Below are 66,392 nucleotides of genomic sequence, written 5' to 3' on the forward strand. Positions count from 1 at the left end.
ACAATTGGGTAGAAGGAACAGAATCCTTCCTATTCACACCACCAAGAACAGCTACAAATAACACCTTCATGAACCGATCTGCACTACACACTTCAGCAACACACCACCTTGCATGGGTTTGTTTTTCCTGTGATTCTATCCTGCATTAATGTCTTGTTTTACTGCAATCTTTCGGATTTTTTGTGTAATTTATGCATAATTTATATCCGTGTTTGAGTTTACGTGCCTGCGATGCTGCTGCAAGCAAGATTTTCATTGTACTTGTACCTCACCGTACTTGCGCGTGTGACAATTTGAGGAGCAAAACCTTCAGGGGAAATCAGTCTCCCCGGCCTGATTTTACCGAGTTGAGACACACACCGCAGCTCCCATCTTGCAGGAGGCTGGGGGAGAGGGGACGTCACGTGATTGTGACGCACTTCCCGGTCTGGCGGCGGCTGCTCTTTTGAATTTAAAGCGTCCGGTAACGGAGCGTGTTACACGCAGCGCGAGCGGCGGCCGGTACGAGCTGCCAATCACTGGCGGGGGGGTGTAGCAGCTGCCCGGGAATGGCCTTGACTGTGGCGGCGCTTCGGACCTTGCTGCGAGCCGTTGCCAGTGCACCGACTGCCCGCTCCTCATCCTCCCTGCTGCAGCCGCACACGTTATCCGGGCCCGGCTTTCTGTGTCACTGCAAACTGATGAGGTGAGAGAGGGAGGGCAGGGGCGTTGTAAACTCCCACCGTGGCTTTAACACTTTGCACGAGTCGGACTCTAATAACTGCCTCTGGTGGATTTGTGCCGGTTTGAAATTGAAGAGGTTTACTTTGCCGAATGCCACTATTTATTTTAAAAAGCTGAGGTTGGTGTCAGTGAACCTCATTCAGCCCTCGGACAACACGCGCACTTTTGATCAAAATCACTAGAAATGGAAACAACAAAGGTTGTCAAGTGACTACATTTAAGTACACTATATTGTCTGAACTAGAAACTAATTATATTTTTATTTATTGGCTCTGACGGACGGAGTGCCCAGAACCGTGTGTAATCCAATTCACAATTTCCATTTGAGACAATTTATGCAATAGTGTAAAGTCGGTGGGGTATTTTTGTTTAAAAAGTTGCATCGGTTTGAAATCTCAGTTGTCAGAACTCTTGTTTCTGAGTTAGAAGGTTGTGGGTTCAGGTTCCTGAAAATGTAAACATAAAAAGATATGCACTAAGGAAGTATTTGTCGAGGTGGTGTCTTCCAAAGGTGAAATTGAATGGGTCTCAAGGTGAATGTAAAGCCCCTGTCCCACTTGGGCGACCTCCACCGCGACCTCTGGTGAGTTTGCCCGTGACCCATAGTAGCGGGAAGGTCGCCGCGAGATCGTAGGAGGTCTTTGTCACTCTTCTTCATGGTTGAGAGTGGTCTCCGCGTAGTCGAGGGTTCAGCTAGGTCGTGGCGTATTTTTCAAAATGTTAAAAATTGACCGTGACTAAAAATAGGTCGCCGTGGGAAAAATCGATATTTTTTTTAGTTGTAGGTCTAGTCGAAGCCGGTCGTAGTAGGTCGTGATGCTAGTCGTAGGTAGTCGAAGGTAATAGCTCTGGGGTGGGAAAAAAAGGTCAGTAGAAAGAAAAGCTGATTTAAACAGCAGAACGTCACCTCTTTCACTCCAAGACATGTTCATTCATAGCTGGAGAGTTTTTTGGAGAGGAGACTTGTGTTTTAGAGATGGCACCAAAAAGGCAGTGGCGCAGGGGAAGGGCACAACCCTAAAAAGAAAAACCTGCCATGCTGGTGTTGCCCACCCAGGAGGAGGAGTGGCGGGAGGTGATGCCACAGGTGGTGATAGTGCAGGAGGGGGTAGCCCTGCATGAGAGACCCTGGAGGAGGAGACCAGGGTGGTAGTATATGTCCCCACCACCACCCCATTCTTCACGAAGGCAGCAAAGCAGCCCTTTCTCCTGTGTCTGACACAGCATCGGAGGCAGATGCCCCATTGGTGGTGAGGGAGGGCTGGAGGAAGGTTATGCCCTACACCTTCACCAGGCAGCAGGAGGGGGACCTTGAGGAATGGTTCCAGCAGAATGCCATCCTGTACGAAAAGGAAAATGAGGGGGACAGGGACAAGAATGGCATGCTTGCCATCCACTGCCCCACATGTGTGCTTAAAGTTCCATCTTTTGTCAAAGCCCAGCGTCACTCTCTTCCAGTCATCTGGTGTACTGGGACAGTCCATCACATCATCTCCATTCACCCATTGAGACCTCTTCTTGTGCTTCCTCTTCACCCTTGCTCTTCCCCTTCTGCCTTTCTTAAAAGGCTGCTGAAGCAAAAGGGCTACTGCAAACAACAGTAGTTGTATTTTTACTAACATCCTCCAAACTAGTTCCTTCCTTGCCTGCATGGTTCAGAATTATTTTTTTTAAACCTGGGAGGCATTTTTAGTGAGAAAAAAATGCAGACATGACATTATTTTATCAGGTGATCATTTGAGCTGTAGACACTCGTCACTGGTCGTTGTTGGTTTTCGGTGTGGTCGTCTGAGGTGGAAGGGTGTCGTGCTCATTCACGGACCAATTTGCCAGAGACCATCCTCGAGTAAAACGTACATGGTCGAAGCCAGTCTTCAACATAGTCGAAGGAGGTCTTCAACATAGTCGTAGGAGATCGTACACATAGTCGTGGAAGGTCGTAGGTCATCGCGACCCTGATTTTTTTTTTTAAAGTCGCTTAAGGTCGCCAGAGGTCGCAGTGGCGGTCTCCGAAATGGGACAGGCCCTTAACTCCTGAAGCTAGATCGCTAGCCCATTGAGGATGGGAACCCAAGTAGAATGTCAAGAGGGAGAACAACAAAGGTGGAAGTTGGAAATGTAATATGCAAACTAAATGGGCAACTGAAACAAAAGGAAACAACAAATGTGATCAAAATATGGAAGTGTGAAGTGCCAATATTTAAATACATTATCTAAATAGGAATTGCATCAAGATGGATGAATAACCGATATTGTGTCATGCAGCATGGAAACAAGCCCTTTGGTTCAATGATTCCATGCTGACCAAGATGTCCCGTTTGCCTATATTGGGCCAGTATCCATCTAAATCTTTCCCATCCATATGTACCTATTATAAATGTATTTTAAATGTTGTCATTGTACCTGCCTCAATTACTTCCTCTGACAGCCTGTTCCATATACCGACCAATCTTCACACAAATGTTGCGCCTCTGGTTTGTATTGACTTGTTTCTATCTTGCCTTGTATCTGTGCTCTCTGCTTCTTGATTCCTAGATTGAGGCCTAGATAGAGTGGATGTGGAGAGGATGTTTCCAATAGTGGGAGAGTCTAGGACCAGAGGGCACAGTCTCAGAATGAAAGGATGTGCCTTTAGAATATGGATGAGGAGGAATTTCTTTAGCTAGAGAGGTGAATCGATGGAATTCATTGTCACAGACGGCTGTAAAGATCAAGATAAAATAATGTCATGTCTGCATTTTTTTCTCACTAAAAATGCCTCCCAGGTTTAAAAAAAATAATTCTGAACCATGCAGGCAAGGAAGGAACTAGTTTGGAGGATGTTAGTAAAAATACAACTACTGTTGTTTGCAGTAGCCCTTTTGCTTCAGCAGCCTTTTAAGAAAGGCAGAAGGGGAAGAGCAAGGATGAAGAGGTAGCACAAGAAGAGGTCTCAATGGGTGAATGGAGATGATGTGATGGACTGTCCCAGTACACCAGATGACTGGAAGAGAGTGATGCTGGGCTTTGACAAAAGATGGAACTTTAAGCACACATGTGGGGCAGTGGATGGCAAGCATGCCATTCTTGTCCCTGTCCCCCTCATTTTCCTTTTCGTACAGGATGGCATTCTGCTGGAACCATTCCTCAAGGTCCCCCTCCTGCTGCCTGGTGAAGGTGTAGGGCATAACCTTCCTCCAGCCCTCCCTCACCACCAATGGGGCATCTGCCTCCGATGCTGTGTCAGACACAGGAGAAAGGGCTGCTTTGCTGCCTTCGTGAAGAATGGGGTGGTGGTGGGGACATATACTACCACCCTGGTCTCCTCCAGGAGGTGGGACAGGCCCTTAACTCCTGAAGCTAGATCGCTAGCCCATTGAGGATGGGAACCCAAGTGGAATGTCAAGAGGGAGAACAACAAAGGTGGAAGTTGGAAATGTAATAAGCAAACTAAATGGGCAACTGAAACAAAAGGAAACAACAAATGTGATCAAAATATGGAAGTGTGAAGTGCCAATATTTAAATACATTATCTAAATAGGAATTGCATCAAGATGGATGAATAACCGATATTGTGTCATGCAGCATGGAAACAAGCCCTTTGGTTCAATGATTCCATGCTGACCAAGATGTCCCGTTTGCCTATGTTGGGCCAGTATCCATCTAAATCTTTCCCATCCATATGTACCTATTATAAATGTGTTTTAAATGTTGTCATTGTACCTGCCTCAATTACTTCCTCTGACAGCCTGTTCCATATACCGACCAATCTTCACACAAATGTTGCGCCTCTGGTTTGTATTGACTTGTTTCTATCTTGCCTTGTATCTGTGCTCTCTGCTTCTTGATTCCTAGATTGAGGCCTAGATAGAGTGGATGTGGAGAGGATGTTTCCAATAGTGGGAGAGTCTAGGACCAGAGGGCACAGTCTCAGAATGAAAGGATGTGCCTTTAGAATATGGATGAGGAGGAATTTCTTTAGCTAGAGAGGTGAATCGATGGAATTCATTGTCACAGACGGCTGTAAAGATCAAGTAATTGGGTATTTTTAAGGTGGAGATTGGTAGGTTTTTGATTACTATGGGTGTTAAAGGTTTCAGGGAGGTAGAAGAATGGGTTTGAGAGGAAAAAATAGATCAGCCATGATCGAATTGGCAGAACAGATTCAATGGGCCGAATGTTCTATTTCTGCTCCAATGTCTTATGGCCTTATTCCCCCACCCTGGGATAAATGACTATCTATGCCCCTCATGATTTAGTACACCTAGTAAGTGGGTATACGCAATGCTATGACAACAGGATGAACTAATTTATTCCAACATATGGATCATGTGTCGCAGGAGGGATCAGTTTAATTTGGCATCATGTTTGCTGAAAACATTGTGAGCCAAAACGCCTGTTTCTCTTTTATGCCAATGTATTCAACATTTGGAAAGGGCAGATAAAAGGGGAAAAGAAGTGAGGTAATGCGATCATGGAACATTGAACAATGTAGCATGAGAGCTTGCCCTTCGGCCCACTTTATCTGCAATGAACATGATGCCAACTTAAACTAATCCTCTCTGCTGCACATGATCCTTGCGCCTCTGCACCAAGCATATTCATGTGGCTATGTGAAAGTCCATTAAATGCCACTCGTGCATCTGTTTTCACCACCATCCTTGGCAGCGTTCAAGGCACACCCCCTCCCTCCACCCATCCCCCCCCCCGATATTTCCGCCCTGTGAAAACAGTTCTACCTATCTACACTATCTATGCCTCAATTTAAAAAAATATTTTAACAGGGCTCCCCCCGGCCTCAGACACTCCTACAAAAGCAATTGCAAATTTGTCTAAGAAGGAACTGCAGATGCTGGAAAATCGAAGGTAGACAAAAAGTTTCGAACACGAAGGTTTCGGCCCGAAACATTGCCTATTTCCTTCGCTCCATAGATACTGCCTCACCCGCTGAGTTTCTCCAGCATTTTTATCTACCTGCAAATTTGTCTAACCTCATTTTATAGCTAATCCCCTATAATCTATGCAACATCCTGATAAATTATGTCTATTTCCTGTCTAAAGCTTTCACAACCTTCCAGTAGTGCGGGGACCAGATCTGCACACAGTACTCTAAATGTGGCCTAACATGGTTTCATAAAGCCGCAATATGAATTCTGACACGTAATGCCTAATCCACCAGCTGCTGAAGGGAAGCAAACCATACACCTTCTTTACCATTCTATTGAATTGAATTTATTTGTCATTCAAAAAACAGAAAATCTGAACGAAATGTTGTTGCCATACAGTCATAACAATAAAAATCAAACAAAATGCACAATTACATAAATTTAATATAAACATCCATCACAGCGAATCTCCTCCAGGCACCACCCCACTGGTGGAAGGTAAAAAAAGTCTTATCTCTTCCTTGCTTCTTCTCCCACGGTCAAGCAGTCAAACTGCTTCGTCGAGGCGATCGAAGCTCCCGATATTGGAGCACCGGCGGGCGATGGAAGATCCCGCGGCTGGGCCACGCCAGGCGATGAAAGGTCCTGCGAACGGGCCGATTCAAGCCTTGCGATTCGGGACGGACGGAGCTGCTGTGGCTGGAGCTCCCGAAAAGTCGGTCGCCAACCAGGGACCTGTGAGCTTCCGATGTTACAGACCACAGGGCCTGCGGCCGAAGCCTCCGGAAGTCGAGTCCCAGTCACAATCACAGCGCCACCACAGCCTCCGAAAGTCAGCCAGCTCCGCTAGGCCACAGGCTCCACGACCAGAGCACAGCTGGAGTTTGCCCAGCTCCTCTGTTAGGCCGCAGCGAAACGGAGATACAACACGGAAAAAAAGTTGCATCTCTGTTGAAGAAAGAGATTTTAAAGAGTTCCCCCCCCCCCCCCCCCACATAATACACAACTAAAAATAGACTATTACATAATCTAACATTAACGATAAGACAAAGAAGGGAGAGGGACAGACAGACTGCAGGTGTCGCAGACGCAGCGTGACCATGTACATATGTTTGTGCTTTCAGGGAACTATGGAGTTCAACCCCAAGATCCCACTTTACATCAATGCTGTTAAAGGGTCTTGTGTTCATTGTGTACATTTTCCTCTTAATTTGATGTCCCAAAGTGCACCACCTCACACTAGCTTGGATTAAACTGCAACTGCCATTTCTCTACCCGGATCTGTAGGTAATCTACTTTCTGCTATATCCTTTAACAGCCTTCTTCACTGCCAATTTACCAATCAACCTATTCACATTATTGTCCAAGTTATTTAAGTGTATCACAAACAACAGAGGTCCCAGCATCGATTTCAGCAGAACACCACAGACTTGCAGCCAGAACAACACCATTCTACCTTTGTTCAAAAAGGAACTGCAGATGCTGGAATATCGAAGGTACACAAAATTGCTGGGGAAACTCAGCGGGTGCAGCAGCATCCTAAGTTTGATCCACCTGTGACAATGACTACCGGCCTGTGGCATTAACATCTTTGGTCATGAAAGGCTTTGAAAGGCTTATTCTTTTCCAGCTTCAGGAGGAGGTCAGTATGCATGCTGACTCTTTTCAGTTTGCATACAAATGGCACAGGGGTGTGGATGACGCTGTACTAACGCTGCTGCATGGCTCGTATACCCATCTTGAGAAGCCCTAATCATTCATTAGACTGGTCTTTGTGGACTTCTCTAGCGCCTTTAGCTCCATGCAACCTCACCTGATGGGACGAAAACTGCTCCAGATGGATATCAACCCGCACCTGATCCTCTCATTTTTAACAGATAGACACCAGAGGGTCCGAGTCAACGGTCACCTCAGTTCATCCAAGACAGTCTCCACAGGAGCCCCACAAGGTTCTGTAATCGCACCGGTTCTGTACACACTATACACAAACGACTGCAGGAGCACTAACCCTGGTATAACATACATTAAATACTCTGATGACACTGTGATCATGGACACCACCAACTCACAGGGACAGCTACAGTCTGAGATGGACATTTTTGCAAAGTTGTGTAGGCGGAACTGCCTTGACCTCAATACCTCCAAAACAAAGGAGTTGGTTGTTGACTTCCGTAAAGGTCCTTCCATCACCCCCACGCTGTTAGTCAACAACCAGCCAATAGAAAGGATCGTCATACAGACATCTTGGGACAATAATTGATCACAAACTCACCTTCCAACTAAACAGTGAAACTATCTTTTCTAAGTGTCAGCAGCGCCTCTTTTTCCTGAGGAAACTTCGCAGACTTCAGGTTCATCAGTCAGTCCTGACAGCTTTTTACAAATAATAATAATAATAATATCTTTTATTGTCATTGCACATAAGCGCAACGAGATTTGGTATGCAGCTTCCAACCGATGTCATAACATAAATAACTAATAAAATTTGTATTTAGATATCCCGAGAACATGGTTTGTAAAAAGAACAGTAAAACAGTCAAAACAGTTCAACAGACTAAAGTGCAGATGTGTCTGCCATCCGAGGGAGACAGTCCAGAGGGGATGGGGGACACTCAGCAGGGCCAGTTCAGAGCCGCTCTGGGAATGAAGCTGTTCCTGAGTCTGGAGGTTCGGGCGTAGAAGGCCTTGTAACGTCTGCCGGAGGGAAGTAGTTCGAACAGTCCATTACAAGGGTGTGAGGAGTCTTTATGGATGCTGACGGCCTTCCTGAGGTACCGTGTGTGGTAGATGCCCTCCAAGGCTGGAAGCTGTGTCCCAATAATCCTCTGCGCTCTGGACGACGCGCTGAAGAGCTCTCCTCTCCGCCTCCATGCAGCTGAGATACCACACAGAGATGCCATACGTTAGTATGCTCTCTGTGGTGCAGCGGTAGAAGGTTGTCAGCAGCTGTTGGGGCAGACCAGTCTTTCCAGAATGTTTCATTGAATCGGTAATAACCTTCAATATGTCAGCCTGGTTTGGGTCACTATCCAACATCCATCGCAACCCACTAAACAAAATCATATCAATGAGCAGTAAAATAATCGGACTGGAGCAGGAACCACTGATCAGTATTTACAATAGAAGGACTAAACAAAAAGGAACAAAAATAGCCTCAGATACCACTCACAGCCAATACAGTCTTCTACCCTCAGGCCAGAGATATAGGTCACTCACATTCTGGACTAAGAGAGCCGTCGAGTTTCGTGCCTACATCCATTAGTCTCATGAATAGTTGATCTATTTATTTATTCATTTATTTATATATACATTTTTAACATTCTTTTAATGTTTTTATTGCCTATTCTTCATGTATTGTGCTTTGCAAGTTTTACCTACTGACCACTGTTGGACTGCTGGTATGTGATGTGCGTGGTATATTGTGTTGTGTTGCTGGGTATGTAAACTGTACACACACTGATGTTCTGCACAAATGAAGTTCCTAACGGATAAATAAAGTTCATTAAAATTGAAAAAAATTGACATTTTGGCCGGCATGGATAAGTTGTGCCAAAGGGCCTGTTTTCATGTTGTGTTATTCTGAGTATGCAACTAAATGGTGGAGGTATGTCAGGATTGAATTTGCCGCTAGAATAACAAGATGCTGGAGTAACTCAGCAGGACAGGCAGCATCTCTGGAGAGAAGGAATGGGTGAGGTTTTGGGTCGAGATCCTTCAGAATGAGAGTCAGGGGAGAGGGAGACATAGAGATATGGAAAGGTAAGGTGTGAAAACACAGATCAAAGGGGACAATGATCAAGGAAAATTTGCCTCTTCCTGTGATATTCCAATTTAAGCCACTATTTTATTTTCAAAAAATATTTGGTAGCATCGTAAAATAAAAATCTAGAAATATAAAATTGCTGAATGTCATTCGTTTTCGATGTTGCTTAAGTACAAAACTAAATTTCAGTCTGGCTACTTGGAAACTACATTTGTAGGTTTTAAGGAAAAAAGATTTTATCACGAACTCAAATCTTTTTATAACATTTTTGCATTTTATGTGTCAATGACCTGTGTAAAATAGTTTTTTACATAATTGCTTTTAGAGAAAAATATGTTTTGCATTTCGTACTTGTTTGTGGCTCTCTTTTGCTAATTATGAATGACATACAATACTAAAAACACATTTTTAGCACTTTGTCACTGCTCCCAATATTATTTTCTATCAGTGGTAACTCCAATCAGAGTTTGTGACCAGGTTACACAGTAATGAAAATGAATAAATGACAATATTATATTTTAGTTCTGCTGATTGAAATTGGTTTACTTTACTCCTTAAATGGTATCATTGTTTTTTTTGCATCCAATTAATTGACTAACTGGTGCTAGAGGGTAATATCTCATCAAAAGCCTTGATCTCTTTTTTTTTTAATGGAGCATTCCGGTGGTACCACACCAGTTTCAGACATCATTAAATATACACGTAATGGATTAATTACAAGGAGTTGATGATCAGACACAAAGTGAATATTAAAAAAAACGTGTTAATCCATTTACTGAATATTAGCCTATTGCATTTGCCTTCAGCAGGAATGTATCATCAAAAAGGAAAGCAGATCATCTGGAAAGAACAATCAACAACTTCCGCCAAGAGGTCAGTGTAGCTTGAATGTTGTAGAAAAAGGAGTAGATCTTGTTTATAAAAAGTACTTGTTAATGTTTCAAGCTTTTGTGTTCATTTAGTACTTATTTTGAAAAAAATGTGTAAACCCCAGTGAAAGATTGATTGTAGTATGAAGAATATTACACATATATGCAGCTGAATATCAGTTATTTTTAATTAAATGAACGGCTACTAAGGAAACATATTCATATGCCACAACAAAACTTTGTTGAATAGTTAGTTTCAATTGGGGTTTTTTTTTCTCAAAACTAATTTTATTAATCAAAAGCTTTCTGGGCCAAAAGCAGTTATGGGCCAGAATTTCTTCACTGATTTCTTCACATTTCTTTTCCGAGCTTGCCTGTGGGAATTTAATGTCACAAATTCATGAGAACAACAATGCCAAAATATAAAATTACTATGTAAATGCTTTTTTGATGTTCTTGGAGTCTTTTTTTTGGTTATTAAATTTGTAGCCACAAGATCATAATTTATGAATTTTAAGCTGATTAGAAGAGAATGAATATCTGTACAAATAACAAAATAAACAACATACTGAAAACACTTTATAGATGCATGTGAAAATATTTTACAATTAATAATTGATTGCGGCTTAAATATTGGGCAGACACTGGGAAATAACTTCTATGCTGTTCTTTGAATTATAAACATGGAATTTATGCATCCACATGAGAGTACATAGTTTTAATTCCATGCTATATTCAAAAGGCTGCACTCTGTCATCACTGTAGTGGAGTGTCAGTTTAGGTAGCTGTGCTTGGGCTTTTTGGTGGTTGAACCTGCAGTCATCTGATTCTGTTAATAATGAATAAAAATCAATCTCCGGAAAGTATGAACAAAACAGAAAAACCATTGCGTTTATGTACATAAACAGATGGGCCTGCTAAGTGAAACGGAGAGGATTTAATGCCAATCCTTCCTGAATTTAGATGATTGCTCAAGCAAAAGTATGCGGGATAATTCATGAATCTGAGACCGTTAAGAGACTACGCCTTGCTGTGATGAACAAAGATTTCACCTTCAAAGCAGGACAATGGTAAATATTATTTGGCATTTGTTTTAATTTGCAATTCTTATATGGTACAAGTTCAACATACATGTTCTGAGTGTTGTAATCCCCAAGCCTACAGTGTATTGGACTAATCCCTGTCTATTTGCATGAGAGATCCAGGTACTGACTTGAGTAGCCTCAACGTCAAATTCCCCGATTTAAGGGAACTTGCTTTTTCTGCCTGCATCAGAACTGGCCATGGCTTTTGAAGTGTTGCATTACCTGTGTCTCCAGCTTCACAGGTCCAAAATAAAATGAGAGGAGAGAAGTAAAGCATAAGAACATTTGCAAACGTAGCAGTGATGTTTGTGGAAAAAGCCAAATTTGTAAAAATGCAATAAGCAAAACTGAATAAAATTGAAGCCACTTTCAGCTTCCACAAATCTCTCTGCATACTTATCCGTGAACAACACTCTGGGTACGTTTGGTTACTACAACTAAACCCAAAGTTGCACGATCTTTCCATCACCTGCCACTTTATTGCACCCTACAACTCTTAGAAAGGCCAACTTCACTGGAGTTGCAGGTTGAAAGAATGTTGAAATTCTAGACATAGAGTGATACAGTGTGGAAACAAACCCTTTGACCCAACTTGCCCACACCAGCCAACATGTTCCAGCTACACTAGTCCCACCTTCCATATCCCTTTAAACCTGTCCCATCCATGTAAACCATCTTAAGTGCCCTCCATAATGTTTGAGACAAAGACCCGTCATTTATTTATTTGCCTCTGTACTCCGCAATTTGAGATTTGTAATAGAAAAAATCACATGTGGTTAAAGTGCACATTGTCGGATTTTAATAAGGGCTATTTTTATACATTTTGGTTTCACCATGTAGAAATTACAGCAGTGTTTATACATAACCCCCCCCCCCCCCCCAAATTTCAGGGCACCATAAAGTTTGGGACAGCAATGTCATGTAAATGAAATTAGTCATGTTTAGTATTTTGTTGCATATCCTTTGCATGCAATGACTGCTTGAAGTCTGCGATTCATGGACATCACCAGTTGCTGGGTGTCTTCTCTGGTGATGCTATGCCCAGGCCTGTATTGCAGCCATCTTTAGCTTATGCTTGTTTTGGGGGCTAGTCCCCTTCAGTTTTCTCTTCAGCATATAAAAGGCATGCTCAATTGGGTTCAGATCGGGTATTTGACTTGGCCACTCAAGAATTAACCACTTTTTAGCTTTGAAAAACGTTGTTGCTTTAGCAGTATGTTTGGGATCAGTGTCTTGCTGTAGAATGAGTTGCCGGCCAATGAGTTTTGTGGCATTTGTTTGAACTTGAGCAGATAGGATGTGTCTATACCCTTCAGAATTCATTATGCTACGACCATCAGCAGTTGTATCCTCAATGAAGATAAGTGAGCCAATAACTTCAGCAACCATTTATGCCCAGGCCATAACACCCCCGCCACTGTGTTTCACAGATGAGGTGGTATGCTTTGGATCTTGGGCAGTTCCTTCTCTCCTCCATACTTTGCTCTTGCCATCACTCTGATATAACTTAATCTTTGTCTCATCTGTCCACAAGACCTTTTCCCAGAGCTGGTTGCTCTTTTAAGTACTTCTTGGCAAACTGTAACCTGGCCATCCTATTTTTGCGGCTAACCAGTGGTTTGCATCTTGCAGTGTAGCCACTATTTCTGTTCATGAAGTCTTCTGCGGACAGTGGTCATTGACAAATCCACACCTGATTCCTGAAGAGTGTTTCTGATCTGTCGGACAGGTGTTTGGGGATTTTTCTTTATTATAGAGAAAATTATTTTGTCATCAGCTGTGGAAATCTTCCTTGGCTTGCCAGTCCCTTTGCGATTAGTAAGCTCACCAGTGCTCTCTTTCTTCTTAATGATGTTCCAAACAGTTGATTTTGGTAAGCCTAAGGTTTGGCCGATAGCTTCCTTGACTTTCATTGGCACTACTTTGGTCTTCATGTTGATAAACAACAATAAAAGTTTCCAAAGGTGAGGAAAGACTGGAGGAAAGACTAGATGCTGAGAGCTCTCATACCTGCATTAAGGAGGCAATTAAACACACCTGAGCAATTACAAACACCTGTGAAGCCATGTGTCCCAAACATTATAGTGCCCTGAAATAGGGGTGCGAGGGGGGGGGGGGGGGGGGGGGCTATGTATAAACACAGCTGTAATTTCTACATGGTGAAACCAAAATGTATAAAAATGGCCTTTAATAAAATCTGACAATGTGTACTTTAACCAAATGTGATTTTTTTCTACTACAAATCTCAACTTGTGCAGTACAGAGGCAAATAAGTAAATGATGGGTCTTTGTCCCAAACATTATGGAGGGCACTGTATGTATTTTACCAGCTTATCAATTTTAACGAACAATGATTCATCCAGAATATAGTGGTAATGTGTTTTGCTTGTAGTGAGGTCCATAATGCTAGCTCTACAATTTTTATCATTGTACTGCTTCATGTGTTCCTGATTTTTTATTTTTTTCCCTCATTCTTCCATTGTCTTGTTCTTCAATCTGCTCCCGAGCACCAATACAAATATCCCTTTCACCAACCTTCTCTGATTATTTTCACTGTTGTATAACTTCTATCATCAAAGCTGTTGATGCCGTGACCCATCTTGCAGAAATTGTTCGTTTCAGAATCTATTTTGACATTTCTTACTCTTTCAAAGACTCTTCCATTTGGCTGTAGATTGCTCAGGCTTAATATTTTCCTTTCTTTTCTTCTTGCTGAAGATTACTTTATTTTGTGTCCCTTTTGTTGAACTGTGTCTCAGATTCAAAGCATTGAAAATCTTGATTTATCTGTTTTAGTCATGCAGCGTGGAAAAAGGCCCTTCAGTCCAACTTGCCCATGCCGCCCAACAAACCCCATCTGCACCAGTCCCACCGGCCTGCATTTGACCCATATCCCTCAAAACCTATCCTATCCATGTGCCTGTCTAAATGTTTTTTAAACGTTTTGATAATACCTGCCTCAACTACCTCCTCTGGCAACTTGTTCCATTTACCTACCACCCTTCGTGGGGGGAAAAAAGTTGCCCCTTGCATTCCTATTGAATCTTTCCCACCTCACCATAAACCTATGTCCTCTGGTTCTTGATTTCCTTTTTCTTGGTAAAATACATTTATTATTTACTAGACTCAGTGGGACCCGTTGTGTCCCATGTTCACACGTGAGGGTTGGTCCCCCAACGCAATATCCCACCTCTCCACCAATTCCAATGTTGGTGGCCAGTGGGAGGGGGGGATCTCTGGAGTGCTAGTATGGATGTTGTGGGATGAAGGGACTGGTTTCCAGAGGGCTAGTATGGTCATTGTGGGCCAAATGGATTCTTGGGGTGGCAGCTCAGTCACTCAAGCCTGATGTGCTGGCAGCTCACTCACGGCTGGTGGGCTGGCAGTTGACACGGCTATTCCTTGAAATTCCATTTCAAGCCGGGTGCAAGGCCACCAAACTCAAATGCAGTTTCATGCCACTTCAAGCAGGGTGCAAGGCCACCACATTCAAATGCAGTTTCATACCATTTCACGCCGGGTGAAATCACCATAAAACCACACAAAACACCACATAAACACCACACTCACAGTTCAGTAGACATTCAGTGTGTTCAGTTGATTCACAGCTCAGACAGAGTCGTGACCTCTCCCTCCCCCATCTTGCAGAGACTGAGCCACACCCACACTTCCGGGTTTTATAATTCCTCCCCCCTCCCACCGGAAGGGGCGTGCCTTCATGGCATGATTAACAGGAGAGAGATTCATCACAGCTGGTGGGCTGGCAGTTAACTCACGGCTATTCCTTGAAATTCCATTTCAAGCAGAGTGCAAGGCCACCAAATTCAAGTGCAGTTTCTTACCTCTTCGAGCAGGGTGCAAGACAACCAAATTCAAGTGCAGTTTCATACCATTCAAGGAGGGTGCAAGGCCACCAAATTCAAATGTAGTTTCATACCATTTCATGCAGGGTGCAATGACACCACATTCAAATGCAGTTTCATATCGTTTCATGCACGGTGCAAGGCCACCACATTCAAATACAGTTTCATACCATTTCAAGCAAGGTGAAACTACCATAAAACCACACAAAACACCACACTCACAGTTCAGTAGGCATTCAGTGTGTTCAGTTGATTCATAGCTCAGACAGAGTTGTGACCTCTCCCTCCCCCATCATACAGAAACTGAGCCACACCCACACTTCCGGGTTTTATAATCCCTCCCCCTTCCACCGGAAAAGGTGTGGCCTTCGTGGCATGATTGACAGGAGAGAGATTCTCAACATTTTTTAAACACTTAATAGCACTTTTATTTATCATTGATGGGAAGAATCCTCTGCACCTGATGAGCCGAGGGGGACTGAGTAAGATGGCCAAAAATCACAGCCGTAAGTGGTAGCGTTTTATCTAAAATCAATATACAGTGCAAACAGGAAGTTGTCAAGTTTAGACTTTTAATCATTTGACATTTTAAACCAACCACCACCAACCATTTGCTATGCTTCATTTCAAACCAACCACCACCAACCATTTGCTGTGCTTCATTTCAAACCAATCACCACCAACCATTTGCTGTGCTTTATTTCAAACCAACCATTTGCTGTGCTTCATTTCCAACCAACCACCTTTTCATTTTCAAACCACATTAAGGGCACTCAAGGTCAGTAAAACCACACTCACAGTTGAGTAGACATGTGTTCAGTGTTATTCACAGCTCAGACTGAGAGACGTGACCCTTTCGCTCCCCCATCTTGTAGAGACTGACTGAGGCACTCAACACTTCCGGGTTTTATAGTCCCTCATGAAGGGGCGTGGCCTTCAGGTGAGAGAATCTGAACATTTTTTAAACACTAATAACTCTTTTATTTTTCATCGATGGGAAAAATCCTCTTGTCCTGCGCAGCGGAGGGGGACTCTGAGTAAGTTGGCCAAAATTCACTGCCGTAAGTGGCAGCGTTTTTTCTAAAATCAATATACAGAACAACAGGAAGTGGTTAAGATCAGACTTTTAGTAATATAGATTTAGACAATAGGTGCAGAAGTAGGCCATTCGGCCCTTCAATGTGATCATGGCTGATCATCCCCAATCAGTACTCCGTTCCTGCCTTCTCCCCATATCCCCTGACTCCACTATTTTTAAGAGCCCTATCTAGCTCTCTCTTGAAAATCATCCAGAGAATTCCACAGACTCGCCACTCTCTGTGAGGAAAAAGTGTTTCCTTGTCTCCGTTCTAAATGGCTTACTCCTTATTCTTAAACTGTGGCCCCTGGTTCTGGACTCCCCCAACATCAGGAACATGTTTCCTGCCTCTAGTGTGTCCAAACCCTTAACAATCTTATATGTTTCAATGAAATATCCTCTCATCCTTATAAACTCCAGAGTGTACAAGCCCAGCTGCTCCATTCTCTCAGCATATGACAGTCCCGCCATCCCGGGAATTAACCTTGTAAACCTACGCTGCACTCCCTCAATAACAAGAATGTCCTTCCTCAAATTAGGGGACCAAAACTGCACACAATACTCCAGGTGTGGTCTCACTAGGGCTCTGTACAACTGCAGAAGGACCTCTTTGCTCCTATATTCGATTCCTCTTGTTATGAAGGCCAACATGCCATTCGCTTTCTTCACTGCCTGTTGTACCTGCCTGTTTACTTTCATTGACTGATGAACAAGGACCCCAGATCCTGTTGTACTTCACCTTTTCCCAACTTGACACCATTTAGATAGTAATCTGCTTTCCTGTTTTTTGCTACCAAAGTGGATAACCTCACATTTATCTGCATTAAACTTCATCTGCTATGCATCGTCCGGTTCCGGTTGCCTTAACTCCAATACCCATGAAGTACTTTGAAAGGCTGGTCCTCTCACACATCAAATCCAGCACCCCTACCTCACTGGACACGCGTCAATTTGCATACAGGGCAAATAAATCCACAGAGGATGCCATTTCTCTGGCTCGTCACACTGTCCTGACTCACCTGGAAAGACAGGGCACGTATGTGAGGATGCTCTTCATAGACTATAGCTCTGCCTTCAACACAGTCATTCCTACCAAGCTCAGCACCAAACTCCACCAGCTAGGCCCCAGCTCGTCGATATGCGACTGGATCCTGAATTTACTGACGGAGCGACTGCAGGCAATGAGACAGGGCCCGCACCCGTCCTCCACTATCACCCTGAGCACCGGCACACCACAGAGCTATGTACTGAGGCCCATGCTCTACTCCCTCTTCACACACAACTATGTTCCTGCATTCGACACCAACACCATTGTCAAGTATGCAGACGACACAACGGTGATCGGGCTGATCACCAACGGTGATGAAACAAACTACAGAGCGGAGGTGCAGAACCTGGCAGACTGGTGCTCAGGTAACAACTTGTCCCTAAACACCTCTAAGACCAAGGAGCTGATTATCAACTTCAGGAGGACACATAATGGGGAATACGCTCCAATCTCTATCAACGGGGACAGTGTGGAGAGAGTGTCCAGCTTTAGGTTTCTGGGCACACACATTTCAGAGGACCTCACATGGTCCACCAACACCGCTGCGCTGGTCAAGAAGGCACAGCAACGACTGTTCTTCCAGAAAACACTGAAAAAGACTGGTCTGCCCCAACAGCTGCTGACAACCTTCTACCGCTGCACCACAGAGAGCATACTAACATATGGCATCTCTGTGTGGTATCTCAGCTGCAGGGAGGCGGAGAGGAGAGCTCTTCAGCGTGTCGTCCGCAGAGCACAGATGATAATTGGGACACAGCTACCAGCCTTGGAGGGCATCTACTATACACGGTGCCTCAGGAAGGCCGTCAGCATTCACAAAGACTCCTCACACCCTTGTAATAGTCTGTTCGAACTTCTACCTTCCGGCAGACGTTACAAGGCCTTCTACGCCCGCACCTCCAGACTCAGGAACAGTTTCATCCCCAGAGCTATAGCTGCACTGAACCGACTCTGCTGAGTGCCCCCACCCCCATGAACTGTCTCCATCGGATGGTCACATCGCACATCGACCCGGCACAGACCTATTTGCACTTTATACTGTTTTACTGTTCTTTTTTATAAATCATGTTTCTCTGGGTATCTAAATTTTAGTTGTTTAAGTTATGACATCGGATGGAAGCTGCATACCAAATCTCGTTGCACCTATGTGCAATGACAATAAAAGATATTATTATCATATTATCTGCCCATTCCCCCAACCTGTCCCATTCTCATAGCCACCCACTTTGTGTCATCCGCAAATTTGCTAATGTTACTTTGAATCCCTTCATCCAAATCATTGATGTATATTGTAAATAGCTGCGGTCCCAGCACCGAGCCTTGCGGTACCCCACTAGTCACTGCCTGCCATTCTGAAAGGGACCCGTTAATCCCTACTCTTTGTTTCCTGTCTGCCAACCACTTCTCTATCCATGTCAGCACTCTACCCCCCCAATACCATGTGCCCTAATTTTGCCCACAAATCTCCTATGTGGGACCTTATCAAATGATTTCTGAAAGTCCAGGTACACTACATCCACTGGCTCTGCCTTGTCCATTTTCCTAGTTAAATCTTCAAAAAATTCCAGAAGAGTAGTCAAGCATGATTTCCCCTTCGTAAATCCATGCTGACTCGGACCGATCCTGTTACTGCTATCCAAATGTTTGGCTATGTCATCTTTTATAATTGACTCCAGCATCTTCCCCACCACCGATGTCAGGCTAACTGGTCTATCATTCCCTGTTTTCCCTCTCCCGCCTTTCTTAAAAAGTGGGATAACATTAGCTACCCTCCAATCCACAGGAACTGATCCTGAGTCTATAGAACATTGGAAAATTATCACAAATGCATCCACGATTTCTAGAGCCACTTCCTTAAGTACCCTGGGATGCAGACCATCAGGCCCTGGGGATTTATCAGCCTTCAGTCCCATCAGTCTATCCAACACCATTTCCTGCCTAATGTGGATTTCCTTCAGTTCCTCCGTCACCCCAGATCCTCTGGCCACTATTATATCAGGAAGATTGTTTGTGTCCTCCTTAATGAAGACAGATCCAAAGTACCTGTTCAATTCATCTGCCATTTCCTTGTTCCCCATAATAAATTCACCTTTTTCGGTCTTCAAGGGTCCAACTTTGGTCTTAACTAATTTTTTCCTCTTCACATACCTAAAGAAGCTTTTACTATCCTGCTTTATATTCTTGGCTAGCTTACCTTCGTACCTCATCTTTTCTCCCTGTATTGTCTTTTTGGTTATCTTCTGTTGTTCTTTAAACATTACCCAATCCTCTAGTTTCCCACTCATCTTTGCCACGTTGTACTTCTTCGCTTTAATTTTTATACTGTCCCTGACGTCCCTTGTCAGCCATGGTCGTCTCTTTCTCCCCTTGGAATCTTTCTTCCTCCCCTTGGAATTTTTCTTCCTCCTAGGAATGAACTGATCCTGCACCTTCTGTAGTATTCCTAGAAACACCTGCCATTTTTGTTCCACTGTCATGCCTGCTAGTGTATCCTTCCAGTCAACTTTGGCCAGCTCCTCCCTCATGGCCCCATAGTCCCCTTTATTCAACTGCAACACTGACACCTCCGATCTACTCTTCTCCCTCTCCAATTGTAGGTTAAACCTGACCATATTATGGTAATTGCCTCCTAATGGCTCATTAACCTTGAGGTCCTTTATCAAATACGGTGCATTACATAACACTTAATCCAGAATTGCCTTCTCCCTGGTAGGCTCCAATACAAGCTGTTCTAAGAATCCATCACGAAAGCACTCTACAAAGTCCCTTTCTTGGGGTCCAGTGCCAACCTGATTTTCCCAGTCTACCTGCATGTTGAAATCTCCCATAACAACCACAGCATTACATTTGCTACATGCCAATTTTAACTCCCGATTCAACTTGCGCCTTATGTCCAGGCTACTGTTTGGGGGCCTGTAGGGTCTTTTTATCCTTGCAATTCCTTAGTTCTATCCATACTGACCACATCTCCTGTTTCAATGTCACCCCTTGCAAAGGACTGAATTTCATTCCTCACCAACTGGGCAACCCCACTCCCTCTGCCCACCTGTCTGTCATATTGATTGGAGGTATACCTTGAATATTCAGTTCCCAGCCCTGAATATTCCCTCTTGCAGCCATGTCTCAGTAATTCCCACAACATCATACTTGCCAGTTTCTAACTGAGCCTCAAGCTCGTCCACTTTATTCCTTATACTTCGCGCATTCATATACAGCACTTTGACCTCCGTATTCACTTCCCCCCTCGCACCGCTCGCAATTGACCCTGACCTTACTCTGTTGTCCCTTCTCGTGCTTTCCTTCCCATTAATTCGAGAATCTTTTGTAATTTTTCCTGTAGTCACTTCCCTTCAACTCCATCTTTATATTCCCAATTTGTCAATCCCTCCCCCCCACTATTTAGTTTAAACCCACACGTGTAGCCCTAGCAAACCTGCCTGCCAGAATGTTGGTCCCCCCCCCAGTTAAGGTGTAACCCGTCCCTTTTGCCATGATCACAAACGATCAGCCATGATCACATACGATCAGCCATGATCACAATGAATGGCGGTGCTGGCTCGAAGGGCCGAATGGCCTCCTGCACCTATTTTCTATGTTTTGGACAGGTCACCCCTACCCCAGAAGAGATCCCAGTGGTCTATAAATCTAAATCCTCTCTCATGATATTACACACCTCTATAAGATCACCCCTCAACCTCCTGCACTCCAAGGAATAAAATCCTAGCCTGCATAACCTTTCCCTATAGCTCAAGCCCTCGAGTCCTGCCAACATCCTCATAAATCTTCTCTGCACTCTTTCCAGCTTGACAACATTGGTCCTACACGGGGTGACCAAATACTCTGAATGTGGCCATCCCAATGTCTTGTACAACATCCTATCCACCTGTGGCACCACTTTCAAGGAACTATGTATCTGCACTCCTAGATTCCTCTGCTTCAAAGCACTCCCCAGAGCCCTACAATTCACTGTGTTGGTTCTCCCTGATTAGACTTCCCAAAATGCATCACCTCTCACTTCTCCCTATTAAATTCCATCAACCATTCCTCAGCGCACCTGCAGATCCTACTGCACTTTTTGACAACCATCCTTACTATCTACAATACCACCCACTTTAGTGTCATCTGCAAACTTGCTAATCATGCCTTGTATGTTCTCATCCAAATCATTGATATAGATGACAAACAGCAATACCGAACCCAGAGGCACCTAGTACCTAGTACCGAACCCAGAGGCACACCACTAGTCACAGGCCTCCAGTCTGATAACCAAAACTGTGCTGACTATTTTCATCACCCCACATCCATCTAAATGCACGTGTATATTATCCCTCCGAATACTCTTTAGTAACTTTATGACAACCGATGGTAGACTCGCTGCCCTATAGTTCCTAGGCTATTGCATACATACCTTCTTAAATAGACTCACAACATTTGCTGCCTGTATTTAATGACAACTCATAAATCTCAGCCAGAGCACCTGCAATTTCCTCTCTAGCTTCCCAGAGTGTCCTCGGATATATCTGATCAGGCATGGGAGATTTGTCTACCTGAAGTATCTGTAACCTGGATCATTAAGCTGCCAGTCCTGTCCTTTTCTTAACCATTTTTCTGCAATGGCTACAACGATCTCGTCACATATACTCAAGTTCCTCTGCCTTGCACGTCAGGTCTCTTACATTAAAATAAGTTAAATTCAACCCAACTGTCCTTCCTCGCTCTTTACAAACACCACTAAACTTGCTCATTTTCTATATTGGTTATGTTTGCAAACAGTTCAGATCTAAAATCAACTAACACTGGAGGGGAACCAATATCCTGGCGGGCAGGTTCGCTAATGCTATACGGGTGGGTTTAAATTAGATTTTCAGAGGGGTGGAATCCTATGCAGGACCAAGGCAGGTGAGAGGCTGGAAGTCATTATGGATGGTGATGAATGAAAGTTTAGTGGTGTTTGTAAAGAGCGAGGAAGGTTTGTCAATGGTTTAAAAAAAATAAAAACTGCCCACCCATAACATGTGATAATAATGGTAGAATAACGGATATGCATATCGTGAAACTGTGCATTTCCACAAGGTCTACTGCGCTATGATGCCCAGTTTCAACAAGCCAGATCTGTTCTGTTTATTCCATTAAGCACAATTTTAGTGCCATCCAACATCTTTGAGGATGTCCAACATATGAAGTCAGAACTTTTTGAGTCTTTATAAAAACTTTTGTGGTTACTTCCACAAATTGCATGTACAGACATATTAAAACCTAAGCTAGTAGTCTTTTCATAAGCAATTGTTAAACACCAGCTCTCTTCCTGCATTTGTATATTTGGTAGAATAAGGGATGGGTTTCATTGGTATCTCTTATCAGATGCATCTAATTGTATCTATCAAAATTTCAAAGGTCAAAATTATTAATTTCTGAAACATTCTACCATATGTAAAAACATATTAATCAAATATTTTAATATCCCATGGTTCCTTGTTTAGTGTTGTATTCCTTTGATTTAATAGAGAGTACCCTTTTTTTAATTTAAGGGTAGACTTCTTTATTCCTGGCATATCTAAAGTTGGTGGATTTTCCATCTGTTCAAGTCCGGGGCAATTGGAGAGAGAAGGTGTGATGGAGCTGGCAGTAAAATACAGCAAGCATCCTCCTGCCCACTGGATTCATTCACAGGTAACTAAATACATTTGTTTATTTGTTTTATAGTTTGGGGGGAAATAATTTATTGATGAGTTAAAACCTATTCTTTGAGTAACTGATCAGAGCTGTAATTGTATTTCATTTAAGTTTAAAAAAACTAAATAGTGTACTAAATGGCGGGGATTATTTGAAATTAGTGTTCAGATTTTTTTGGAGGTGCAAAATTGCAGATGCTGGAATCTTGAGCAAAAAACAAACCTCGAGAAAAACTCAGCAAGTCGGGCAGCATCTGTAGGGGGGAAATGGGCAGACATCATTTTGGATCAGGGATTTCTCTGGCAGTTTTTATTGTTTTCTTTTAAATTTGCATTTACAATTGCCACTGATTAATGCTGCTTATCAATTTGTAGTTTGTTGTTACTGACTGATTAACAAGATGTAGGTTTTCCCAATATTCCTGATTATTCTTAAAAATGTAGTTGTGTGCCGTTCATTAGCTTCTGCATCCCATATGATGCCAATTATGCAGGATGTTTTGTCTTCAGCTGTGTTGTTGGAGCTCCACTCATCCAGACAAAAGAGAGTAATCCATCACATCCTTAAATTTGTGCTTATTAATGGTAGAAAAAAATGCGGGAGGGTGCTTGGCAAAGGTGCTAAGACACGCTCTGCGTTACCTGCTCTTGTAGTATTGCTCCTTGCATTTAGTTTAGTTTATTATTGTCACGTGTACTGAGGTACAGTGAAAAGCTTTTGTGTGCCATCCAGTCAAAATAAAGACTTTACATGAATATAATCAGGCTGTCAACAGTGCAAAGATAAAGGATAAAGAGTACAACATTTAGTGCAAAGATACAACATTGAAGTCCGATTAAAGATAGTTTAAAGGTCTCCAATGATGTAGATAGGAGGTCAGGACTGCACGCTAGCTGATGAGATATCATTATCCAGTTAAGTTTCTGGTAAATGGTGACCATATGATGTTGATGTTCATGGATTCAATGATGGTACAAATATTAAACCTGTAGGTGAAGTTATTAGATTTTCCAATCTGACAATGAATATTGCTTGCTTGCTGTGTGGATTGCTTCATTATCTGCATAATAAGAACAGGAATTGCAATCATTTAATGATGTTGGGCCTCTGACAATATCTTGAGGAACTCATGCAGTGGACTGAATTGATTGGTTTTATACAACCACTACTCTTTTTCTTTTGTGCCAGTAGTGAAACTAATCCATGGACTGTTTTCTCCTGATCTACATTGACTTCAGCGAAGGCTTCTTAATGCACACTTCAACAAATCTTGTCTTGATGACAAGGGCAGTAACTGTCTCTCCTACCCAGGAATTGAACTGCATTCTCCATATTTCGACTAGGATGCACTGATGGTTTGATGTTCCTGGCATATATTAAATAATACATCAGTAGGCAGGTTAGTGAGTGCTGTTTTCCATTGCTTTGACTATGATTTTGAGTAGTCTGATGGGGTAATTGGTCATAATGCATTTGTCCTTCTGGACAAATCATCCAACATTGTTGACTTGAGGTTCAAACAGGTAAACGACAAGTACGGCTATTTTGGAGCACCTCATCTCATGTTCTTGTGACTCACCCAATCATTTTATATAATCTGGAACGAATCAATTTAGCTGGCCTGCGATGGTGGGATTATAGTCTTATGAAAGATCATCAACCTGAGATCATCGGAACCAAAATCAAGCTGCTGGAGGAACTCTGAGGGTTCGGCAACATCTGTGGAAGAAGAATGGTTGAAACATCAACCATCCCTGTGCCATTACAATTGATGCCTGGTCTACTGAGTTCCTCCAACACTTGTTTTTGTGCCATATCATGCTGCCTTGACATATATTCCTTAACTGCTGAATTACCAGTTTTTTATTTTTATTTGAGAAGTTTACCTCTCAAGTTTATTAATTCAGGTTGATCAATTACTTGTGCATTAAGAGTTTTTCTAGCATGTAATAGAAGAAGAAGAATCGTATTATGTGTAATGATTGAAGGAGTGCCAGCTTTTGTATGGCAGCTGTTCATAAAGGTAGTTGGTTCTCTATTTTGCAGTAAATTTGAATGGTATTTTTATTATTTGCTGTGCTAGATATTTATACATTGTTTCACGTATTCAAAGTGCGATGTTAAAAGTGATGAAGGTTATTTGAACCAAATATCTATTCAGTAGATTTTCTCTTGTTTGCATATTGATGCTGGACAAATGTTAAGATTGTGTCACTAATAACAGTACTACAGAGTCTAGTCCTCATTTTAAAATATTTATAAAATACAAATAACCCGACAAAGAAGCCTATTCGATATTTCATGTCTTCTTTCTATGAATTCAAAAATTTAAATTATGTCAGCAGGAGCTCCAGGTTCCAATGCATATACATTATATTACCACTAGCTGGTGCTATACCACCATTTCACTACCAGAATGCAGAGGTTAGTCAGATTTGGATTAGTATATTGTATACACCAGGGTACAATGAAATTCCTTGTGAAATTAATAGTATACACAGACTAATGATGAGCAAAAAAAGCAGAATGGCCAAGATTATAGTGCAATCCAAAGTACTGCAAAAAGACATTACGGTACAATAATAGAATACCTGAATGAGTTTTCTGTGGGAAGTTTAGTTTATTTTCATTGCACCTCAGTACACATGACAAGCTTCTGTTGCATGCTATCCAATTAAAGAAAGGAACTATGAAAGAGGTGACTGGTTCAGGAATTTGAAAGCAGAAGGAAAAAAGCTGTTCTTTGGATGTCTGAGCTTTCAAGCTCCTGGATCTTCTCTCTGAAGATAGAACTACCTAGGTAGCAGGTATCCTTGACGATACTTCCAGCCTTTCAGTTGTAATGTGCCATAAAGATATAATGAACTTGCTATGTTCTGCAGTTCAGGCAATCAAGAGCAGAGCAGTTGCTATCCAGACAAAGATGCCTCAGATCACCAGCTTAGTCTGAAATCCACCGTGGCGTCCTGAATGATTCTCCGATGGCTGTAGTTTTTTTTAATACCGTTCAGGATCGCTTGACGTAAATTATGCAGACTTGGACTTCACCTGGTAGTGGGCAAAGAGTTGATTCTCTATTTTGGAGTAAATTTGAGTGAAGCAGTTGCAAAGTATCTCATCTGTTTCCTCAGACCCACACTGCACAACATTCTGTACAGGATTCTCCCACTTCAGCTTCTGCTTGTAAGCAGGGAATAGAAGCACAGTCAGATTTACCAAAATGCAGTCTGGGAATGAAGCGGTATGTGTTTTTGATGGCTGTGTGGCAGTGGACGAGGGTGTTTGGGCCTCTGGTTGGACAGGAGCAGTGCTGATGATATTTTGGCAGCATGCTCTTGAGCTTGGCCTGATTGAACTTCCAGCCTATTATGAACAAGTCCCAGGGGTACTTTGTTTCCAGGCTATTGGTGACAGTGTATAGTTCCTCAAGTTCAAGCTTAGCATCGGCCTAGGTTGGGGTGTAGACCACTGTCAGGATAGCCAAAGTGAATTCCCGCACAGATGTAAGGACAATACTTCACCATAAGATATTACAGTTCTGGGGAATGGGAGCACGCCAGGACCATCATATCCGATCACCATTAGTTAATTATAAAGCAGACCCTTCCGTCCATAACCTTGCCCAAGGATGCCGTGCAGTCCATTTGGTGTAACGAGAAGCCTCTGGGCTGAATGACACAGTCACTGTTTTAAAGAAACATGTCTGTTTCTGAAAAACTGAGAAGTCCCTCGGTTCCCTAAGACAGGTAAGTCGAGCTTTAAGTTCATCTAGATTATGCAGAAGACTGGTGCAGATATGGGCCATTACCCATCTTGCAAAGCACTTCATTATGGTCGGTGTTAGAACTACAGAGTGGTAGTCATTGGGGGTGTTGGGGGTTACGGGGTTAAGAGGAGAAGCTAGATCAGCCATGATTGAATGGCGGATTTGACTTGATGCGCCGACTGGCCTAATTTTGCTCATAGAAACATAGAAAATAGGTGCAGGAGGAGGCCATTCGGCCCTTCAAGCCAGCACCGCCATTCATTGTGATCAAGGCTGATCGTCCCCTATCAATAACCCGTGCCTGCCTTCTCCCCATATCTCTTGACTCCACTAGCCCCTAGAGCTCTATCTAACTCTCTCTTAAATCCATCCAGTGATTTGGCCTCCACTGCCCTCTGTGGCAGGGAATTCCATAAATTCACAACTCTCTGGGTAGAAAAACCTCTTTACTCCTATACTGAAATCCTCTTGTTATGAAGGCCAACATTCCATTAGCTTTCTTCACTGCCTGCTGTACCTGTAAGCCAACTTTCAGTGACCGGTGTACAAAGACGCCCAGGTCTCACTGCACCTCCCCCTCACCCAACCTAACCCCATTGAGATAATAATCTGCCCCCTTGTTTTTGCCGCCAAAGTGGATAACCTCACATTTATCTTTATAATACTATATCTGCCACGCATTTGCCCACTCACTCAACTTGGCCAGGTCACCCAGCAACCTCCTAACATCCTCTTCACAGTTCACACTGCCACCCAGCTTTGTGTCATCCGCAAACTTGCTAGTGTTGCTCCTAATTCCCTCTTCCAAATCATTAATATATATGGTAAACAGTTGCGGCCCCAACACCGAGCCTTGTGGCACTCCACTCGCCACTGCCTGCCATTCTGAAAAGGACCCGTTCACTCCTACTCTTTGCTTCCGGTCTGCCAACCAATTTTCTATCCATGTCAACACCCTACCCCCAATACCATGTGTTCTAATTATAGTCACCAGTCTCCCATGCGGGATCTTATCAAAGGCTTTCTGAAAGTCTAGATACACTACATCCACTGGCACCCCTTCATCCATTTTACTTGTCACATCCTCAAAAAATTCCAGAAGATTAGTCAAGCATGATTTCCCTTTCATAAATCAATGTTGACTTGGACTAATCCTTTTACTGCTATCCAAATGCCCTATTATTACCTCTTTAATAATTGACTCCAGCATCTTTCCCACCACCGGTCAGGCTAAGTGGTCTTAAATTCCCCGTTTTCTCTCTCACTCCTTTCTTGAAAAGTGGGATAACATTAGCTATCCTCCAATCCACAGGAACTGCTCCTGAATCTATTGAACATTGGAAAAAGATCACCAATGCATCCACTATTTCTAGAGCCACCTCCCTGAGGACCCGGGATGCAGATCATCAGGCCCAGGGGATTTATCATCCTTCAGTCCCATTAGCCTACCCAATACTATTTCTCGCCTAATGAAAATTTCTTTCAGTTCCTCTACCCCCTTAGATCCTCTGTCCTCCAGTACATCTGGGAGATTGTTTGTGTCTTCCTTAGGGAAGACACTTCCCTAAGAGTACCTATTCAACTCTTCTGCTATTTCCTTGTTGCCCATAATAATTTTACCCGTGTCTGCCTTCAAGGGACCCACATTTGACTTTGCTACTCTTTTTCCCTTAACATATCTAAAGAAGCTTTTACTGTCCTCCTTTATATTCCTGGCCAGCTTCCCTTCGTACTTCATCTTTTCAGCCCGTATTGCCTGTTTTGTTTCCTTCTGTTGTCCTATGAAAGTTTCCCAATCCTCTGGCTTCCGGCTACTCTTTGCTGTGTTATACATCTTTTCTTTTAGTTTTAATCTATCCCTAACTTCTCTTGTCAGGCCCGGTTGCCTCCTACTTCCCTTAGAATCTTTCTTCTGTTTTGGAATGAAATGATCCTGCGTCTTCTGGATTATGCCCAGAAATTCCTGCCATTGCTGTTCCACCGTCATTCCTGCTAGGATCCCTTTCCAGTCTACCTTGGCCAGCTCCCCTCTCATGCCTTCATGGTCCCCTTTGTTCAACTGCATCACTGACACTTCCGATTTAACCTTCTCCTTCTCAAATTGCAGATTAAAACTAATCATATTACCTCCACTACCTCCAAGCGGTTCCTTTACCTCGAGTTTTCTTATCATATCTGGTTCATTGGACAACACTAAATCCAGGATTGCCTTTTCTCTGGTCGGCTCCATTACAAGCTGCTCTAAGAATCCATCTCGGAGGCATTCTACAAACTCTCTTTCTTGGAGTCCTGAACCAACCTGATTTTCCCAGTCTACCTGCATATTGAAATCCCCCATCACCGTAGTAGCATTACCTTTGTTACATGCCAGTTTTAACTCCTGCTGCAACTTACACCCTACATCCGGGCTACTATTTGGGGGTTTGTAGATAACACCAATTAGTGTCTTCTTGCCTTTACAATTCCTCAACTCAATCAACAGTGATTCTACCTCGTCAGTCCCTATGTCTTCCCTTGCAAGGGACTGAATTCCATCCCTCACTAGCAGAGCTACCCCTCCCTCCTCTGTCCACCTGCCTGTCCTTTCTATAGGATGTATAACCCTGAATATTAAGTTCCCAGGCCCGATCCTCCTGCAGCCACGTCTCAGTAATCCCCACAATGTCATATCTACCAACCTCAGAGCCTCAAGCTCATCTACTTTACTTCTTATACATCGCGCCTTCATATACAATACTTTTAATCCCTTACGCATCTCACCTTTCACATTGATCCCTATTACACTTGGCCATACTCTCCTATCCCTTTGTGAGCTTCCTTTCCCATTAATTCTGGGGTCATTAACCATCCCTTTACTCTCTTTCCCTTTAACTCCGTCCTCGACTATCCCATTTGACACCCCACCCCCCCTTATTCAGTTTAAAACCACCCGTGTAGCAGTGGCAAACCTGCCTGCCAGAATGCTGGTCCCCCACCTGTTAAGATGCAATCCGTCCCTTTTGTAGTTCCCCCTTACTCCCAAACAGATCCCAGTGATCTAAGAATCAAAATCCCTGCCACTTGCACCAGTTCCTCAGCCACACATTCAGGTCCCGTATCTCCCTGTTCCTGCTCTCGCCAGCACGAGGAACTGGAAGCAAACCGGAGATAACCCTGGAGGTCCTGCTTTTCAGCATTTTTCCGAGCTCTCTAATGTCACGCTGCAGAATATTCATCCCCTTCTTTCCGACATCGTTTGTGCCGACATGCACTACCACTTCCGGCTGTTCACCTTCGCTCTTGAGGATTTTCTGCACTCTGTCCGTGACATCCTGGCACCAAGAAGGCAGCACACCATCCTCGAATCACGTCTGTTCCTGCAGAAACCCCTGTCCGTACCTCTCACAATGGAGTCTCCAACTACAATGTAGTTGCCTGACGTTGGCCTCATTGGTTTTGGCTCACCAACCCTTTTTGCTTCGCAAGCCAGTCCGCCGCTCAGTGTGATAACGTCTTCTGTCCCGACAGCTTCTAAGTGGGTGAACCTGTTCACAAGAGGTACAACACCCGGGGACCTTTGCATTCCATGTCTCCCTTCCTTTTTCACCGTCACCCACCTTCTCTCTTCCAGTACCTTAGGTGTAACAATCTTACTGTACGACTTGTCGAGGAACAATTCAGTTTCTCTGACGAACCGGAGGTCATCCACTTGCTTCTCCAGTTCCCCAACACAGTCCTTCAGGAGCTGTACCTGGATGCACTTCTCACATTTGCAGCAGCCAGAAGCACCAGCAGTGTCCTTGAACTCCCACATACTGCAAGCATCACACTGAATCAGCTTGCTTGACATCTCCTTCTTTCGTCTTTCCCTCTCCAGCGTTTTGCGTAGCCTCCTCACCAAAGACTCTCGAGCCAAAAACTCGCACTTTTCTCACATGGCACTGACTCTCGAGCCAAAGACTCGCACTTTTCTCACAGGGCACTTCCCTCACTGCCGCTCCCTAAGAGCCGTCCTGCTTATATTGACTGATAAATTGCCTAATTTACCAATTTACAAACTAAATTCCTCAGTTTTAAACTGTTTTCCCCCTCTGACTCACTTCTAACTCTCCTCCCACTCGGGCTAGAGCCAATCAGTGCTTTCTCCTGCTTCTCTTTGTTGCTGTTGCTTCAAAATCCATGGGAGCTCTGAGTAAAGTCTGCCTGTGCTTTGCCTCTCCTTTTCAACTGTTTTCCCCCTCTGACTCTCTTCCAACTCTCCTCCCACTCGGGCTAGAGCCAATCAGTGCTTTCTCCTGCTTCTCTTTGTTGCTGTTGCTTCCAAATCCCCGGGAGCTATGTTTCTATGTTTATACTTTGTTCAGTGCCATCTTGGTACGTAGACTGCCAAAGAACGCTTTTATTACAAATTACAAAAAAATATATTGATCACATATTGCTGACTGAAAAATATTATAACATTTAACTTCTTAATTCATTTTTCAATAATATGATGAACCTTTTTAAAAGACAATAAATATTTAGGATGTAATTTGGTTTTCCAATAGAACGTTCCCAAAAGTGGCAATTAAAAAAAAAAAATAAAACTTTCCTTAACAAATAATTTTATTTCTTTCTTAGTGTGAGATTGGTTCGGAGGTAACTCTTCGTGTAGGAGGTGATTTCTTCTTTGACCCTCGACCTTCAGATTCTCCGGTGGATCTATTATTGGTTGCAGGTGGTGTGGGCATAAATCCCTTGTATTCTATACTCTTGCACGCTGCTGATCTCCACAGATTACAAGGAACGGAGCATTGTAAATACAAGCCAGGATCGGTACAGATCTACTTCAGTGCTAAGAACACCGAAGAGATGCTTTTCAAGGTTAGAAAATCCTTTTAATATTTTTTTACATTTTCATAATCGCAGTGTGAATCTGCAGCTGGTGTAGTCCAATGATTGATGGACACTGTGGATCTTTAAATTGACTTACAGCAGACAATAAGATAGACTTTGTTTACGATATTTAATGCAGTTTAGCAGTCTATTAAGTTTGTGCTTAATGAAATTTCCCTGGCCATGAATTAGAAGCGTAATGCTTCTAGTGGAATTTCAACATTTTATTTAGTAGTTTGCTCTGAACTATTCACATAAAGGCAATGATGCCATCTGGTCAATTATTCCCATGCTTTAAAATTCCTTTGATGCTTCATTATCTGTAATTGCTTGTTTGTGGCATTTTGTGGTTCTGTATTTTTTGTTCCTGTTTTATTTGAATAAATTACTACCTTTCCATCTACCTTTTGCAAGCATTTAATACTACGGTTAAAATACATAGGGTTAATTTCACATTTCTTCCAGATACAACCGTGTACCCCTATATTTTTTACCACATTTGTTACTCCATCTCTCCTTAACAGCGCAGGTTTAAGGATTTCACAGCAAAATTATATTAAGTTCACAAACAAGTTGTAGGAGTAGAATTAGGCCATTTGGCCCATCGAGCCTACTTGATGTGGTTGTTGCCACTTTTTACTTTCTTTTGAAATGTTGTCCGGTCAGGTAAAAAAAAAAAATGTGTGTTTAAGCACCTCCAAATCAAATTAGTTAAAGTCTAAATACAGAGTGTACCTTCTATAGTACTGTTTAAAAAAATAATAATAATAATAATAATAATAATAATCAGTTGCTTTAGATTTACAATGACATATAATTTTCATTTTAAAACACAAACTGTTGCATTCAATCAAAAATAATTTTAAGATGCCTTAAGGTAATACAAAATGCATCAAAGCAGGAAGGTTTAGGGAGAGAGTATTGAGTGTTCAGGCGAGATGACCAAATGTTAGTTGTTTATGGATGAGGACTATAACGTGAAACTGGAGTTGAGGCCAAAATCATGATTTTATTGAATTGTGGAGCAGATTCAACGGGCCAACTGGTCTACTTCTCTGATTACTTGGGTTCCATGAAAAATTATAAATATTAACGCCCCAGCGAAAGTTCCCGTCCCACCGCTGAGCTCAAGGACGGACCAGGTAGCTGCCGAGTACAAAGACAGGTCTGGTTCGCCGTGCCAGGCGACTGCCTATAGAGGAAGATCAGAAGCCGTTGAGCTCTGCCCCGAAGACCAGAGAGTCGTGGAAGAGGGAGCTGCTGGTGATGAGGACACAAGGAGTGAGCCGGTAGGAGAGGATATTGCATCCAGCTCTTTCAAAGTCTGCTGTAGAAGGTGCCGCCCGGGACACAGTTGGTCGGGGGAGGAGAGGGGCATTGGTTGGCGGCCGAACTAGTCAAGGGAGATGTGGGAGGCCATCTGGATTGCGGGGGTGCTCCGATACATCCAGTATGTGCACATTTCAGACTTTGAACTTGCTTTCTTTTGTAAATATATGATGACGGTTGCAAGAATTCCACTGTGCAATACATACGTGACAATAAAGAACCATTGAGCCCTCACCAGTAGTTCTCATAAATAAACAATGATGATTCGCCAGATTGAGATTCATTTTATATTTGATGTGCTGGTTGGAATTCAGGATTAATCAGGAGGTAAGAGAAGAGGCCTTAGAAAAAGGTATATCAGCAACCATGTTTGGTAAAACTACAATATTAGTTGACATTTCAGAATGGGAAGGTAGGCAGTTTTAATTGATTAAATATGGGATGTGAGACTAATTTCAAGAATAATAAGAACATGCAGTGTTTGTGCAAACGTGTGCATTCAGGAAGATTGTTGGAAAACTACAGTGGGCTCAGGGTGAGAATTGCAATTTTACAAATGTGAACATGTGGTACCAGTTAGCACAGATGATAACATGAATGATTATGGGACAAATACAACTTTTGCTCAAAGAGGCCATATGAAACAAGCTGTCAGAGAAGGTAGTTTGAGCAGGTACTATAATAATATTTAAAATACATTTGGACAGGTACAAAGTGAGAAAAGGGCCAAACATGGGTCAATAGAACTAGCGTAGATGGGGCATCTTGGTTGGCATGGGCAAATTGGGCTGAAGGGCTTGTTTCCATAGTATATAACACTGAATCTATATTCCCTTTGGTTCTTTTGTGCCATTATCAGACACAGTGGTCATCTACAGTAATGATATAACCTACAAAAACATATGAAAGTTCATAGGTGGTTATATCTTGGGCTGAAGGATGAAACCAGAAGACATGGCAGAAACCCATGAAGTCATAAGGAGAATGAACAAACCCCACATTGACAGTGGATATTGGGTTCAAACCCCAATCCCTGAAGCTATAAGGCAGCGGCAGGAACTGCTGTGTGCCTGATGGTTATGAATCTAGTCTTACAAATTTTGAATTGGTTGCTATTCTTGTATAAGTAAAGATATGGAATGCCAACTTTTTTCTTTAAATTGCTCTTGCAGCTTTATGCTTCAGTGTGTAAACAACCATATGTTTTGTAATAAATACAGTTTCTGTGATCTTTTAATGTATGATGTATTGACTTGTGAATTTGCACAGCTTTATTTCCAATCTAAATGCACGTTACTATTAGCAACACCTTGGCACAAAAAAATAACTTTTTAATTTACTACTTGTCACAAAAGCAGTGAGTGTTTTGAAGTAGAAGGTGATTAATTTGAAAAGTTCACTTCTCTGGCCTTAACCATTTTTGGCATTTATACAACTCCAAATGTTTTGCTATTCGATTCAAAACTGTCGAATTCTGAAGAAAGGTTTCGGCCCGAAACGTTGCCTATTTCCTTCGCTCCATAGATGCTGCTGCACCCGCTGAGTTTCTCCAGCATTTTTGTGTACCTTAGTGTTTTGAAGTAGACAAGTTTGTTGAATTTAATTTCACTGATACAACTAATAACAGTTGGAACAGTTTTGAATCGAATAGCAAAACATTTGGAGTTGTATAAATGCCAAAAATGGTTAAGGCCAGAGAAGTGAACTTTTCAAATTAATCATTCTCCTGGACCATCCTTGATTGCTTCTCCATGAAGATATACCTGACAAAATTCGCCCTAATGGAAGAAAAGGTCTTGATTAAATTTATTAAGCGATTAGAAGAATGTTCTAAAATCTCCACTTCAATTAAACCTGGTGAAAATGTATTGACAAATGTGCAGCTTGACAATGCTCTGTTATCAGCAATAATCTTTTAATTAAGTATTAGCAATTGAAAGCATTTTATTCTCTTTTCCTTCATGTTTCTTGATACCATTTTGTGTGTTTGGTGAAAATGAACAATCAGATCATAGCTAAGTACAGAAAAAATGGCAGCACTTTTTCTCCTGAGATGCTTACATTTTATTATTGTGCTGAATGTTGACAGGGTCAAATTCTTTAACTTGAGAAAAGAGGTGAAACTCATTTTATTTGCTGATAACTTTACAGCCCAGTGATTTGTTGGGTCACTTCAGTGGCAACTGTAATGGTGTTGTCAGGAAACATGGGTATGGATAGTCTTGCCTCATGGTCATTAGTGAAGTTTAATAATCTAACACTTTTCACAATCAACTCATAAATAAACTAATTTACTCCATTAATCTTCAACCAATTACCTTAATTAGGATTTGAATATATGGCTCCTGGGTTGCTAGTCCTGTATCATAATTACTAAACTGCCATAAATCTGATTCTATAGGTTTCCCAAGATTATTTTGAAGTTGCCATATTTGCTGCACTGATTTTGAAGTACTTTTCCACGGGTTTATTGACTTGGGATGGAAGGCATTCCTTTTTGTTTCACTTTAGTCCATTGTAGATTTCTGAACACATTTCTCCTTTTTCCACTGAGGTTACTTATTTAATCATTTTATGCAATCGACTTGTTTTCCAGAGAAATATCATAAACCTAGCAAAGGAGTTTTCTGGAAAGATCAGTTGTCATTTTCATGTGACACAGCAAAGCTCTGAAGTACCTGAAGAAATCTTGCCTTACATAACTGGTAAGGTTTAGAATTTTTTGATCTTTTTGAATACTATTTATGTTTAGGCCTCGAATTATTGCTAAGTTTTATTCGGGTCAAAAAATAAGGACAAATTATTTAAGAATGTAACTCCATCTTCAAATTAGAAACAAAAACATCTGAATGGTTTTAAATATAAAAACAAAATTGAATATGCGCAAAGTACTAGAGTAACTCAGTGGGTTGGTAGCATCTCTGGAGAACATGTATCATGTTGGGATGGTGAGAACTTCTATAGTTATTTAAGAAAGAGTTAACCAATGGACATTTCCTATAGAAAGCAAGCCTGGAGAATTACTGGTGGAACACGAGGAGGAGTCTGATGAATTAAACGGTTTGTATTGGTCTACACTGTAGAGGATACAAGCAACAATCCCGAAATAGTAATGCAAGAAAATTACCATCAACAGAAAAATTGTTGGTGCAGCAAACTGACAAATATGCAGGCCTTTATGGCTTTATCTTAGGGTCTTAAAGGGGGTGATTCTTAAATAAATAGCATACTGATTTTGATTTTCCAAAATTCCCTAGATTTAGAAAAGGTTCTATTAGATTGAATGATAGCAAATAAACACCTTTATTCTAAATGGGAGACTGAAAGCAGAAAAGGAGATGTCAACTTCAGATTCTGAAACTTCAGCTGTTTCTCTTTTCGCAGATTCTATCTGAACTGAAAAGTGTTTCCAACATTTTATACCTTTAATTCAAATTTCCAGCACCTGCAGCATTTTTGTTTTTCAAATTACAGGCCAATAAGCTTAATTTAAGATTTTCCCCATGACCAAAGGCATCACTGAAGGCATTATAATGGGACATTTATAAAAGTTCAGGGTAGTCAAACAAAATCAACATGATTGTGAAAAGGAAATCATGTTTGACCAATATATTGGAGTTCTTTAAAGAAGTAATGTGGTATTGATAAAGAAGACCCCTTGGATGTGCTGTGCCTAAATTTCCAGAAAGGATTTGATAAGATGTGATGATTTACATAATTTACAAGTGCCTAACAAATAGATATTAGGTGGAAAACTGAATTTACCTGGATTTTTTGTTTAATAAATGCGTATATTCCAAATGGTGAAAGAATGTAGTGCTCTGAGATGCAGCTGATCGGGTGTCAGTGCCAGGTCCATGAAATACAGGTATTCGGATACTGCAGGAAATTAGGATATTATTTATTCTGTGGAAAATGAATACAAGATTATGCTTGAGTTATGTAGGGCATTGTTGGGAATAAATCTGGAAAGTTATTTGCAGTTTTGATCTTACTTGGGAGCTAACTTGGGAGTATTTTTAAGTAGTGAATAGTTGTGATTTGGAATGTGCTGCATAAAAGTGTAGTGGATGCTGATTCAACTATGAGTTTTAAAAGGTATTGGATAGATGTTTGCAAGTAAGAGAAAGTCCCAGACTGATGTGGAAAGAGCACGGTAATGACTGACTGGATTCCTGTGAAAAGATGATATGCATTTTTGGTTGAATGGCAGCCATGTGTATTATCTATCTATCTATCTATCTTCTATTATAATATATAAAACTCTCGTCCCATCCGTCCGACATCCGTCCGGCTGCCTTTCTGTCTTTCGATTCGTTCCCGCCGTGCGATGTCACAATGCCCGATGCTCGCAGACGTCCAATCGCAATGCCCGACGCTCGCAGACGTCCAATCGGAATGGATCCATTTACATGTACGGCTTCCGGCCGCATTTCTTCCTTTGATTCTCTGCAACTCCGAAACCAGACGCAGAATCGCCGACATCTTTTCCATTTCGGTAGAGATTTCACTTTTCTTTCTAAGTATCCGCACCTCATTACATTTCGTCGTGTTTACGTACACGTTTTTAATCAAATCCTTCCCCCCCCCCGCCAATATTTCAAAACTAAACTGGCTTCTCACCCATAGAATCAGCACCAGCCCCTGGTGAACGTTCCATCGTGTGATGTCACAATGCCCAATGCTCACAGATGTCCAATCGGAATGGATTCATTTACATATACCTTTGCAGGAGCACAAGCACTTGGTGAACGTTCCATTGTGTGATGTCACAATGCCCAATGTTCAAATACATTGTTGCCATAGAGGGAGTACAGAGAAGGTTCACCAGACTGATTCCTGGGATGTCAGGACTTTCATATGACGAAAGACTGGATAGACTCGGCTTGTACATGCTAGAATTTAGAAGATTGAGGGGGTATCTTATAGAAACGTACAAAATTCTTAAGGGGTTGGACAGGCTAGATGCAGGAAGATTGTTCCAGATGTTGGGGAAGTCCAGAACAAGGGGTCACAGTTTAAGGATAAGGGGTAAATCTTTTAGGACCGAGATGAAAAAAACATTTTTCACACAGAGTGGTGAATCTGGAATTCACTGGCACAGAAGGTAGTTGAGGCCTGTTCATTGGCTGTATTTAAGAGGGAGTTAGATGTGGCCCTTGTGGCTAAAGGGATCAGGGGGTATGGAGAGAAGGCAGGTACAGGATACTGAGTTGGATGATCAGCCACGATCATATTGAATGGTGGTGCAGGCTCGAAGGGCCGAATGGCCTACTCCTGCACTTAATTTCAATGGTTCTATGTTTCCCTCTCATCACCCCTCTCCCTGTCCCACCCACCCCTCTCTCCCCCACCCCCCTTCCCTCTCTGCGCCACCCCCTTCCCTCTCTCCACCCGCCCCCTTCCTCCTACCCCTCTGTCCCTCTTCCATCACTCCCCCTACCCCTCTCCACCTCCCTCCCCACTCTTCCACCTCTCCCCCTTCCCCCTCCACTCTCCCTCCCCACTCTTTCCCCTCTCTCCCCACCCCTCTCCCCATTCCTCCCTCCTCCCCATCCTCCCCCTCCCCCACATCTCTCTCCCCATCCCCCTCTCTCACCCCCTACCCCGCTCTCCTTTCCCTCCCAAATCTGTCCCGTTTCCTCCACCTCCTCTCCCCTCCCTCCCCTCTTCACATCCCCCCTCCCCCCACCTGTGTGTTTGGGGGGTGGTTAATGTGAGTTTGATGCCACAGCCCCCCCACCCCCCCCCCGCAAAACGCCGTTGGGGAAACAGACCCAACGGGTCTGCACTTGGTCTAGTTAATATATAAAACTCTCGTCCCATCCGCCCGGCTGCCTTTCGATTCGTTCCCGCCGTGCGATGTCACAATGCCCAATGCTCGCAGACGTCCAATCGCAATGCCCGACGCTCGCAGACGTCCAATCGGAATGGATCCATTTACATGTACGGCTTCCGGCCGCATTTCTTCCTTTGATTCTCTGCAACTCCGAAACCAGACGCAGAATCGCCGACATCTTATCCATTTCGGTAGAGATTTCACTTTTCTTTCTAAGTATCCGTACCTCATTACATTTCGTCGTGTTTACGTACACGTTTTTAATCAAATCCTTCCCCCCCCCCCCCCTCCCAATATTTCAAAACTAAACTGGCTTCTCACCCATAGAATCAGCACCAGCCCCAGCCCCAGCTGAACGTTCCATCGTGTGATGTCACAATGCCCAATGCTCACAGATGTCCAATCGGAATGGATTTATTTACATATGCCTTTGCAGGAGCACAAGCCCATGGTGAACGTTCCATTGTGTGATGTCACAATGCCCAATGCTCAAATACATCGTTGCCATAGTGACAGTACAGAGAAGGTTCACCAGACTGATTCCTGGAATGTCAGGATTTTCATATGAAGAAAGACTGGATAGACTCGCCTTGTACTCGCTAGATTTTAGAAGATTGAGGGGGTATCTTATAGAAACGTATAAAATTCTTAAGAGGTTGGACAGGCTAGATGCAGAAAGATTGTTCCGGATGTTGGGGAAGACCAGAACAAGGGGTCAAAGTTTAAGGATAAGGGGGAAAGCTGAATCGCCGACATCTTTTCCATTTCGGCTCCTTTCCCCCCCCCCCCCCCCCCCCCCCCCCCCCCCCCCCGCAAACGCCGTTGGGGAAACAGACCCAACGGGTCTGCACTTGGTCTAGTATATTACTAAAACTCTCATCTTGTTTATTTGGATTGGTGAGTGAGACCCTGAAATTACGCCTAAATGGTACACAATAGCACTACAATTTTTCCACCACCTTACTCACTATTGTCCTGTGGTGTGTTTTCAACAAGTTCAGATTGATGTTATATTTTACTTTATTCATATTTTTAACTTTACAAAACCCAGTTTGAGAAAGAATGACTTGAACACTGCAGTTGCAGTGGCAGTCATAATGGGAACTCATTTTCATAAACACCGGTGAACAGTGCTCCACCCGACAATGACATCACAATGAGATCTAATTTACATAAACTGCCCATCTACAGTGTTCCACCCAATGTAATGAGAGATTTGTTTCATTGTTGTAAGGAGAGGGAGGGTGGGTGAGGGGAGGAGGAGAAATATTATTTAAACATTGTGTTTAGTGGGAGAGTGCGATAGGAGAGGTGAGGAGTGGGGGAGCGGAGAGCGAAGAGGGAGGGTGAAAGGGAGGGAGTGTTGGGGATGAGGGGAAATGAGCTGCGCCTGCACAGTTGGATGCTATGGGTGAGTGGTGGAATATTGCGTTGGAACGGGTTGCTTTGGGGAACGGGTGAGTGGTCAAATATTGCCTTAGGGAACCAAGCTTCCCGTGTGACAGGGCCCACTTGGTCTCATGATTCGATAAAACCTTGACCATTCTACCTTATTAAAAATCTGATCATACATTTTCTGAGATGCCCCCAAAACTAGATGCATCACTACTCTAGGTAGTATGTCGGTGTAGCGGTCGGTGGGGCGCTGCAAGCCGGCGCCCTGTCAGCAGCGTGTCCGTTTTTTCGCCACTTTTTTAGTTTTTTTAGTATGTCTCAATGTATGCTTTTAATGTCTCTCTGTGTGTCTTGTGTGGGGGAGTAAGGGGGAAACCGCTTTGGTCGCCTCCTCCACGGAGAGGCGATTTTTTCCATGTCGCCTCCACCATGGCCTAACAGCAAGGATCGGCGCGGCCTTTCCCGGAGACGCGCCCGGGGCTTCAGTGGCGGGCGCAGCATAGACTCTCGGCATGGAGCAGGCGAGCCCTCGCTGGGGCTAGCCGTAGGGGAGCGCTCCGTTTTGCTGGCCCGCGGCAGCCTGAAGCCGCGGTCTGCAGAGCTCCAGCTGGCGCGGCGTCCGCAGCCCGGGATCTCACGTTGGGGACCCGGGGGGGAAGAAGAAGCTCCGAATGCCGGCCCGCGGCCAACTTCTACCGCGGGCGCCGTGACGACTAACCATCAGGAGCGGGGTCCCTCGCCAGGGATCTCTGGAGAGGAGCTCCAGATCGCCGGCCCTGCAGTCCGTGGTGCTTCTGGCTGCAGTGCGAAATTTAAATCTACGACCGCCGGCCTGCGGCCTACACCAGCCTGAAGCCGCGGTCTCCAGTGGGGAGGAGCCGATTCTGGACTTACCTTGACTTTTACCTTGTCCTTTTACCATCTGGACGCCAGCAGCGACGGCTGCGGAAGGTTGTGGTCCCGACCACAGGGGGAAATGGAGGAGGACTGGCCAATTTTTTGTGCCTTCCACCACAGTGATGAATGCTGTGGTGGATGTTTGCGTTAAATTGTTATCGTGTATTGTGTGTCCTTTCTCATTGTACCGCTGGTGACAAATTCATTTCACTTCCACTGTATGTGCAATGTGACGAATAAAACTGATTGTATTGTATTGTTGATTGTATGTATAGCAGCATGAAATTAATTATTTATCCTCAGAATGTCACCAACCACAAGTTAGGGATGGGGGAGAAGGGGGGAGAGTGTTGAGCCATTATTCTAGTACCTTGGAACAATCCACTTCTATCTATTTCCTGCCAATTTAATCAAAAATAGAATTCATACCCTTGGGAGGAGAAGTTGGGAGCTTTGTTGTGGGAAGGGGGTGCTGTGGATGGAGTGGGTAATGACAGTGTAAAGATGTAAACATTTTTATGTCATTCGCAGTTTGTGGTCAGACCTGTTTCTGCATTTAAAACCTACTCCAAGATTCAAGTACATAATTGAGACTTAAATTTCACTTTTTTTCTGAGGGCAGTGTGTGAAGCTGCTTTCTTTTTGAAGGAATATTAAATTCTGACTGATGCACAGAATCTCATGACGCTTATCTGAAAAGAGTATGAAATTGTTCCTGATCTACAGGCCAATGAATATTTCAAACAACCCCGAAGTAACATGATTTATTTTTGTCTCAGCATGCTGTTTAGAACCAATATTGCAGGCAAATTGTAAATTTACTATTTTAAAACAGTATACTTATTCTGAATAAAGACAGTACAGCTCAGAAACAGGCCCTTCGTCTCACAAGGTCTGTGCTGAACAAATGCTGAAATAAATTAATCTCATCTGCTTGCACATGGTCCATATTCAATTTCCTGCAAAACCATGTGCTTTTCTAAAAGCCTCTTAAATGCCACTATCATATCTGCCTGCACCACTACTTCTGCAGCAGGTTCCAGGCACTCACCACCCTCTGTTTAAAAAAAAAAACTTGCTTGGGACATCTCCTTTAAAGTATGCCCCTCTTACTTTAAAGCTATGCCCTCTAATCTTTGACGTTTTCACCCTGGTGGGCGGAAAAGGACTGACTGTTTACCCTATATATCATAATTTTAGTCGAGAGAGTCCAGAGTGTTTAATTCTCATATGTCCCGAAACAGAACAATGAAATTCTAACTTGCAGCAGCACAGCAGATATGGAAACAGAGTACACTGTAAATGCTATAACAAACAAAAAAGTTCAGTACATTGAGAAAAATAAATAAACAATAATAGTGCAAAGACTAAAGCTATGGCCACATAGTTTATGTAGTTTGGAGCTTATTTGAAGGTTGTAGTATTTAATAACCTGATGGTTGTTGGGAAGAAGCTGCTCCTGAACCTCTCCTTGTAAACAAATTTCCCCTTATCCAGGCAGCATTCTGGTAAACCTCCTCTGCACCTTTTCGGGTCTCCACATCCTTTCTGTAATAGGGCGACCAGAACTGCACACAGTATTAGAACCAAAGATTATAGAGCAGAGCAAGATAGACCACTCCTCCGAAATCCAATGGACTGACGTGTAGTACGTAACCGAACGTCACGGCCGCCATTTGTTTATACCAAACGCGACATCTTTGGTAGCGGGGACGGACTCCACAGTTATACAATCTGCTCTTACATCAGGTCGCAGGGAAAAGCAAAGATACTAGAGGCTCCTCTAGTATCTTTGGGGGAAGAGGACGTTTCCTCCACTCCTGAGTTGATCCAGGACTGATTCTCGGTCCCCCCCGATACCAGATGGCGGCGGCCGGCTGGGGGAGCCTCAAGCGCCTGCCCACGGTCGGCGCTCCCGAGGCAGCGGGCAATGCTCCTCTAGTATCTTTGGTGTAATCCGTTCCAAAGATTGATCTGCTCTATCATCTTTGGTGTAATCAGTGTTGTAGGGAAAAGTGTGTTATACAGCATCGATCACTTCACATATTTAGTTAATATTATTGTAAATTTTATTAATATTATTGTAAATTGCAGCTCAATAAAATGGCGACATGTCATACCCATGTCAAACTACGCTTTTTTCGCAGTGGCGCATCTTGCTCTGCTCTATAATCTTTGATTAGAACTGCGTGCAATACTTAAAGTAGTATTTAACTGGGTGTGTCATACTTTCAGATGTTCTAAATTTGCAAATCTTCCTGTAGGAATGTTTTACATTGAGTTTTTATTTATAATTATTGTTCTTTATTTTTAAGATCTTATATAGTACTTTTTATAGAAAATCTGGTTGGAACGGTTATTTTGTAATTATATTGTTCATTTTTATTTTAGTTGGAAGAATATCTGAAGATACATTGGCACATGTGTCAAAGGATAACCTCTGTTACATTTGTGGACCACCTCCAATGATAGAGTCTGTTTCTCAACAGCTGGAAAAACTTGGTGTTCCTAAAGAAAGCATATTTTTTGAGAAGTGGTGGTAGTGAGAATCTGAAAAGGCAATTGATCTTATTCTGGTAATATGGCAGCATATTATTTTGTATTGCACATTATTGCAAAGTGGCCTGTATTTGAATTTTATTCCCAGTTAAAAGTAATGCATGATGCAGAACTTGGAGTTTGAGATTGATATCATTGGGTATTATGTTATTCCAATGAAGAATGTATTCAAATTATATTTTATGTCATAAATTATGTTATATTGCTTCTCTGAAAAACCTAAAATACTCAGTAAAAGTTTAGTTTTTAGACTTTTCTGAACGAACTACGAAAAATCAATTTTATTTCTACATTTCTTTGGTAGACAATTGAAACTTAAGCTGCCACCATTATCATCATATCAATGCAATTTTTCTTTGGGACCAGTCTCTAATACCACAGTCGAGAAACTGGATCTCAGTCCAACTCCTGCTGCACATTGCATGATGTCAGCTTGCACATCATAAATAATTCCAGCAAAAATTATTCCATGCAGGAATATTTTTAATATTGAAAGACAAATGTCTGTACTTTGGGGGAAAAAAAGCTACCAAGACTAATTCCACCTTTCAATAAAAGTAATACAAATTCGCAACTTTATTTATGAAACCACTATTTTCATGAATACCCTTAAGTTCTACATGTTTAATTCAGCAATCTGGGTTTACTCTGAGTGTGAAATAGATGCATAACTGTTTTCAAATGAAATAGTAATAAGCAGCTAGTTGTCTTGTCAAATTGCACCAACATAATTCAGTAGCTATTCCTGTGATTCATACTTCTGAATCATCTTGGTATAGCCACTGGTACAAATATATTGTATAAAGTCTTTGGATATATCAACAGGATTAATACTTTGGATATGACTTCACAATTATCAGTCAGTGAAAGATTTTAACGGGTAATTAGATTTAAGATGCAATTTATCATGAACTACAAATTAACTATATTTGTCATTCAATATCATCTACCTGTGAATTTGGTTTAGAAAATGTCAATGTTTTTATTCTGTATGATCTGAGAACTATGGTATCAAGAGGGTTGACATTGGCAAAATAAAAATTATATGTCTCATGTCTACTACAATAAGTTATTTAAACTTCGTTTTATAGACAATAGACAATAGGTGCAGGAGTAGGCCATTCGGCCCTTCGAGCCAGCTCCGCCATTCAATGTGATCATGGCTGATCATCCCCAATCAGTTCCCCGTTCCTGCCTTCTCCTCATATCCCCTGACTCCGCTATTTTTAAGAGCCCTATCTAGCTCTCTTGAAAGCATCCAGAGAACCTGCCTCCACCGCCCTCTGAGGCAGAGAATTCCACAGACTCACCACTCTCTGTGAGAAAAAGTGTTTCCTCGTCTCCGTTCGAAATGGCTTACTCCTTATTCTTAAGCTGTGGCCCCTGGTTCTGGACTCCCCCAACATCGGGAACATGTTTCCTGCCTCTAGCGTGTACAAGCCCTTAACAATCTTATATGTTTCAATGAGATACCCTCTCATCCTTCTAAACTCCAGAGTGTACAAGCCCAGCTGCTCCATTCTCTCAGCATATGACAGTCCCGCCATCCCGGGAATTAACCTTGTAAACATACTCTGCACTCCCTCAATAGCAAGAATGTCCTTCCTCAAATTAGGGGACCTGTGTGGTTTTTTTTTAAATTGCATTTGTAGTTCATTTCACCCTTCTAGAGACTTTATTTGAAAAACAAATGCAACCACATTTCTTTTCTAGAACATCAAAATAATAGTTCAAAAATCTTAATTTCTTTATATCCAATAGGTGCAGGAGTTGGCCATTCGGCCCTTTGAGCCAACACCGCCATTCAATGTGATCATGGCTGATCATCCACAATCAGTACCCCGTTCCTGCCTTCTCCCCATATGCCCTGAATCCGCTATGATTAAGAGCCCTATCAAGCTCTTTCTTGACAGTATCCAGAGAACTGGCCTCCACCACCCTCTGAGGCAGAGAATTCCACACACAACTCTCTATGTGAAAAAGTATTTCCTCATCTCCGTTCTAAATGCCTTACCCCTTATTCTTAAACTGTGGCCCCTGGTTCTGGACTCCCCCAATATAGGGAACATGTTTCCTGCCTCTAGTGTGTCCAAACCTTTAATAATCTTACATGTTTCAATAAGATACCCTCTCATCCTAAATTCCAAAGTATACAAGCCCAGCTGCTCCATTCCCTCAGCATATGACAATCCCGCCATCCTGGGAATTAACCTTGTGAACTTGCGCTGCATTCCCTCAATAGCAAGAATGTCCTTCTCCAAATTAGGGGACAAAAACTGCACACAATACTCCAGGTGTGGTCTCACTAGGGCCCTATACAACTGCAGAAGGACCTCTTTGCACCTATACTCAACTCCTCTTGTTATGAAGGCCAACATGCCATTCACTTTCTTCACTGCCTGCTGTACCAGCATGCTTACTTTCATTGACTGATGAACAAGGACCCCCAGATCAGAATCAGAATCACACTTTATTCGCCAATTTTTTTTTGTTGCAACATACGAGGAATTTAATTGGCCAGATCAGTCATACAATTAAAAGCAACAATTCACTCAAAAACACATTTTAACATAAACATTCACCACAACGACTCCAACACATTCCTCACTGTGATGGAAGGTGAAATAAAGTTCAAGTCCTTCCTTTAGTTCTTCCTCAGTCGGGGGCCTCGAGCCCTCCGTTGACGGGACGGTCTTTACTCCCGTAGCCGGCAGCATAGAGGCGATCCGCTCCCGCATCGGGGGAATGTCAGCTCGTCTGCGCCGGGCGATCGAACCTTGCGTCGGGGCTGGTCGAGCGTTGGAGCTCCCGACTAGCCCTAGATGGTAAGTCCACGGTAGTTGCGGTGGGAGCGATCCCAGGCAAGGGATCCGCTCCGATGTTAATTCCACGTCCCGAGGTGGGGCTCACGACAGTCTGAGGAGGCTTCCAGCTCCAGCGATGGTAGGCCACAGAGCCCGGAGAATGATCCGAAAATTGATCACATCTCCGGGAAGGTTGGAATTTGAAAAAATGTTTCCCTCGTTCCCCCTTCCCCCCACATAAAACAAACCGAAGAACATTAAAACATAACAAAAATAACAAAAAGAATATTAAAATATAACAAATATAACAAAAAGAAAGAAAAAACGAACAGACTGCCGGCAGGGCTGCCATCTCCCCGGCGCTCCTGGTGGTCTTATATACTTCCGTTGTACTTCCCCTTTTCTCAACTTGACGCCATTTAGATGATAATCTGCCTTCCTGTTTTTGCTACCAAAGTGGATAACCTCACATTTATCCGCATTAAACTTAATCTGTCATGCATCTGCCCACTCCCCCAACCTGTCCAAGTCACCCTGCATTCTCATAGCATCCTCCTCACAGTTCACACTGCCACCCAGCTTTGTGTCATCTGCAAATTTGCTAATGTTACTTTGAATCCCTTCATCTAAATCGTTGATGTATATTGTAAATAGCTGCAGTCCCAGCACCGAGCCTTGCGATACCCTACTAGTCACTGCCTGCCATTCTGAAAGGGACCCGTTAATCCCTACTCTTTGTTTCCTGTCTGCCAACCACTTCTCTATCCATGTCAGCACTCTACCCCCAATAGCATATGCCCTAATTTTGCCCACTAATCTATGTGGGACCTTATCAAATGCTTTATGAAAATCCAGGTACATCTACTGGCTCTCTCTTGTCCATTTTCCTAGTTACATCTTCAAAAAATTCCAGAAGATTAGTCATGCATGATTTTCCCTTCATAAATCCATGCTGACTTGGAATGATCCTGTTACTGCTACCCAAATGTGCTGCTATTTCATCTTTTATGATTGATTCCAGCATCTTCCCCACCACCGATGTCAGGTCTATGAGTTTGCATCAGTCATTATCTACCTACCTATTAATAGACAAAACGTTAAACAAATATTTTGCACGTGATAACCCAGTTAACTTTAATGTTGCAGTATTTTTAAATTTAAATAATTATAGACTAAGCCTTTAATACTTTAGAAATATAGCACAGAGACAAGCCCCACTGACCAACGATCATCCCGTACACTAGCATTATCCTACACTAGGGACAATTTACAATTTTACTAGAATCAATTACTTACAACCCTGTACGTCTTTGGAGTGCGGGAGCAACCCGAGCATCTGGAGAAAACCTATGCAGTCACAGACTCCATACAGACAGCACCTTTAGTCAGGATCGAATCGGAGCCTCTGGCGCTGTAATGCAACAACTCTACTGCTGAGCTACTGTGCCGCACTAACCATACCTTTATCTCTTGATTGTAAATTGGAGTAAAATAGTACCTGCTCAACAGCTTTGCTTCCAACTTAAGTGAAACTATAATGAACTGCCTGTTTAAGGATCTTCATAGAGAGATACCATACGGAAACAGGCTCTTTGACCCACCGAGTCTGCACCAACCGTCAACCACCCATATTCATTCATTCTACATTAATAGCCAATATGCTGTTCTTCTATTCTCCTCTGCTATGCGCTAGGGGCAACATCTTGGGGATGTGGGAGGATACTGGAGCACCTGGAACAAACCTAAATGGTGACAAGGAGAACATGCAGAATCCACATGTTTCTCAAAGGCTCTGGGGAGGGCAAGAAAATGGGGTTGAGAGGGAAAAAAATAGATTAGCCATGATTGAATGGCAGAGTAGACTCGATAATTCTGCTCCGGGTCTTAAATCTGCTACCAAGCTGATGAATGTTTCTTTCCAAAATAATTCACAAATATAAATGTCACGTTTGATAAGTAATTAATTGTAAATGTAAAAGGAAAATTTGTGTTGGGGCGGGCGTTGTGTCTTCTGGTATACGGATTTATTTAATGAAGCATAGTGGAATAAAGCAAATCTAATGATGAGATCTGCATTATATCCAATTGCATCCACTAGCTTGCTTCTCTTAAATTATAGAAGTAGAAATATAAATCCCAGAGGTCAGTTATTATTTGTGTTGTAATGCTATATTATTACCTTTGGCTGTATGACAGAAATATGCTTCAGACATTTTTGATGTGGTATTTTATATGCGCTACGCTCCCAGTTGGTTAATATGAATACATGTACATCCCAATACACTTGTGCATAACTATAAGCAGACCCTGGTGTATCTTGAATAATCCTGTTCTAAGCATTTGTGTATGTTGACAAATAAAACACAACTCAATGGATCAATGAATATATGCAGTGAATGAAGCCATACAGAGAAGAGAAACTGCAGAGAAACCGGATCACAGCGACTTTTGGGCATTTGAATTTCAATGTTTTCATTCATATATGTGAAAATTGGGACAATCACGTAAATCAAACAATTCTCAGAATTTGATTCTGCACTTCAAGTTGATGCAAGATGTCATCCATCATACAACACTTATTTGGAGCTGAAAGCACTGATATATGACATGTTTTGTCAGCTGTCTCTTCTTTGCACTAGACCTCTGTGCGGATGAGCAACCATTACATCCTAAATGGATAACAATGCGGAAACAAAGAATCTCAGGAGTACTCCATTGGGATTTCGTTTTAATGTGAAGCTCAATAACTTGTATTAATGTAGATATTTCTTTGAGCTATGTAATTAATGCAGCAGTTAAAAATAATCAAACCTTCACACAGTTGCAGAGTACTTTCATCCGATATATCAACTCAATTGGCTAAAATACATCTAAAATTGTTTACTTACTGGCTCTCTTCCTTTTACCATCAGTCTGAAGCCATCCTGAAACATCAGCTGTCCATTTTACTCCACACATGCTGGCCTGAACCATGGAATTCCTCCAGCAACCTGTTTTTTGGCTAAAAGATTTGTCAGTAAATAAATAAGAATGTAGTTTCTGTTAAATATCATCAGCAGGATTGATACATGTATACAAAAAGGCAAAAATGCAAAATATTTACATTAATCCCTTTCTTTAAAACAACCATAATCTTACAGCTAATTACATATAATTACTTATTGTTTGCAAATGGTCATGAACCATATGTCCTTATTTAAACTAATGAATGTCAAACAGAAACAACACTCAGATAATTGCTTTCACTGTACAGAATGCATTACTCAGAAATTTTAGAGGCTAACTTGAGTTGGATAGAAAATGTTAGTGCTCTATTTATCACTGGTCATTCAAGATGAGCAGAAACTTATCCTGATCACTGCTTGAAAACAAGACTGGTGATTGTGGACCTGGACCAAATTGAAAGATCAGTAATTGATTGTGAATAATTTCCATCCAGGCTGGGATTTTTTAAATTTTGAGAGATTAAGAGGGATTTTTAGAAAATGGTGCCTAAATGCATGAATCCATGTTTTTTGGACAGATTTTATGTGATTTTATCATCCAGGGTTTATGAAAGAAAGGCCCATCACAATAGTGTGGATTCATTGTTTTGAGGCAATAAAAGATGGATGATAGAGTCGATAGAAATTAGGTGCAGGAGTAGGCCATTCGGCCCTTCGAGCCTGCACCGCCATTCAATATCATGGCTGATCATCCAACTCAGTATCCCGTACCTGCCTTCTCTCCATACCTTCTGATCCCCTTAGCCACAAGGGCCACATCTAACTCCCTCTTAAATATAGCCAATGAACTGGCCTCGACTACCCTCTGTGGCAGAGAGTTCCAGAGATTCACCACTCTCTGTGTGAAAAAAGTTCTTCTCATCTCGGTTTTAAAGGACTTCCCCCTTATCCTTAAGCTGTGACCCCTTGTCCTGGACTTCCCCAACATCGGGAGCAATCTTCCTGCATCTAGCCTGTCCAACCCCTTAAGAATTTTATAAGTTTCTATAAGATCCCCTCTCAATCTCCTAAATTCTAGAGAGTATAAACCAAGTCTATCCAGTCTTTCTTCATAAGACAGTCCTGACATCCCAGGAAACAGTCTGGTGAACCTTCTCTGCACTCCCTCTATGGCAATAATGTCCTTCCTCAGATTTGGAGACCAAAACTGTACGCAATACTCCAGGTGTGGTCTCACCAAGTAGAACTGCAGTAGAACCTCCCTGCTCCTATACTCAAATCCTTTTGCTATGAAAGCTAACATACCATTCGCTTTCTTCACTGCCTGCTGCACCTGCATGCCTACTTTCAATGACTGGTGTACCATGACACCCAGGTCTCGCTGCATCTCCCCTTTTCCTAGTCGGCCACCATTTAGATAATAGTCTCCTTTCCTGTTTTTTCCACCAAAATGGATAACCTCACATTTATCCACATTATACTGCATCTGCCAAACATTTGCCCACTCACCCAGCCTATCCAAGTCACCTTGCAGTCTCCTAGCATCCTCCTCACAGCTAACACTGCCCCCCAGCTTAGTGTCATCCGCAAACTTGGAGATATTGCCTTCAATTCCCTCATCCAGATCATTAATATATATTGTAAATAGCTGGGGTCCCAGCACTGAGCCTTGCGGTACCCCACTAGTCACTGCCTGCCATTGTGAAAAGGACCCGTTTACTCCTACTCTTTGCTTCCTGTTTGCCAGCCAGTTCTCTATCCACATCAATACTGAACCCCCAATGCCGTGTGCTTTAAGTTTGTATACTAATCTCTTATGTGGGACTTTGTCGAAAGCCTTCTGGAAGTCCAGATACACCACATCCACTGGTTCTCCCCTATCCACGCTACTAGTTACATCCTCGAAAAATTCTATAAGATTCGTCAGACATGATTTACCTTTCGTAAATCCATGCTGACTTTGTCCATTGATTTCACCACTTTCCAAATGTGCTGCTATCCCATCTTTAATAACTGACTCTAGCAGTTTCCCCACTACCGATGTTAGACTAACTGGTCTGTAATTCCCCGTTTTCTCTCTCCCTCCCTTCTTAAAAGTGGGGTTACGTTTGCTACCCGCCAATCCTCAGGAACTACTCCAGAATCTAAAGAGTTTTGAAAGATTATTACTAATGCATCCACTATTTCTGGAGCTACTTCCTTAAGTACTCTGGGATGCAGCCTATCTGGCCCTGGGGATTTATCGGCCTTTAATCCATTCAATTTACCCAACACCACTTCCCGGCTAACATGGATTTCACTCAATTCCTCCAACTCCTTTGACCATTGCTATTTCCGGCAGATTATTTATGTCTTCCTTAGTGAAGACGGAACCAAAGTAGTTATTCAATTGGTCCGCCATATCCTTGTTCCCCATGATCAACTCACCTGTTTCTGACTGCAAGGGACCTACATTTGTTTTAACTAATCTCTTTCTTTTCACATATCTATAAAAACTTTTGCAGTCAGTTTTTATGTTCCCTGCCAGTTTTCTTTCATAATCTATTTTTCCTTTCCTAATTAAGCCCTTTGTCCTCCTCTGCTGGTCTCTGAATTTCTCCCAGTCCTCCGGTATGCTGCTTTTTGGGCTAATTTGTACACATCATACTTCGCTTTGATACTATCCCTGATTTCCCTTGTTATCCACGGATGCACTACCTTCCCTGATTTATTCTTTTGCCAAACTGGGATGAACAATTTTTGTAGTTCATCCATGCAGTCTTTAAATGTCTTCCATTGCATATCCACCGTCAACCCTTTTAGAATTAATTGCCAGTCAATCTTGGCCAATTCACGTCTCATACCCTCAAAGTTACCTTTCTTTAAGTTCAGAACTATTGTTTCTGAATTAACAATGTCACTCTCCATCCTAATGAAGAACTCAACCATATTATGGTCACTCTTGCCCAAGGGGGCACGTACAGCAAGACTGCTAACTAACCCTTCCTCATTACTCAATACCCAGTCTAAAATAGCCTGCTCTCTCGTTGGTTCCTCTACATGTTGATTTAGATAACTATCCCGCATACATTCCAAGAAATCCTCTTCCTCAGCACCCCTGCCAATTTGATTCACCCAAGCTATATGTAGATTGAAGTCACCCATTATAACAGTTTTGCCTTTGTCGCACGCATTTTTAATTTCCTGTTTGATACCATCTCCAACTTCACTACTACTGTTAGGTGGCCTGTACACAACACCCACCAGCGTTTTCTGCCCCTTAGTGTTTCGCCGCTCTACCCATACCGATTCCACATCCTCCAAACTAATGTCCTTCCTTTCCATTGCGTTAATCTCCTCTCTAATCAGCAACGCTACCCCACCTCCTTTTCCTTTCTCTCTATCCTTCCTGAATATTGAATATCCCTGGATGTTCAGCTCCCAGCCTTGGTCACCCTGGAGCCATGTCTCCGTGATCCCAACTATATCATAGTCATTAATAGCTATGTGCACATTCAACTCATCCACCTTATTACGAATGCTCCTTGCATTGAGACACAAAGCCTTCAGGCTTGTTTTTACAACACTCTTACCCCTTTTACAATTATGTTGAAAAGTGGCCCTTTCTGATTTTTGCCCTGGTTTTGTCTGCCTGCCACTTTTACTTTTCACCTTGCTACCTATTGCTTCTACCCTCATTTTACACCCCTCTGTCTACGCTCACACATTTAAGAAACCCTTTCCCTTTAACTCCATCCTCCACTATCCCATTCGACACCCCACCCGTTAGATGCCGTTTACCCTTAGATAGATGTGTGTGGCACGTTCTGATAACAAGTGTTCTGCAGATTAAAATGACATGAGAATTTTGTGCACATTTCTGGAAGTAGTAACACTACTTGTTAACAGCGAATTACTATAGTGATGCAAGATTTTCTGTCCAGTAGAGCTATTGGAGTAGTCCCCAACAACTCTCACCAACTTCTGCAGATGCACCGTAGAAAGCATTTTATTGGGATATATCAAAACATGGTTTGGGAACAGCTCCATCCAAGACCGCAAGAAATTGCAGAAAACTGTGGCTGCAGCCCAGTCCATCACAGGAACCAACCTATGAGAAAGGATTGTCTCCTATCCTCAGTGATTGTGGTCTGATGGTGAAGAAGTTGAGGATCCAATTGCAGAGGGCATTGCTGACTCCAAGTTCCACAAGTTTGGAGATGACCTTGCATGCGATAATGGTAGTGAAAGAAGAGCTTTAGTCAATGAATAAGTCGGACATATGTCCTATCGAGGTGTTCCAGGGATGAGTGTAGGGTCAGGGAGATGGCATCAGCCATGGACCTGTTGTGACTGGGTCAAGGCTGCTTGGTAGGCTGGATTTAATGCGGGCCATAACCAGCCTAATGAAGCACTTCGTGATGGTGGATGTCAAGGCCACTGAACGGTGGTCATTAAGGCATGAGATTTTGCTTTTCTTTGGCACCTGGATGACAGTGGTCTTCTTGAAGCAGGTGGGTAGTTCAGAACAGAGCAGGCAAGATTAAAGATGTCCGTGAACACTCCCGCTAGTTGGTCTGCGCATTTCCTAAGGACGGCGCCAGGGACTCCATTCGGGCCGGTTGCTTTCCAAAGGTTCAGTTGCATTCTGTGGGTTCATGCAGTGGGGGTTCTGGGTGTAGTTCTGGCTACCACATCACGGGATTACCATGGCATTCATGTTAATCCCATTTTCCAGGTGAAAAAATACCTGCAGTGACCTGTATTCACATTTCTGGGCCTCCATATATCTCTGAGTTGCCTGCTTGACTAGTGCAAGGCAATAGTTCCTCCTTGGAGCACAGGAGGATGAGGAGAGATCTTATAGAGGTGTATAAGGTCATGAGGGAAATAGATAGATTAGAGGCTTTTACCCAGAGGAAATAAGTTTCTGAGAGGGGAAAGATTTAGTAGGAATCTGAGGGGCAACCTTTTCACACAGGGTGGTGGGTATATGGAATGACCTGCCAGAGGATGTTGGAGGCAGATGCTATAATAACATTTAAAATACATTTGAACAGGAAAGGGCCAAGCATAAACAGGTGGGATGAATGTAGATGGGGCAGCTTGGTCAGCATGGGTAAGTTGAGCCAAAGGGTCCCTGTTTCTGTGCTGTCTCACTCCAATTCCAGGTGGACATTAACTCCTGATTTAATCGGAAGGAAAGTTCGAGAAGGAATAATATAATAATATAATAATAATAATAACTTTATTTATAAAGCGCTTTAAACAACCGCAGTTGCCACAAAGTGCTGTACATGAGAACTCATGGACAAAAAGTTATTACAAACCATTAAAAACCGTAAAACGAAGGACTAAAAACAGTAAAAATTAAAAGACATTAAAAGCACTAAGAACAGGAGCAATGTCTCAGCCAGTGTCGAAAGCCAGAGAATAAAAATGAGTTTTTAGGGAGGATTTGAAGATGGACAGTGAGGGGGCCTGTCTGATGTGCAACGGCAAGGTGTTCCAGAGTGCCGGAGCAGCAACAGAAAAGGCTCTATCCCCTCTGAGCTTCTGCTTAGACCGTGGTACCTCAAGGAGCAGCTGATCAGCTGACCTGAGGCACCGGGCAGGAGCATATAGGTGGAGCAGCTCAGAGAGGTAAGGCGGGGCAAGAATAAGAGAGTAAGGTCAGGGCCAATTGCGAGCGGTGCGAGAGGGGAAGTGAATACCGAGATCAAAGTGTTGTATATGAATGCGCGAAGTATAAGAAATAAAGTGGACGAGCTTGAGGCTCAGTTAGAAATTGGCAAGTATGATGTTGTGGGAATCACAGAGTCATGGCTGTAAGAGGACCAGGGCTGGGAACTGAATATTCAAGGGAATACCTCCTATCAAAAAGACAGACAGGTGGGCAGAGGGGGTGGCGTAGCTCTGTTGGTGAGGAATGAAATTCAGTCCCTTGCATGGGGTGACATTGAAACAGGAGATGTGGAGTTAGTATGTGTAAAGGAGTCAAGTCTGACACACTGTAACCTTTACTGAGTCTTTAATTAAGCACATGTCACACACGTCCCAGTACTGACTGCATCTAGTCTTCAGGCGTACTGGAACCAAAAGGGGAGGAACAAGGGGAGGATATCACAGTTATACTGATATGGCAGGGCGTGGTTAGTGGTATTGAGGTAGCTACATTATAGGTTGCATGCATAAACCATCTACAGTATGGATAGAACTAAGGAATTGTAAGGGTAAAAATACCCTAATGGGACTTATCTACAGGCCCCCAAACAGTAGCCTGGACATAGGGTGCAAGTTGAATCAGGAGTTAAAATTGGCATGTAGTAAAAGTAATGCTATGATTGTTGTGGGAGATTTCAACATGCAGGTAGACTGGGAAAATCAGGTGGTACTGGACCCCAAGAAAGGGAGTTTGTGGAGTGCCTCACTGATGGATTCTTAGGGCAGCTTGTATTGGAGCCTACCAGGGAAAATGCAATTCTGGATTTAGTGTTATGTGATGAACCGGATTTTGATAAAGGAACAAGGTTAAGAAGCCATTAGGAGGCAGTGACCATAATATGGTCAGGTTTAATCTACAATTGGAGAGGGAGAAGGGTAAATCGGAGGTGTTAGTGTTACAGTTTAATAAAGGGGACTATGAAGCAATGAGGGAGGAGCTGGCCAAAGTTGACTGGAAAGATGCCCTAGAAGGGATGACAGTGGAACCAATGGCAGGTGTTTCTGGGAATAATTCTGAAGGTGCAGGATCAGTTTATTCCAAAGAGGAAGAAAGATTCCAAGGTGAGTAAGGGGTGACAGTGGCTGACAAGGGACGTCAGGGACAGTTTAAAAATAAAAGAGAAGTACAACGTAGCAAAGATGAGCGGGAGGTAAGAGGATTGGGTAATGTTTAAAGAGCAACAGAAGATAACTAAAAAGGCAATACGGGGAGAAAAGATGAGGTACTAAGGTAAGCCAGCCAAGAATATAAAGGAGGATAGTAAAAGCTTCTTTAGGTATGTGAAGTGGAAAAAAATAGTTAAGACCAAAGTTGGACCCTTGAAGACTGAAGGTGAATTTATTATGGGGAACAAGGAAATGGCAGATGAGTTGAACAGGTACTTTGGATCTGTCTTCACTAAGGAGGACACAAATCATCTTCCTGGTGTACTAGTAGCCAGAGGATCTGGGGTGACGGAGGAACTGAAGGAATCCACATTAGGCAGGAAATATTGTTGGGTAGACTGATGGGACTGAAGGCTGATAATTCCCCAGGGCCTGATGGTCTCCTTAAGGAAGTGGCTCTAGAAATCGTGGACGCATTGGTGATAATTTTCCAATGTTCTATAGATTCAGGATCAGTTCCTGTGGATTGGAGGGTAGCTAATCTTATCTCACTTTTTAAGAAAGGCGGGAGAGAAAACGGGGAATTATAGACCAGTTAGCCTGACATCGGCGGTGGGGAAGAAGCTGGAGTCAATCATAAAAGATGAAATAACGGCACATTTGGATAGCAGTAACAGGATCGGTCCGAGTCAGCATTGATTTACGAAGGGGAAATCATGCTTGACTACTCTTCTGGAATTTTTTGAGGATGTAACTAGGAAAATGGACAAGGGAGAGTCAGTGGATGTCGTGTACCTGGACTTTCAGAAAGCATTTGATAAGGTCCTACATAGGAGGTTATTGGGCAAAATTAGGGCACATGTTATTGGGGGTAGAGTGCTGACATGGATAGAAAACTTGTTGGGAGACAGGAAACAAAGAGTAGGGATTAACCGGTCCCTTTCAGAATGGCAGGCAGTGACTAGTGGGGTACCACAAGGCTCGGTGCTGGGACCGCAGCTATTTACAATATACATCAATGATTTAGATGAAGGGATTCAAAGTAACATTAACAAATTTGCAGATCGCACAAAGCTAGGTGGCAGTGTGAACTGTGAGGAGGATGCTATGAGAATGCAGGGTGACTTGACAGGTTGGGTGAGTGGGCAGATGCATGGCAGATGAAGTTTAATGCGGATAAATGTGAGGGTATCACTTTGGTACCAAAAACATGAAGACAGATTATTATCTAAATGATGTCAAGTTGGGAAAAGGTGAAGTACAACAGGATCTGGGGGTCCTTGTTCATCAGTTAATGAAAGTAAACAGGCAGGTACAGCAGGCAGTGAAGAAAGCGAATGGCATGTTGGCCTTCATAACAAGAGGAGTTGAGTAAAGGAGCAAAGAGATCCTTCTGCAGTTGTATAGGGCCCTAATGAGACCACACCAGGAGTATTGTGTGCAGTTTTGGTCCCCTAATTTGAGGAAGGACATTATTGCTATTGAGGGAGTGGAGCGTAGGTTTACAAGGTTAATTCCCGGGATGGCGGGACTGTCATATGCTGAGAGAATGGAGCGGCTGGGCTCGTATACTCGAGTTTAGAAGGATGAGAGGGAATCTTATTGAAACATGTAAGATTATTAAGGGTTTGGACATTCTAGAGGCAGGAAACATGTTCCCGATGTTGGGGGAGTCCAGAACCAGGGGCCACAGTTTAAGAATAAGAGGTAAGCCATTTAGAACGGATATGAGGAAACATTTTTTCACATAGAGAGTTGTGAGTCTGTGAAATTCTCTGCCTCAGAGGGAGGTGAAGGCCGGCTCTCTGTATACTTTCAAGAGAGAGCTAGATAGGGCTGTTAAAGATAGCGGAGACAGGGGATATGGGGAGAAGGTAGGAACGGGGTGCTGATTGGGGATGATCAGCCATGATCACATTGAATGGCGGTGTTGGCTCAAAGGGCCGAATGGCCAACTCCTGCACCTATTGTCTATTGACATATTCTTGACTCTTACAGATGTATCACACACTGATTTAATGCAGAGATAACTCAGTCTGCACAATCATGGTATTTGCCAGTGCTCTCCCCCTCTCCTGAGACTTCCATCTTCCATTGGGTTGCCTGTCTGTGTGGCTGGTGTAAGACAATATTTCCTCTGGTTAAATATCATTTACCTCATCTGCCTCCTCGCCACTCCTGTTGGTTAACCCTGGCTGTTAACCGTCTTTTCACCTCATACAATCTACATTGAATTTTACTTCATACTCAAGGCTCACATTCCTTGCCCTTTCATTCTTAGTTATTTGCATGACCTTTTAATTGCCTCAGAATGGGATGATCCTTTACACTACCGGAAAGCTTCCTACTTTACTTTAACCAAATTGAAACTCATTCAAAACATTAACTTTGTTTTTTTCTGATCTTTATCTCCCTTTTAACAGTACTGAAATACTCATAACTTTGTTTTTTAGTAGCCATGAAGAAGTGTACGTGTATCATCAACCTGTCATTATACAGATGTTGATGGACATGTACTGTACTTCTATCCTGTTCTGTGTGTGCTGCATCTGGCTACAATCTGGTCTTGATTTGTTTCAAATGGTTATCCTGATCGGTTGACATTTCTCTTGGGACCAAAATAAATGTTTCTGAAATTAAACTTAAAAATTAAGGCATTGCTTTTTGACTTTATCGCAATTTGTACTTAAACATGAAGAATTTGGCAACAGGTCTATTTTACCAAAGTGGTTTTGTTAATTGTGCCGAGGGAAATAGTTAGACATTGTCATTTAAATCGCTGCTCACTTGAAATCAGAGTAACCCCTGTAACAGTGGAGTTAATGGTAGCCATTACAATGTACAATAAATGGAGATACGTAAATGCTTTAATAACAAGTGCAGCAATGCAGATGTTTGGCGCCAACTCATTTAGGTTAATTGAAGATAGCATTGTTGCATTTATGCATCAGTGTCATAGAACCATGTTCAATGCTCTCTGGGCAACTCAGCCAAAGGAGAGAAAATCAGCAAGTTCACTAACCTTAAACCCAAAACATAGTCTGACCATTTCTTCCAGCAATTTGCTTTTTGCTTGTACATCTTTAATTGGTTTTATGTGCTAATTATAGGAAAATTGAATGAGTACCATAAAGCTAGATAGCATTTTTTTGATGATTTAATGAGAATATCCAGCTGGTAGCTAATTATTGAATTATGGCACAGAAGGAGGCCCTTTGTCCCATCGAATCTGTACTGACACCGTATATCAATCCGTTAGTCCAATTTTCAAGTTATTTCGTTAGTGCTGGGTTGAATTCCTGAAACATTCTCCCTAACAGCATTTTGTGTATAGCAACACCTCACAAATTGTAGCGGTTCCAGAAGGCAGCTCATCACCACCTTTACAAGGACAACAAGGACAAGCAATTAAATGCTTGCTCAGCTTGTGAAGACCACATAGTTTGAATGGATAGGACGTACATGGTAAATGGTAGGGAATTGAAGAATGTAGGGGAACAGAGGGATCTGGGAATAACTGTGCACAGTTCCATGAAAGTGGAATCTCATGTAGATAGGGTGGTAAAGAAAGCTTTTGGTGTGCTGGCCTTTATAAATCAGAGCATTGAGTATAGAAGTTGGGATGTAATGTTAAAATTGTACAAGGCATTGGTGAGGCCAATTCTGGAGTATGGTGTACAATTTTGGTCGCCTAATTATAGGAAGGATGTCAACAAAATAGAGAGAGTACAGAGGAGATTTACTAGAATGTTGCCTGGGTTTCAGCAACTAAGTTACAGAGAAAGGTTGAACAAGTTAGGGCTTTATTCTTTGGAGCGCAGAAGGTTAAGGGGGGACTTGATAGAGGTTTTTAAAATGATGAGAGGGTTAGACAGAGTTGACGTGGAAAAGCTTTTCCCACTGAGAGTAGGGAAGATTCAAACAAGGGGACATGACTTGAGAATTAAGGGACTGAAGTTTAGGGGTAACATGAGGGGGAACTTCTTTACTCAGAGAGTGGTAGCTGTGTGGAATGAGCTTCCAGTGAAGGTGGTGGAGGCAGGTTCGTTTTTATCATTTAAAAATAAATTGGATAGTTATATGGATGGGAAAGGAATGGAGGGTTATGGTCTGAGCGCAGGTATATGGGACTAGGGGAGACTATGTGTTCGGCACGGACTAGAGGGGTCGAGATGGCCTGTTTCCGTGCTGTAATTGTTATATGGTTATATGGTTATATGGATGTTAAAAAATGTAACCATTTTTTTCAATCCCCACATCTTAAGCTTTTTACCCAAATTTTAACACTATCTCTGATCCTCAAACATTTGCTAGTAAAAATAGCTTCCCTCTATCCATTCTATCTAAACATAGTCATAAGCTAGTGCACTGTTATCAAATCTCCACTCAATCTTTGCTCTGAGACCAATTCCAACTTCTTCAATCTAAGACTGTGGCTGAAATTCCAATTATTTGAACAATTCCAGTAAATCTTTTCTGCACCCTTTTGCCCAGTATAGAAATCATGTGTGAAGTGTATTTGTCCTGTGCTACAATTTTCAATGATTCTTTTCTATGATTTATGGAGTTTATAAAACAAAATATGAGTGGAAATGAAAGTGCAAGTTCAACCTAGAAATGTCCTGATGATTTCTCAAATTCCTTGCCTTGAGCAGGTTCTCCCTCAGTGAAAGCACAGGTATAAGATGTGCTGCTTTCTTTAGCCTCAAACATGATGTTGGATTTAACCAAAAAATAATTCAGACTGAGTGAGGGACAAGGAATCTGTCCTTTTCTCTCATTTCTCTGCAAAAGAATTCCCCCATACAATATATTAATTTGAAATGTTGTGATGTTCTAGATTAATAGCAGATGGTGCATAAACAGTATCATGTCAAGAACCTCCAAATAACTTATCTTGTTCACAGTTGCATAACATAGAAAATAGGTGCAGGAGTAGGCCATTCGGCCCTTCGAGCCTGCACCGCCATTCAATAAGATCATGGCTGATCATCCAACTCAGTATCCCGTACCTGCCTTCTCTCCATACCCCCTGATCCCTTTAGCCACAAGGGTCACATCTAACTCCCTCTTAAATATAGCCAATGAACTGGCCTCAACTAACTACCTTCTGTGGCAGAGAATTCCACAGATTCACCACTCTCTGTGTAAAAAATAATTTTCTCATCTCGGTCCTAAAAGCCTTCCCCCTGATCCTTAAAGATCATATTAACCCTGCATAGCTCTCACCTCATACGGAAGACTCCTCAGTGAAACACTCAGACTTCAACCATGAAGTACACCTTAGACACATGATGTGAAAAATAAGGAAACATACAATCAAAATGATCAAGGAATATCTTTTGTCTTTAATATCTAACACTAATTTTCTCCAGAGTGACTGAGGCTAACGTAAACTTCACTTTATATGGGCCAGAAAAGTTGTTCCTATATAATTATCACTTATCACTCTTAAAAGGTCATTTAGTATTAAACATATCAGCACTATCTTTTCAATCTGTTTTTACTGTAGAACAAGTTTGACTGCAAGAAATCCATCAATTTATAGTCTAATCAAGAGTGAAACCAGTGGCAGATGATGGAATACTGCACACACTTGAGCAAAGGGTGACTGGATGAATTATCTGGTCTTCTTGCTCAACAGACATCAGAGGTAGTTGTTTGATTCACCCCATAGTGACAGCCCCCCACCAATATCACAAAATTGGCCCATTATTTTCAATTAACAATGAAAGGATGTTATCGTTAAAAAAAATAACAGCTACAGCACAATTAGATCAAACCTAGTATCTGCCAGTGCAACTTTTCATTAATTAATATCATTTGGAGATGGCATTTAAGATGCCAGAAATAATCAGCTATTCCAGAAAATTAGGTGATTATTTTTGACACACGTAGCAATGAATATATTACCTTAAGTAGATCCTGCAAGCATAGCAATCATGATTTTATGGATTTTTTCTACAATGTTTAATTTTCCGTGAGGTAAACTTATTTTCAATTATTATATTAATTTTGTCAGAATAGATTGCCCTTTCTATCGTTTTGAAAATTTTCCTTTGAATATTTTTAGACTCTAATAGAGAACCAAAACATCTTTTGATAAAAGCCCATCTTTTGATAAAAGCATGCTGTTACACTATCTAAGTGGAGTAAGAGGAAAGGTAAAGGATAGAAAGGTAAATAAGGCATTTGGTATGCTTGTTTTATTGGTCAGGCATTGAGTATACATTTTTCCTATCCATGTACCTATCCAAAGATCTTTTAAATGTTGTTATAGTACTTGCCTCAACTACCTCCTCTGGCAGCTCGTTCCGTATACCCACCCGATCTGTGTGAAAAAGTTGCCCCTCAGATTCCTATTAAATCTCTCCCCTTTCACCTTAAACCTATGTCCCTTTTTTAAAGGTGCATTTACCCTGTCTATTCCCCTCATGATCTTAGACACCATTATCAGGTCACTCATACTATTGCACTCGATGCTTAGCCTGCCCAACCTGTCCTATATCTCAGGTCCTCGAATCCTGGCAACATACTCGTATCCTCATGCATATGACAAATAAACCTCACCACCGTGGCAAATCAGCATCCAACTATTCATTACATCATATATCCAGTACTTGATATGACATTTATTGCAAACAGACAGCAGCAGTACGGCTGTCTTCAATCTTTGATCAGCTATTGTATAAGGGTCATTATGGGCATTCAACCAAACGAACAAGGTAGATTAATTATCAGAACTTAGTGGACTAAAGTCTAAATGATGTATGGGAACAAAGGGAGCCAGTATTTATCTGCAAATCATTAAATGAAGCAATGCATTAACAAAGCCATGAAAAAGCAATTTAGGGTTCATACCTGGAGGAACTGAACTGAAAAGCGGAAATTATACAAAACCTTATTAAGACTAAAGCAACGGTCCTATGCATGAAAAGACACAAAGTGCCAGAGTAACTAAGCGGGTCAGGCTCCAACTCTGGACAACATGGATAGGCAATGTTTCGGGAGAGAATTGTGGCATTGTTGTACTCCATTTTAGAAAAAAATGCAGATTTCTAAATGGGATGTCAGCACCGAGTTTGTAATTATTAGGAAAGATGGAGTTCATGTCTCCTAAATAAAACAGGCCAAGAGAAGACTGAAGAAAAGGGGGTTGGTAGATTAAAATGTAAAGAAAACTTTTCATTTATTGAAGAGGCCAGAACCCGATCAAATGAAGTCACTAAATGATGCAATCATACATTCAAGATAAACTTTTTCAAGCAGAGATGGTTTAAATGCAGAATTTGCTATCAGTATCATTTATTTCCAAAAGTGGAAAACAAGAGTTTAAGAAGGAACTGCAGATGCTGGAAAATTGAAGGTAGACAAAGGTGCTGGAGAAACTCAGCGGGTGCAGCAACATCTAAGGAGCGAAGGAAATAGGCGACGTTTCGGGCCAAAACCCTTCTTCAGACTGATGTAGGGTGGGGGGGGGGGGGGGGGGGGGGGGGATGGGGAGAACAAAGGAAAAGGGAAAAGGAGGAGCCCGAGGGTTGAGGGAGAGCTGAGAAGGGGAGGAGACAGCAAGGGCTACCAGAATTCAATGTTTATGCCACTAGGGTGCAGACTGCCCAAGCGAAATATGAAGTGCTGTTCCTCCAATTTTCAGTGGTGCTCACTCTGGCCATGGAGGAGGCCCAGGCCAGAGAGGTCAGATTCGAAATGGGAGGGGGAGTTGAAGTGCTGAGCCACCGGGAGATCAGGTTGGTTAATGCGGACCGAGCGGAAATGTTCGGCTAAACAATCGCCAAGCCTACGCTTGGTCTCACCAATGTAGATCAGCTGACATCTTTGAGGATTTGGAGGAGATGCAGGTGAACCTCTGTCGCACCTGGAATGGCTGCTTGGGTCCTAGAATGGAGTTGAAGGGGGAGGTAAAGTGACAGGTATAGCACCTCTTGCGATTGCATCGGAAAGTGCCCGGGGAGGGGGTGGTGTGAAAGGGAAGGCAAGAATTGACCAGGGAGTTACGGAGGGAGCGGTCTTTGTGGAAAGCAGACAGGGGGGGAGATGGGAAGATATGGCGAGTAGTGGGGTCACGTTGGAGGTGGTGAAAATGACGGAGGACTATTTGTTGTATGTGACGGCTAGTGGGGTGAAAGGTGAGGACTAGGTGGACTCTGCCCTTGTTACCTGCATCTCCTCCAACCTCATCTATTGCATCCGCTGCTCTAGATGTCAGCTGATCTACATTGGTGAGACCAAGCGTAGGCTTGGCGATCGTTTCGCCGAACATCTCCGCTCGGTCCGCTTTAACCAACCTGATCTCCCGGTGGCTCAGCACTTCAACTCCCCCTCCCATTTCGAATCCGACCTCTCTGGCCTGGGCCTCCTCCATGGCCAGAGTGAGCATCACCGGAAATTGGAGGAACAGCACCTCATATTCCGCTTGGGCAGTCTGCACCCTAGTGGCATAAACATTGAATTCACTAATTTCAGGTAGCCCTTGCTGTCTCCTCCCCTTCTCATCTCTCTCTCAGCCCTCGGGCTCCTCCTCTTCCTTTTTCCTTTCTTCTCCCCATCCCCCCCCCCCTCCCCCCACATCAGTCTGAAGAAGGGTTTTGGCCCGAAACGTTGCCTATTTCCTTCGCTCCTTAGATGCTGCTGCACCTGCTGAGTTTCTCCAGCACCTTTGTCTACAGTGGAAAACAAGAAATGCCTATCAGGGGAATAATGAAAACAAAGATATTTCTATCTCATTCTAACACATTATCGATGTGTATGCTTTCAATCAAAATCATCCTTTATCTTAAACAGCTTTAGAATTTTTTAATTAGCTGCTGGCATGAAATGGACCAGGACCAGGCATTTTGGCAGTCAAGAAGTCACAATGTCTAGACTAGAGCCGAGTATTTTTGCCTGGTGGATCCATTTATCAATTATATTACAAAATATAAACTTCCCATGTACACCAAATGATTGATGGGCCTTCACACTCCCCAGAGTATAATGATATAAATTTCAGTTTGATTTAACGCACTGTCCTGTTGGATTTGTGGAGCACTATATATTATTGTCCATGCCAATTGTTAATCTGTACTTCTACCATGCATGTAAATGCTGCATAAGTAGGTATGCATTTGTCATATTCTCTTGTCATTTATGGCTTTGTACATTCAACCAAGCATAGCCATTTTCAGCATCATTGTTTGCCAGTGTTTTCTGTTAATCCTCAGAGTTCCCCATATAACAAAAATACCCAGTTTGATTATAGTATTAAGCATCTTAAATAATATTTGCATTGTTGACTGTCTCCTAAAGTGATGGTGCAGGACACGAAAAGAAACCATTTGTACAGAATCCTGCTCGTGAAAGATGTTGAGGCAGAGAACAATTAATAAGTTGTCAGAATATGGAATCCATGTTGTGGGTTTGAGGGTAAAATGCACATGTATAGTTACATCGAATTACTGGCATGTAATCTTGCAAGATGTTCAAGCTATCACAAAATGTGGAATTTTCAATGTTATCTGTGGTTGCTGTTTTCTGACCACATTAGCAAGCATCTAAAGTAACAAAAATGCAAATAATACAGATCTGACTAATACAGATCTGAACCTCAGCACCACCTACTTCCCTGTCTCCAGAGTGTATTTGAAATAACCGATGCTTTTTCCATAGAGATGCGGACAGAGATGTAGTGGACAGAGAATGTCAGTGAAGGAAGTCTCTTCTGACTCAGAAAGCAGCGACATCTTTTCAGAAATGCCAAAAATAGACAGAAGGCACAGGCAGCTGCTGAAAAAGAGTTTATCAAGAGTTTGTAGTTAAAGTGTTAATCTACCCTTTCCATAACACAGATGCTGATCAATATTTATAGCATTTTCTGTTTTTAATTCAGACTTATAGTATATAGATTTCTTTTTAATCTTTTGTGGGATATGCAACCTTAAATCTTTAAAAGGATTTTAATGAAACTAGTGTTTTGTGTTTACCTGTACGGTATGCGCTTTCACGCACTGTGGCAAGAAATGAATGATGTGTTACAGAGTTTATCAAAGATCCCTTTATAACGCACACTTTGAGCTGAAGGATCCATTTTCATGCTGATCTGTAAATGTAATAACATATTAGAGTACCAGTTTGACAGTCAAAATAATACCTCTTTCATTGGACAATAGACAATACAAGACATTAATAGATCCCAAGAGAAACTGGTCATGCAGATGCTAACTTGCAGTC

General features: G+C 42.4%; 1 protein-coding gene across 2 annotated transcripts; it reads left to right on the plus strand.

Moving 5' to 3' along the window:
* Window positions 1-412: 412 nt before the first annotated feature.
* On the plus strand, window positions 413-44,686 carry oxnad1 (oxidoreductase NAD binding domain containing 1). 2 transcript variants are annotated; one of them, XM_033050852.1, is made up of 7 exons: window positions 413-685; window positions 10,158-10,224; window positions 11,184-11,290; window positions 22,823-22,964; window positions 31,333-31,575; window positions 35,513-35,621; window positions 43,439-44,686. In XM_033050852.1, the coding sequence occupies exons 1-7, from the start codon at window positions 549-551 to the stop codon at window positions 43,588-43,590; spliced, it is 957 nt and encodes a 318-aa protein (XP_032906743.1). In that variant the 5' UTR covers window positions 413-548; the 3' UTR covers window positions 43,591-44,686. The 2 variants fall into 2 exon arrangements, with proteins under 2 accessions (XP_032906743.1, XP_032906750.1); XM_033050859.1 differs by having other exon boundaries at window positions 10,161-10,224.
* Window positions 44,687-66,392: the final 21,706 nt, after the last annotated feature.

The sequence above is a fragment of the Amblyraja radiata genome, chromosome 2 (assembly GCF_010909765.2).
Source record: "Amblyraja radiata isolate CabotCenter1 chromosome 2, sAmbRad1.1.pri, whole genome shotgun sequence".
Classification (NCBI taxonomy): domain Eukaryota; kingdom Metazoa; phylum Chordata; class Chondrichthyes; order Rajiformes; family Rajidae; genus Amblyraja; species Amblyraja radiata.

What these genes read in the sequence shown, in the direction of transcription:
- oxnad1 (XM_033050852.1), top strand. Translation starts at nt 549, where the DNA reads ATGGCCTTGACTGTGGCGGCGCTTCGGACCTTGCTGCGAGCCGTTGCC. An exon ending in ACCTTCAAAGCAGGACAATG is followed by an intron (nt 11,291 to 22,822) that starts GTAAATATTATT and finishes TTTTAATTTAAG; the next exon opens with GGTAGACTTCTTTATTCCTG. An exon ending in AATCTTGCCTTACATAACTG is followed by an intron (nt 35,622 to 43,438) that starts GTAAGGTTTAGA and finishes TTTTTATTTTAG; the next exon opens with TTGGAAGAATATCTGAAGAT.